Source organism: Mytilus edulis, chromosome 13 (genome assembly GCF_963676685.1).
Source record: "Mytilus edulis chromosome 13, xbMytEdul2.2, whole genome shotgun sequence".
Lineage (NCBI taxonomy): Eukaryota > Metazoa > Mollusca > Bivalvia > Mytilida > Mytilidae > Mytilus > Mytilus edulis.
Genome location: NC_092356.1, coordinates 67966217 through 68038305, shown reverse-complemented (window position 1 = coordinate 68038305; position 72089 = coordinate 67966217). Strand labels below are relative to the sequence as shown.

General features: G+C 31.6%; 3 protein-coding genes across 9 annotated transcripts; 2 read left to right on the top strand and 1 right to left on the bottom strand.

Moving 5' to 3' along the window:
• Nucleotides 1-12336: 12336 nt before the first annotated feature.
• LOC139500981 (procollagen-lysine,2-oxoglutarate 5-dioxygenase 1-like) lies at nt 12337-52130 on the top strand. 7 transcript variants are annotated; one of them, XM_071289922.1, is made up of 21 exons: nt 12337-12360; nt 20134-20222; nt 22074-22210; nt 23426-23540; nt 28144-28195; nt 28970-29082; nt 30230-30293; nt 33437-33534; nt 34000-34014; nt 35164-35265; nt 38050-38181; nt 38673-38794; nt 42374-42475; nt 44334-44459; nt 45195-45339; nt 46307-46420; nt 47486-47554; nt 48449-48553; nt 48986-49126; nt 49744-49872; nt 51771-52130. In XM_071289922.1, exons 3-21 carry the CDS (start codon nt 22113-22115, stop codon nt 51924-51926), a joined length of 1998 nt encoding a protein of 665 aa, XP_071146023.1. In that variant the 5' UTR covers nt 12337-12360; nt 20134-20222; nt 22074-22112; the 3' UTR covers nt 51927-52130. The 7 variants fall into 7 exon arrangements, with proteins under 7 accessions (XP_071146023.1, XP_071146021.1, XP_071146022.1 ...); XM_071289920.1 differs by lacking the exon at nt 12337-12360 and adding an exon at nt 13187-13220; XM_071289921.1 differs by lacking the exon at nt 12337-12360 and adding an exon at nt 17360-17457.
• Nucleotides 52131-53624: 1494 nt separating this feature from the next.
• Nucleotides 53625-69571, bottom strand: LOC139500999 (SPRY domain-containing SOCS box protein 1-like). The gene is made up of 3 exons (XM_071289941.1): nt 69394-69571; nt 59513-60347; nt 53625-58917 (listed from the first exon to the last, which is right to left on the bottom strand). The coding sequence occupies exons 2-3, from the start codon at nt 60219-60221 to the stop codon at nt 58787-58789; spliced, it is 840 nt and encodes a 279-aa protein (XP_071146042.1). The 5' UTR covers nt 60222-60347; nt 69394-69571; the 3' UTR covers nt 53625-58786.
• On the top strand, nt 67921-68637 carry LOC139500497 (uncharacterized). The gene has a single exon (XM_071289237.1). The coding sequence runs from the start codon at nt 67921-67923 to the stop codon at nt 68635-68637; it is 717 nt and encodes a 238-aa protein (XP_071145338.1).
• Nucleotides 69572-72089: the final 2518 nt, after the last annotated feature.

The window sequence follows — 72089 nt, the reverse complement described above, 5'->3', positions numbered from 1 at the left end:
TTAGTAAAAATGAAACACATACAAGAATACAAAAATGAACCATAACACCTTCCCGAGATGTATAAGTACAGAGTCGCGTCATATTTATCAAAGAAACACTAACAGGCATATAAACAATGCACTTAAGCAAAAAGTCAAGAATGCAAAATAAAACTAATATCACAATAACATAATGACGGGGTGTATATGTAAAGAGCCAAGTCAAATTGATATCACCAAACATAGAATAAACAGTAAGAGTAATATTCAAAAAGAAAGAAGACCATAACATGTTATTAAGATGATAAACAACGTCAGTACCCATAACCTATGCTTCAAGACCATCGTGTATTAAGTTGACACGGAATGTTTTTCTACAAGGTCTCGGTATCTTCTGATGATTGTGTTTAGAAAAAAACGAAGGACAAGATGTTCTTTGAAATACCCATCGTTTATCAATTTTCTGCACAGACACTGGTGCGTTCAACATAGTCACCATTTTCTTTTTATTATTTAGTGCTAACTTTTTATCTTTCTTCTTAAAAAATTCTTGTATGAAGTCAGCCTCATAATAATAAAAAAACAAGTCGGCAAGAATAGGGGCACAATTAGTTCCCATTGGAATGTCGACAGTCCGAATGTAACATATAAGTGTTCATTTCTTTTTTACATAAATAAGACCGTTAGTTTTCTCGTTTGAATTGTTTTACTTTGTCTTATCGGGGCCTTTTATAGCTGACTATGTGGTATGGGCTTTGCTCATTGTTGAAGGCCGTACGGTGACCTATAGTTGTTAATGTCTGTGTCATTTTGGTCTTTTGTGGATAGTTGTCTCATTTGGAATCATACCAAATCTTCTTTTTTATATCACTCAAGAAATCAAGCATCTTGATAATGTCAGTTTCAGTGAATTAATTGTATGAATCAGAATGATCCTTTACAAAGTAGGATTTGTCCCTCCCTAAGACAAGATACTTGTATCTACGCTGGCAATTATTTTATGAAACAAAGCAATACCAACTCTTTTAATTTATCTTTTAGTTGAAATAAGGAATACTTGTGTAAAGTGTAGAAAAGTCAAATGTTTAATTATTATTGCAAGATGAAAGAGAATTAGATTGTATACTCTAAAAGATCTTTGAATTTTTTAGTATCCACATCTGATTCACGCCACCTCTAGAATAACATAACCATCTTAAATTAACGGTCTTAAATTAATAAAATTGAGAATTGATTTAGGAAATGTGCCAAAGAAACAACAACCCAACCAAAGAGAGGGGAAAGAACAGAAGGCCACTTATGGGTCTTCAACACAGCGAGAACATCCAGCACCCGGAGGCCGGCTTCTGTTGACACCTTAACAAAAAAAGTGTACTAGTTAAGTGACAACGGACATCCTACTAAACCCCAAAACATATAAATGAACCTAAATTACAAACATAAATGAATAACGAAGACCAGATGTTTCTGACTTGGGACAGGCGCAAACATGCGGCGGGACTAAACATGTGTTGTGGGATCTTCTACTGCCTTAGGGGGCACAACCTAAGTCACAGTTACTTGATAATATTTAAGAGATTTTTTTCAGAAGAAAACAAATATGTCATTAAAAGGCCCATACCGATACCGAAGGCTTTCAGATTATCTTCATGCACATTATTAGCGATTCAAAAAAAAAATTTGAACTTCTTCACTATACATTTAAATTAATAAACATTTTACATATTATTTGTTTAAGACCACTCCGTCTCTAATAAAACGGATATTCAATTACACAAATAAAGAATGTCATGATCGAGTCTGAGTAATGTGTTTGGTGAAAGAAAGATAACTTAGGAATACAACTGATGTCTTAACAGATGTCCATGCAATTATTTTTTTATATTTAGAACTTTATAACACTATTTAAGATAAGGCTTAATGTTATGGCATGTAAAATAAAATATTTTGGGCATTGTAATGAATGCAAACTTCTCATAATCAATGCCTGTACCAAGTCAGGAATATGAAAGGTTTTTTTCACATGTTCAATTGATGGGTAATGATTGATTTTGTGAACTTTTATTGTCTTCCTTCTTTTCAACATGAATTATATTATTATAATTGAGATAATTTTTTTACTGAATTGATACCACTGCTACATGACTGTTGGTCCCTGTGGGCATCATCATTTCAAAATACAAGTACAATCACAAAATAACTGAACTCAAAATGGTAAGTCACTTATCAAATGAACAAAATAATAAAACTCTAATACATTAAACGAATGGATAACATCTGTCACATTTCCAACTTTGTACATTTTTCTTAAGAATAAAAAGTTGGACCAAAGCTGGTTGTATAACTAGCAAACGCTCTAGACAGTCGCATACAATACCATTATATTCACAACGATGTGTGAACAAAACAAATAGTTATCAAAGGTACCAGGCTGATAATTTAATACGCAAGACGCGCTTTTCGTCTATATAAGACTCATTAGTGACACTCGGATCAAAAGAGTTAGAAAGCCAAACAAGTACTAAGTTGAGCAATAAAGACCCGAAATTCCTAAAAGTTGTGCCAAATACGGCTAAAGTTATCTATGCCTGGGATAAGGAATTCCTTAGTATTTCGAATACTTCATACCTTTCCATGAAGATATATACTCACTATGTGATTATTATGTGTCATGTTTAGTATGTTAGAGATATTGTAATTGTTGTAGTAGTGGAACTGTGCATGTAATTACACATTTATTTTAATAACGTAGAATGGAAAGATCTTGTTTTTCCATACATAACACGCATCTATCCCATCATTTTAACTCATGCAGCACTTGTCTAAGCGAACCATATACTGTGCCTGTACTACGTTGCCAATGTGTAAAAATATTGTTTGTGTTCTGTAATTAAAGTTGGTATCGCCCCTGTCAATGACCTTAGTCCAAAGATCACAGTAATGCATGTTGTCCATTGTATGAACATGTATTGATTGAGCTAGGAAAAGGGAACATGATTGTGACTCTGTGGTATAGTTCAAACCTAGTGAAAAATAATCCAAAACTAGTGGTATCAATTGAAGATCATTCATTCAAATAAATTAAATAAACAAAAATAAGAAAAGTGTGACATATGTGAAGAACATATTCAATACAGACTCAAAATCCAACTTCAAGAGGTTATTTGCGTGTTACATGTGGAGCAGTATCTGCTACATGTAACTGTGCTAGAGTACTTGACACTTAAAATTCGAGTCCTTGTTTTGCATGCTTTGTTTCTTATTAATGTTATCAAGATAACGGTAAGAGTTGTTGAATTTATCAACTAATGCAATGTAGACGGGTCTTCACTTAGTTTGGTCATAAACTGTGATTCATAACTGTTAAAAAATCATGTTCAAAACCAAGTTTGTATACTGGCTTTGGTTCTCATTGCAAAAGCTGGTAAATAATCTTTATCAATTCTGTATGTATAAGTTGAATAAGTTTGAAACAATATAAAATGTTTTGTTCACATGGAACATAACATTGTATCAATATGAAAATATTTGAAGGTTAGAAAAATAATAGTTAAGATTTTTTAGTCAATAAAAGGTATAAAACAGGTAAGATTATTTTATTTCATGAAATACAGCAAGGTCCCGATTTCATTCGTCTTAATGGAATTCTGGAATAAAAAAAAAAGAGATTTGAATGTGGTTAATTGTTAAAGTTATGGTCATATATATCATTTGAATTCGTCGCAATAAGACTAAACATTTCGACCATTTCGTGATAAAAATGTTGCTGCCGCTCATCTTTTCTTTTCAAAAGTCAGTAATTATTTTAGAACAAAAAAACATTCTTGTTTCTTTATTTATATATTCATATATATACAGTTTGAATGTTGTTTTTTCTGTTTTAATTGTTTTGCACTAGTAATTTTGGGGCCTTTGCTAGTTTTTTGTTCGGTGAAAGACAAGGTTGTGTGTTGAAAGCTGTACACTGACCTATAATGATTTACTGTCATTGTGACTTGCATGGAGAATGGTTGACTCTTATACCACATCTTTTTATTTCTGCCTATAAAGCCGTTGTCTTTGTGGTTCTTATACCACATTTTCTTTTTTTCTACATAAAAGGATAATTCACTTACCATCACAATGCTGCATGCATCCTTCCATGGTAACTCCTACTTCAATAAATCATGTAAAAAGCAATAGGTAAACTAATCAATTGATTTTTATAACTTCTCTGTTGATTTTTTTTTTCGTGTTTATTCGATTTTTTTTTTAATTGGAAAATAATCATTTTTGGTGATCAGTATTCAAAATATATTGTTGCAATATAAATATGAAATTGGTTAAAATCTGTTAACTTTTCTTGTTCTAGTTCTTGGTCTTTAAAGCAGTACATAATCCATTAATCTATAAAAGTGTTTTGGTTTTTTTTCAATATTTAATAATGGGGATTGTATATTTTGTACGAGTTCCAAAAAATAAAATATTTTTTAGAACGGTTATTATAATAATCATATATTTTTGTTGTTCATAGAATAAATGAAATTTAAATTAAAATATAATAGTGGAATAAACAAAATTGAAAACGAAACATGAGCTGCGTAATAAAAAAAAGACATTTACCTTGTTGCTGAGAATGCTCCTGGCATTCCTCTGCACATTCTGGAATTAAAAACAGTCATCTCTTAAAACATTGCTTAGCCTTGTTGACTGGTGCAATAAAATGTGTTCCTTTTTTTCATGTTTAGAAGGTTTTTCATTTTTGTAAATTATATATTTTCCTTCAGATGCCTTAGCTTTTTTTGCATCGTAACGTTGCTTTTATATACCCAAATCCAAGATCTCTTATTGAATGTAAAATCAATGGCTTTGTACCATAATTTTATCAATTGTGATGCATATGTTTATATAGATGTCGGGATATATATTCTTTCAAAGTCTGTTATTGTTCAGCTGATTTTTAAAAGCTTCATTTCCTGAGGTGTTTTTATAATTAAAGATTTAATAGAAAAATTGTGAATCAATGGTTTTCAATATTTGATGAATTACATGAAAAGTAACGATTATAAAGAATTAGAGTTGACAATTGTACGTTCAAAAATGAAAGTATTTGCTTTTCAGGTTAAACTGACAATTGACGTCAAAAACAATTAATGAAATGTTTCCCTTCCGTATTTTTACAAACATGTAGTAAGGATAAGAAAACTTTCTTTGTCAACTTTGATTCAAATCATTTCATTTTTATATAAAAAAAAAATACATATTGCTTACATTACTGAACAAATACAAAGGTTTACGACATACATTGTGGAAGAAATCAGAATATGATTTAGACTACTTATGGCCTAAGTAAGACTCAAAAGTGAGACTCAAATCTAAACAAATGCAAAACCATGTAACAGGCTGAGTCAATAACGATATCTTAAACACTGCGAATATATAATGTGATTAAGAAAAAGATATATGATGCTGTTACTTACCTTGATAACTTTGATGGTGATCATGATGGTGGTCCTCGTGACTATCATGATCCTCGTCTTGACTATCATGAGGATGTGCATCAACTTTGAAAGTATAAAGCAATACGACTAAGACGGACAAGGTTACACATATTTTCATGACTGTTGCTGGATATCGCAAACGAATTCTTGAAATAAAATTCACAAATGTGTAGTTAACTTTCAACGGCGGATTCTTATGATTTTATACTTCAATTCTCATGCAACATGTGCAGTTATCTTATTAATGAATCCTTTGTAGTTTATAAGAACACACATTTTTTTTTGCAATTACACTAAATGCAACACGTTGCTATCTGTTGTATCTTATTAATTATTTATGTTGAAGAGAATAGAGTTCTTCTATGGTTGGCGGATTCTTATGATTTTATACTTTAATTCTCATGCAACATGTGCAGTTATCTTATTAATGAATCCTTTGTAGTTTATAAGAACACACATTTTTTTTGCAATTAGACTAAATGCAACACGTTGCTATCTGTTGTATCTTATTAATTACTTATGTTGAAGAGAATAGAGTTCTTCTATGGTTATACTACTGATTTATTTTGTTACACAACTACCTTTTTATAGGTACTATTTCTGTACTTAAAATATGTAGTACTGGACATTTAATATTCTAATATTTAGTAATTGTTTTTTACTTTAGATTTATTGTAATATTTACTTGATGTGTGCTTAAAATATTGGTACAAAAATAATACCAACAATGACCACAGTATTCCATGTTTGAACATAATAACTTTATTAGATTTGAAAAAGACAAACTTTCAACATGCTGAAAATGTAACCGTGCAACCAAAAATCTGCAGTACTTAAATTTCAAGTACAAATCAAGTACTGTAAAATACATGTACCTAAATATTACAATAAGTCTTAAGTAACAAAATAGTACTGAATATTAAAAGTAGATTTCCAGTACTACATATTTTTGGTACAGAAATAGTACCTATGCAAAAGCAGTTGTGTATTCCTCTTGTTCGAAGACACACCGAATGACTACATTTGACTTGTAATGATGATAATACAAGGCTTATTACTAGTATTGTGTACCATGTGTACGTCATACGCGCTTTTCGTCTATCAAAGAGTTGTATATATAATTCAGATTTGTCGGAACAAGATCAAACAACTTGTTATTCATTCGTTTGGTGTGTTTGGGCTTTTATGTTTGCTATTTGATCATGTTGATTAGGACCTTTCCGTTTTGAATTTTCCTCGGAGTTCAGTGTTTTTGTGATTTTATTTTTGAACATTTATTAAGCACAACTATGTCTTAAGTAATTCAATATTCTATGTTCTGTTATAAATTTTAGTACGAGAAACATTAACAGTTGGGTTTTCCTTTGTCGCATCACAGTACAATATATTTCCTCAGACAAGTTTTGTTTTTATTAAGAATTTTAAAACGTTAATTTTGAATAATAAGAAAATGCACATCAATATCTAAACTCTTTTGATTTATGAACTCGTCGTATCTTCTTTTTCTATGCTTATTTTAATAAATATATATTGACGACGGATCTAGAGTAGAAATATTAATAATTTTTTAAATGACTTTAATAAAACATATGTTAAACAATAAAATCCTAATTGTTAATTCAGATCTATCACAGTCTAACATATTATTATGTTTTTATCCTTCATTACTTTTGTAACAGGTGCAGAAATTTCATTTCATAATTCCCATGTAAGTTTTAAGAAAAAAATAAACTTTAAATTTACATTGATTTTCAACATGTTTCTATCTTTTGTATCTGATTGATTACCATTACCATATCATCCATCACTATTTTGTTTTGTTTTTTCTTATATTATCAAATACTGAATTAGGAACAACAAAATACAAGTTGGACAAATAGTGAAACTACAATAATTTTGGTAATGGGTAATTCAGGTTAAAAGTTTGTATTGTGAATGGTTAAATTTGTAATAATGGAATTTCAGATCTTTTTCACTAATAGATATAACGACACTAATTCATGACTCCCTCGCTCTCTATGTTGAATTTTCAAGTTCAAGCAATCGTAGGTATTTTGTTTACGTTTAAGAAAATTGGTAGTATTTTCATGTCAAATTATCCCTTATCCTGAATTGTACTAAAAAATCAACATACCCTTAATAACATATAAGTGCTAACTGGTTCCCAGAAGTTGAATAGTACAAAATCAGGTACTTCTGATCTGAGGAACAGGGCAAATATGGCATCCTATCTTTATTTCATTTTTTTTTGTTATCCAAAGGAAAGTTTTAACAAGGGTTCTACAGTCATATAAAAAGTGTAAATATTTACACTTGATTGAATGTAGATTTTTCAAATGTTTTTTTGTCACATCACAGTACGAGATCTTTCCTCAAACAAGATTTTTTTACTGAGGATTCTAAAACATTAATTGTGAAAAAAACAAGAAATTCTATCAATCTCTAAACTCTTTTGATTTATGAACTTGTCGTATCGTATTGACGACATATCTCGAGTAAATATATCATAGATTATTCAAATGACGTAAATAAAATATATAATAAATAATAAATCCTAATTAATAATTCAGCTCCATCCCAATGCTGCGGATAATTATGGTTTATCCTTTATTTCTAATGCTACAGGTGTAATCTTATTTTTGATTCCTTTGTAGTTTTTAAGATAAACAAACTTTTAACTAAAATGAATTCAGAATGTTTCTGTCTATTGTATCTGGTTGATTACTTTTACCACTTAGTATAGTCTATCACTACTTTATTTGTTACCTACATTTTCACATACTTAATTAGGGCTAACAAATTACAGGTTTGAAAAATAGTGAAACTACAACAATTTTTGTATCCTTTATTTCTAATGCAACATGTGCAGTAATCTTATGTTTAATTACCTTGAAGGTTGTAAGAGAAACAAATACACTTTACATTTAAAATGATTTTCAACACGTTGCTATCTATTGTATCTGATTGATTGTCATTACAATATCATTCAGCAAGTATCGTCAAATACTTGCAGCTGAGTATTCCGATTGATTTGAACCTTACTGATACACTGTGTCTAAACCACACCGGCAAAATTTGTTCGGACTCGATGGTATCTAACATCCGGCACAATGACGGAACATTACTAGACAGAAGAAAGCTAGGTTTCTCCTTATTTTCTTATTTTTTTTATGATATCGAAGAATATATATACATATACAACTATTTTCTATTGTGAGATGCAATATTTTCTACAACCGTTCTATATTAACGGAGAAATAAGTCAAAATGCATGTCAAAATGACGAATTGAGTGAACCTTGCCTCGAAATTGTTTAATTTCTCGTTAAATTGTTCACATTGTACGGAAAGAAAGGTACGGGAAGATAGATATTGACACGGAGATTGCAAATTTAGTTATTATGAGCATCTCCATAATTGTATCTCTGTGTATGGAACGAAAGTAATGGGTCATGTCAAAATGGAACTGGCCGGTTTCGTCAATGTATACAACCCGGTTTCGTCATAGATTTCAAAATGCATAACCCGGTTTGGTCAAATAAAAAAAATCATAATCGCATTACATTATAATTGATTATTTAACTTCAGCGTTCAAAAGGAGTTTTGTGGGTCGTTGGAAAACAAGTTCGTTCACCGGACAACGGCTTATTATTTATATGAGTCTCAGATTCAAATAAATAATAAGCAAAAACTTGAATTCCTACTCTTATAGAACACAAATATTTTAATTTACTTTGCATTCCGAAATTTTTTAACAGCATATTGAGATTAAAGCTCTCTAAATATTTGTTTTCTATATGAGTTATGGGAAAATATGTTGAACATGTTTAAACTTGAAATTAAAGTTTACGGTCTTAAAAATCGAAACACACAATTGATATGTGATTTTCTCGCACAAAAGGATGGACACCTTTATAAGTAATCTAACCATTCTATGTATGTAATCTTTTCTACAATCGTTAAAACTAAATCTTCTTAAGGATAAACGTTGATAATAAGACAACTGTATATGCATGCATAATCGACATAGAAAATGAATGTAGGATTACAACTACCATGCATTAAAATATTTTTTGTATCCCTTATTGTAACTATACTGCCATGTCCAAATTAGTATAATAGTCTCAGGTCATCGACATAATTCAATAATAATTATTTTGTTAACATTACTAAAAAAAAAAACGAGTCTGTACTGTCGCCGTTGTGTTATGATGATCGTACACTGACGTTGGTCAATATATTTTGACAATATATACGGACAGACGGATTCAGTTTATTTCAAAGTGGACGTAATTCGAACAACTTGTACATACCGCTGAGCGTAGCGAGTCGAACAATATTTTGATTATTTTTTGCTTTACAAAATCGTTAAATACAGGAATCAATATAGTTTTGGCAACCAAAGGTGGGGTCGGGGCGTGCAACCTATACGTCATCTAGATTCGCCACTTATCTTATAAAGTGTATACCGAATTAAAATATTGTAAGAAATGAGAAAACAGGGACACCCGGGAAATCGGATTATGTGAGTTGGATTATGTTTATTATAATAAATGCCGAATATCAAGTTCTTTTTATCGATTTCTATACATTTTTTTCAAATATATATAAAAGTTATATAGCAAAAATGATAAGGCAGACAAATATACAAATAAATCGACTTGGCCGATATCCTAATAAAACTTATTGACCTTTAATTACGAGTTTTTTTTCATTTATTTGCGTTTTTACACGCCCGTCCCAATTTTGACAGGACGTATTATTGTATACACCCGTCTGTCCGTCCGTCCTTCCATCCGTCCGTTCCTCCATCTATCAGTCATTCGGTCCGTCCGTCTGTCCGTCTATCTATCCGTCTGTCCAGCATAAACATGTTTCACCGTAACTTCAGGACAGCTTATCTTAATAAAAAAAAAACCAGATTATTTAAAAATGTCTATCAACATGAAAAGTTCATACAAATTCCAAGCGACAACAACCCAACCATAGAGCAGAAAACAGGCGAAGGCCACAATGGGTCTTCAATGAAGCGAGAAACTCCCGCATCCGGTGGCGTCCTTTAGCTGGCCCCTTAATAAATATTTATACTAGTTGAAGTGATAGTGGACTTCATAGTAAACTGCGAATACATGTATATTTATTATATTTAAGGGATAATTTTAACTATGATACAAGTTTTGGCACACATCGCGCATTTACTATACAGGCTCTGTCATTGGACGAGTTAAGGTTTTTTCATCATTTTTTATTATTTTTACTTTTGTTGTACTGTTTGTGTCAGCGACAACACATTGACTCAGTCCATTCCCGAATCACACGCTTGTAATTCCATGGTTGTCTTTGGTTGCTTTATACCATATGCGTTTTGAACATAAAATAGGCAGATAGTTTTCTTGTTTGAATTGTTTTACATTTATAATTTAGGGCCCTGTTATAGCTTGCTTTCTTGCAGTTTGTGTGTTTTTCTCATTGTTTAAGGCATACGCTGACCTAAACTTGATTAATTCAACATATGTGTTGTGTCTAAAAGAAAGTTGTCTCATTGTCAATGTTTATGGGATAAGTGGTTACCGTCACTTCTTCTTAATAAGACCTAGATAAAAATGACGGTCATGTTTTGCAAACCAACTTTTATTCACATTGAAAATACAAAACTGTCAGATATTGTTTTCGAAAGTTATCTTGAAGTTTCAGTTGAATTTGAACTGTATAAACAATGAATTTGAACTGTAAAAATAATGTGAAAAACATGCCTATGAAAATAAATGTGCCTACCAGAAACGGGGAGAAAGTTACAAATCTCACTGCTATGTTATGGATGCTTAAGTGTGAAAACTCTCTTTAGTGTGCAAGTAACACAGTATATAGTAGCAGAAAATCTGGCAGGACTGCATGCATGATTAATTTGTGCAGAACAGTATAGACTATAGTCGGTTTGGGACTGTTCGTCAATGATTGAATGCATAAATGTATTAAAAATTGATAGTAAATATTGTAAACTATTAAGTGTATATAATATAGTATAGTAAATTAAAATTATGGCACAATCAAAACACATCCTTTTATTTTTCATCTTTACATACTAATATTATAAACAAAGAAAATATAATAATGTTACAAAATAATTAGATACCAGTGTTTGCTATTCAGTATTTATATTCCATTTAAAATTAGTTTGAAGTTAAGTGAAATAAGGGATACGCCTTTCATTAGGAAAATGTGTATTATCATAATTAACTATGTCCAAAAGTGCCCGTTTAAAATAGATTTTAACACGCCAAGTTTACTTTACAATAAATATATATTTAAATTCTCGAAAGACAATGTTTAGATCCGTGCCAAAGTTTCTTTCCATAAATTGTTTGTTCAAAAAAAACCAAAAAAAAACGGGTGATATATATAGACGAAACCGGGTGATTGTGTAGTAACAACATTGACGAAACCGGTTTATTTTAATTTGACATGACCCTTTTCTTTCGTTCCATACACAGAAATACAATTATTGAGATGCTCATAATAACTAAATTTGCAATCTCCGTTTCAATATCTATCTTCCCGTACCTTTCTTTCCGTACAATGTGAACAATTTAACGAGAAATTTAACAATTTCGAGGCAAGGTTCACTCAATTCGTCATTTTGACGTGCATTTTGACTTATTTCTTCGTTAATATAGAACGGTTGTAGAAAATATTGCATCTCACAATAGAAAATAGTTGTATATGTATATATATTCTTCGATATCATAAAAAAATAAAAAAAAAAATAAGGAGAAACCTACCTTTCTTTTGTTTATTGGTGTTCCGTCATTGTGCCGGATGTTAGATACCATCGAGTCCGAGCAAATTTTGCCGGTGTGGTTTAGACACAGTGTGATAGTATATTCCTACAGTTGAATAACAGTGTAAGAAAAATTTCCAAATAATATTTCATCACAGCAATATGCGGAAAGACAAAATTTATTCCTGTGAACATTATTAGTTACATAGTGTGATAGTGACCTAATACGGTATATATGGGGTCAGTTAAATCCATATGGGGTGAGAGCAAGTTTTCAATACTGTTAGCACTAAGAAAATACTTCCATTGATCCTAAAAAAAAACAGATCTATGCCAACAATAACGACTTGTTAGGTTTAAAATTAATGTGTTTTATGAATTTGTTTCAATCTTAATCATCAATTTCTTCGTCTGTTGGAACTTTTAAGATTTTTTCTCAGTACCGTTTTGTTTTTTATAAAGGGACATAACACCATTACTAACCGTGTATGAAATAAGCCCCGCCCCTTCTTATCTAATAAGAAATATAAAGGGACGTAACTCCACTACTAACCGTGTATGATATAAGCCCCGCCTCCCTACTAACCTAATATCAAATATACACGGTTTGCACGCGGACGCTTTTAACCAATCATATTCCTGGAAATGTATAGACAGTAAGATAAATTCATATCCATGTCCGGAGTGTTGAGACTTACATAATAATTGTTGGGCATCATTGAACATAACTTGATTGCATCCTATTCATCACCCGGGCAAGGCAAACGCGCTCGACGTTGGAGTCTGACAGATCCGAATATTTCTCCCACGTCTCACCTCACGACCATGCACTGTCCAGCTGCTGAATAGATACGAAATTATTTTATTCAGTAGTCCCCCGAAGAGGTGTGATGTAAAAGAGGGACAGAAATACTTGTTAGACAAAAGGCAGAACGGATGGAAATATTTGTTAGACACAAAGATAAATGGAAGGAAAGCGCTATGGTATAATATGGCAGCTAGCTTTTATATTCTTAGGTCCACTTCAATGATTGCATGCAGAGGGTTTTTCCTTTACACCTCTTTTATAAATTATAAAAGCAGTTTTCGTTTGCAATGAAAGTGCAGATATATGCAAAATACCTATGCATTTGAATTATTCATACTTCCATAGACGATTCTGTGTAAGGCACTGAAAGAAAAACATATGGTGTCCTTTAATGTACAACCAAGGAAAGATGGAATGCTGGCGGACTCATGAAAAAAATAACAAAATTAGTCAAATTCAAAATGAAAGTCATCACTATAAAAAAACAAATTAATGAGTTCTATATAATATCTGTTTGTATGATACGTGTTGGTGGAAGACCTCCATCAAAAGCTTTCCAGATGAATCGATTGGTTACCCAAATATACAAAATCAAAATGTTTTGTAAGCAAAATATAAATGGAGTATACTAACAGAAAAACCAAAGCAATCTAGCCCCAATTTTGACTGAGGGGGACACAAGCTTATTCATAATAACATAGTATATTTAGTGAAAAATTTTCAGAAAAAAACATTGTCATGGATTGAAGCCCGATACCGAACAATTAGCTTTGGGCGTATTGATAAGCTTCCAGCACAGATCATTTCAGATTATATTCATTATAAGCGATATAAAAAATGTTGTTTAGACTACATCAAGATACATTTCTATTAATAAACTTTTTAATACTATTTGTTTGAACTCAAGACTACTTGAAGACTTCTAATAAAAATGGTTTTCAAATACACAAATGAAGAATGTTTTGATCGATTCAGAGTGATGTTTTTGATGAAAGAGATATAACTTAGAAACAACTATTCAACTTACCACATGTCAAAGCATTTTTATATTTAGAACTTTATTAAGATAATGCTTAATGTTATGCATGTAAAACAATAATTTGAGCATTTTTATGAATTCAAGCTTGGATGGAGAGTTGTCTCATTCCGACACGCATTCCACACCTTCTTATATATATATTATGATCATAATCTACATTTGGTATACATGTATAAATATAGTTCATTCAATTCTGATATCTACAGATCTCAAAAATATGTTTTCGTCCAATTCATGATGGTTACCGCGTTCATCTTATTTTAAAAAACAATATCATTTTTTTTTCGTTAAAATTCATCATTCTGTTTGGCAGCATGATAAAGTTCAGTAACTTTTTTTTACCGTTTTTATCTTTTAACCGTATTCTGTAGGTCAATTGATCTCGTTATGATCTAAGCAGTACTATTGGTCAAGTGGTCTATGTACAACATACTACAAGCTCTTCGTGCTCTAAATAAGACGACATGGCAACACCATTCTGTTGAAATGGCCAAAAGGAGTTTACAATGCATTGAATGTTCGTACCAAAATTTGTCTAGCTTGTTGTGATATCAACACATCTGTTGTTGAAATGTGAAGAGAATTTATCATTGATCTGTATGACATAAAACAAAATCTACACATGGTGATCTTAATACCAATTAAAAAAAAAGATTTGTTTGAAGATTAGTTTATACATATTTTATTTGAATGAAGACTTATGGAATCATCTCCATTTAACACATTTAACAATACAATAAATAAATAAGAGCATGCATACTTTACATATTATTGCAACATTTGAATAAATTGGACCACAAAATTAAGTGACACAAAAGAAGTAGAGAGAAAAAGATAAAAGATTAGTTGGAAACTACCTTAATCCAAGGCATAGTTCATATATTTAGTGTGTGGTTTTTTTTACTGATAACAAAAAGTCGACAGTTATACTAATAAAAACAAAGATCTAAATACAGTGTTGGATCAATAACTATTTAGAATAAGTTTATTTAAGGATCGACGAGCTTACCTCGGTCGTATATAAGTTTCTTGTCTCGGTAAACAACATCTCCGTAAAAATAAGGATGTGCTATTTCGTTTGAAAGTTTTCTACATGCAAAACTTCAAAAACCAAATCCGTGTATCTATGAAAGAATTTGGTAAACTTTTTACGCAGTTTGTTGTAAAAAATCCCTGAACTCTTGATAATTTACTAGTAGTACATGTACATATATCAATCCATTGAAACACAAAACGTCACATTACAATACGGGCATAGTGAACGAGTTGTGATTTATAAACACCATCAGATCAATGTACCATCATCGTCCAAAAAAAGAAAATTTAACAATATGAAACGAAATATCGTCCATTTCTCCGTAAATTTTTGTGTAGAGTTCTTGTGATCAACTTTTGAGTACGCTTGAAAAGGTCTTTAAAATGATAATTTCTAACACTGTCAGTCTTGATGCTCTGAAAACAGTTATGAATATAATTTGTCTATCAAACAAATTACATATCTAAATAAATTAAAATTGTCAGAACAGTAGGACATGCTGGTCCAATTTGAGTAAAATCTCAGGTCATTTGACTATTAGTATCTCGAGATTAGTATATGAATTTATTACATCTACAAATTCTCATTTTCTCCCCTTTAATCAGTCAAGGCAGTGACTATTTTGCCGGCACTGATTAAAATATCTTACTTCAATCCGGAAAAATAACAACATATTTCTATAAAAAAAAAGAGGCTATTTTAACGACACCAACAATATAATGAACTTAATATTTTGCCGGTGACCGTACTTTGTAAAGAGGGAAATTTAATATTAACTTTTGAAAAGTTCTATGAAAATGTATGGCACGCCGTTATTATATTTATTCAATTTCGAGATATCTTATTTAGTTAAATAAGAGATATCTTATTTAGTTAAATAAGAGATATCTTATTTAGTTAAATAAGATATCTTATAAACTAATTGAGATATCTTAATAACAAAATGAGATATCTTATATATTAATTGAGATATCTGATTTATTAAATAAGATATCTTATATATTAAATAAGATATCTTATTAAAATGTTTATAAAGATATCTAATTAAATATATAAGATATCTTATTTAAAATATAAGATATCTCTATTAATTTATAAGATATCTTATTAACTATATAAGATATCTTTTATATAGTTAATAATAGAGATATCTTATTTACTTAATAAGATATCTCCATAAGTTAATAAGATATCTCTATTAGTTTATAAGATATCTCTATTAATTAATAAGATATCTCTATTAGTTTATAAGATATCTCTATTTATTAATAAGATATCTTATAAAGTATGTATTTAAAAGATATCTTTATAAAGAAGTAAGATATCTTTTACACTTTATAAGATATCTTATTAATTAACAGAGATATCTCATTAACTTATAGAGATATCTTATAAACTAATAGATATATATCATAAACTTTTAGAGATGTCTTATTAACTTATAGAGATATCTTATTAACTTATAGAGATATCTTATAAACTAATAGAGATATCTTATACACTTTTAGAGATATCTTATTAACTTATAGAGATATCTTATTTAATTGGTAATAAAGATATCATATTTAATATAAGATATCTCCATAAGTTAATAAGATATTTCTCTTAATTAATAAGATATCTTATAAAGTATGTATTTAAAAGATATCTTTATAAAGAAGTAAGATATCTTATATACTTTATAAGATATCTTATTAATTAATAGAGATATCTTATTAACTTATAGAGATATCTTATAAACTAATATAGATATCTTATTAACTAATAGAGATATCTTATTTACTTTCAAATTAAATAAGATATCTTATAAAAATTAAAGATATATTAATACTCAATAAGATATCTTGTTTTAAAAAAAAAATAAGATATCTTCAAATTTGAATAAATATAAAAACGGCGTGCCATAAACATGTGCACTGTCAACATAAAATAATCAAATAATAATAATTAGTACAGATCGATAAACCAGTATTTAAAGAAGAAATCAGCTAGCAATATTTGAGAATGATACATAAATTATAAGATCTTATAATTATTTCAAAACATATAAATTAGTCAAAGTGAAAATAAGAATTTATAGCAAGAAAATTAAGTATTCCGTTATGAAATCAAATGAAAACATACATGTAGCTGAAATTATCTTCACAAGTTTGCTGCATTAAAATAAAAAGTGCTAATTATGTGGCGTAAAGCAACCAACAATCATTGATAAAACTAAAATAGAGCCTATGTTTCACTATGTTTCACTCCCCTAAACGTATTGGTCCCCAAGTAGAATAACAACAAACGTGTTGCACAGTGGTGTTATAATTTGTTGATACATCAAAAATCCTGTGTTGTGAGTGGATAGATAAAAAATATTTAAATATATAAATGATGTTTAAAAATCATTCATAATTCATGACCTGTGCATTTCAGGGTTGTAATTAAATTTAGTTTTTTGGATAGCCAGAAATTACTAGTAGTCTACTTTTTGCTAATTATATTCATAATGTCAGAGACATATAATACATTATTATGTATTATATGTCTCTGATAATGTGTATATGAGAATTGTACCATGCACGTGATCTTCTTCTTGTCTCCGTATGAGCATCCTTTATAAGGATCACCAACATGAGTTATTGCGTATAAAGGAGGACATTTGGAGCCTGTATCGGTACAGATTAATGTGAGCATAATTGCCTACCCAATTCCCCAGTCAGGCCGTGACGGGTCTTATAACCAGAAAGTTAACCTTCCCTAAACATAATACAATGTAACAAAATAAAACATACCAACTCACACACTCACCTGATTCGCTCAGTCCTCAAAGTATAAAAATTACAAAACTGTAACAAGTGTATTTGATAATAGTTTGAACTGGACTGGCTTGATATCATTAAAATCTTTAAAACACGGAATTATAAGTTACACGTCATAGAGTCCTTGTTTATAATCACTCTGAAATTTCTGTAAAGTTGTCAGGCGGTCAAAATCAAAACAATGAAGGCGAATTTAGTGAATTTTTCATGTTTTCGTAAGTTTATTCATCTTGAAATAGGGGCATATTAACCTTACTTGAGAACCTAAAGTTCAACGACTTTTTGATCACTTTTTTGGACTTGCTTATTCTCTGGACATTTAAGTTTCAAGTTTTATCCCAGCAACCTGTTTTTGTAATGACCTTGTTAGCCAATTTTCAATGTTCACAAAGTTGCAAATTTGACGTTTTAGCCTTTTTAGCTTGTATTTTATACTGCAATGTTAAAAGCCTCTCGCTTCGATTTTTAAAATAGCTCAGGAACCTCGATTTTTGAAACAACATGCAGTCATTATGTTAGGTTTAAACCTCACTGGACATTCCGTATCATTTTAACTCAGGCTTCACTCTAAATTGTGATGTTAAGTCTTGTTAACCTTTTTGTAACCCCATATGAAGTTCTGCATTTATGTACCTACAACCACGTCAGGTCATCAGAAGGATGTCCAAAATCCAGAACCTTGCTTGTATACAGAATGAATGTTACTCTCACTGCATGTTTAGTAATAACACTTGCAACATTACTCTTTCATGGGATATGAATGAAAAATTTGCCACTGAATTGAAAGTAAGCAACATCATGAACATGCAATACATGTAAATGTAAATTCAAATGATATGCAAGCCTGAGGTGTCTTCAGTCTTGAAGGGGTAAGGACTATAGGGACTTTGCATTCTTGATCCACTCAAGCAATGACGAATAGCTTGAGTGGATCCTGTCATTTTAAAAGGAGAGGGTCCAACCACATGCCCCCATTCAAAAACATTCAAAAACATTAATCTTTCAAAATAGGGGGTTTCCGACACACATATCCCCCCTGCCCACCTGGATCCACATTGAAATGGCAGGAGTAAAGCATGCAATTTACTTTAAAAGTTGTTGGGAGGAATAGAGAAATTACCAAATTGTATGAAAATAAAAAAAGATAACAATTGTGGTATAATTGCCAATGAAACAACTCTCCACAAGCGAACAAATGGTACAAAAATTATAAATCACATTACAGCCTTCAATAATGAGCAAAGCTAAAACTGCATGTCAGCTATAAAATGCCCCTAAATGGCAAATGTTAAACAACTCAATTGAGAAAAGTAACAGCCTTGTTTACATTTGTATGTACAAAATAATGAACAAAAAACTAAATTATTTGTGTCCACCAAAATTTTAAATGCTTCTAAGTTTTACACTTTCTCTAATACTGTGATTCCAGCTGTTAACCAACAGACTACAAGTAACAGGTTGTTCACATTGTCTCCATCTGTCACATCAATGTATAAGTCATAAGTTTCATTTAAGATATATTTGTTCATTCTAAAATCTTTATTTTAGTATTCAGCTGAATGCTGGGGATAATGAAGACTGAACAAATTCTATCTTTTTATCTGTTGTTCGTTTTTGGAACATTTACTTGTGTTATTTGCTCTAAATTTGGTAAGCATAATGATTGTCAATGATTGTATACTTAAATGGTTTTTAATAAGACTTTTGACATGATCTTACACAGAGAGAGGGTGTCAAATGCATCAAGTCTAATACAATCCCTAATTTTACTATCCCATGTGTTTTAACAGTATAACCAGCAGATTAGCATTTGGATGAAAATGGGCTGCATTTATTTACTACTTTAGTTTAGATTAGTCATATTTTAATGTGCAAGTTAAACTGATGTGAGAAATACCAGTTTTTTGTAGGAACTTTTAAGGGCTTTACCAGAATTAATTGTAGGGGGGGGGGGAGGAAGGAACATTATTAAAATTTTATGGTGGTGCTTATTTAAGAAAGATTGATGTAACATTTAAATGAAATATCCAATTTAAAATGTATGCATGGTGACTGGTAAAAAATAGTGACTTCCTCCCCCCCCCCCCCCCACATTTATTTTTTGAACAGCCCTAACTGTGAACGCTTAACTGGAGTAAATAAATTATTTTTCAAAAATTTTAAGCTCTATATGACTATATATATATATACCAATGGCATTTTCTTTTTAGAATTAACAGCCATAACCATAGCACCAGATGAAACAGACAGTCTTACTAGGTACCAATATACAGCAGACAAAAATGGAATTAAGACTAAGGTATGTTTATCAGTCATTCACCAGGTGAGTCATGTCTCAAGTTTACGATAATTTCCTGGCTTTTAATCAGTGAAATCAGTCTGCAACCATTTTACAAGATTCTGGTCTTATATGAATTATGGAAAAATAATACCAGTATACTATATTTTATATGCAATAGATTTTGTCCTTGAACAACAAAAATATGAACAATATTTTATAAATGCACTAGGTAAACATGCATGTGGCTTTAAAATCAATATATTGAGGGAAAACCCTCTTCCATGTATAAATGGAAATTTAAGAAAATCCATCTAACGTTATTATACTTCTAGATTGCATTAATTAATGCAAGGTTTGTTTAGTAGATAAGTAGGGACTTTAAAGGGGATGTTTTTTACATGTTCCAGAAGTTTTTATGACTCACTTCAAGAGACTATAGTTGTTTTCAGCCTTTGTCAGTCAAGGTCAAAATGAAAATTGGTATCAACCTTTTTGTAAACATAATATACTGTGTGATGCTTTTTCAGATTCATTACTTAACAACTTCCTGTTTTTACCAAATCCTTAAAAGTTCTTTAACAAAATTAAATGGCCATGTACCAGTATGAATTTTCATCATATTAATTTTATAGACATGTGGTTCTGCGTTGCATATTAACTGCAATTGCAAATTGTTGAAAAATCATTTTAGAGTATTTTCATGCACGCCACATTGTTCTTTGTTCTATTCTTTTTTAACATGATGCATTTGTGTAGTTGGGGAGCATGATCAGTGGCTATAACAAGCATCACAAAGATATCTTTCAAAATTAGAAACTTTAAGAATACAAAAGATTCCATGTACATATAATAATTTGTAAATATGAGTTGTATTCTGAGCTCAGAATGTTGTACTTAACTCCTTCCAATGATTGTTTGGTTACAGATATTCTATTAATTCCTCTGTTGTACTACATTGTAATGCCATGTAATGATATATTGATACAAATCATTTAAGTATTAGCTGGTTGAGTATAAACACAATGTATAAGTAATTGGTTAATGTAAAACAACAGATGTTAAAACCTATAAGAAATCTATCCTTATAAAGATATTGATTGTTTTTATCTTGTTAATTTTACCTGTGATTTGTCAGGTAGACATTAAGATGTTTTTATCATGTCTAATTTGTCTATGGTTGATACTGTAATTATATTTTCAATAAGATTTTATACAATAAGAGTATATATAAAAAAGAAGATGTGCCTTAGCTCAACCCGAACAGCAATCTCAGTTTTTTTTTGCATAAAAATTGCTTCCAGGTTTGAAGGAATACTGATAAGTCTGAATGTAAGGAAATCGATGGAAAACAGGTCATTTTTAGCCATTTAACTGAGAGAAAGAAAAAAAAATAGCAGGGGGCTCTTATGAGGGCCTCAATCCACAGCCCCAAATGTAACCCTGCCTCCCCTGAATTCAAATCCTAGTGACGGCCCTGACTATAATATTTTTTCCGTCTATTCGAAATAACATAAAAAATGAGGTGCACACTGAATAACCAACATAGCAGGTTATTTTAAAGTGTGCAAATTGTAAATGTTATTTCGAGTAGACAAGAAAAATATTACAGTCATTTCTTATCTTTTAATTCAAGTTCTATTTAAAACTGGAGTAAACCATGAAAAAACATTGATGACATCACAGTCACATAATTCAATTATGTCTATGAGCTGATAAACAAACAGCATCAGTCAATCAGAAGCCATGTCACATCTAAAATTAAATCATTCTTGAATAATCGCAATAATAAATGCATGCAATAATTTCTGAATTTACAGTACTTTAAAAAAGTTGAAAAGATTTTGATTTATTTAATTTTTTTTTTATAAGGTATATGGATTAGGACATGCCTGGAGGAAAGCAGAAGAAATGACATGTACGGCTGGTGGATATAAAGTTAATGTTCTGAGGGACAGTCTTGGAGAATTTACAAATAGACAGGATTTAGTTCTGATTTACACAGATAGGTATATAAAGTTAATGTTCTAAGGGACGCTCTTGGAGAATTTACAAATAGACAGGATTTAGTTCTGATTTACACAGATAGGTATATAAAGTTAATGTTCTAAGGGACAGTCTGGGAGAATTTACAAATAGACAGGATTTAGTTCTGATTTACACAGATAGGTATATAAAGTTAATGTTCTAAGGGACAGTCTGGGAGAATTTACAAATAGACAGGATTTAGTTCTGATTTACACAGATAGGTATATAAAGTTAATGTTCTAAGGGACAGTCTGGGAGAATTTACAAATAGACAGGATTTAGTTCTGATTTACACAGATAGGTATATAAAGTTAATGTTCTAAGGGACAGTCTGGGAGAATTTACAAATAGACAGGATTTAGTTCTGATTTACACAGATAGGTATATAAAGTTAATGTTCTAAGGGACAGTCTGGGAGAATTTACCAATAGACAGGATTTAGTTCTGATTTACACAGATAGGTATATAAAGTTAATGTTCTAAGGGACAGTCACGGAGAATATACCAATAGACAGGATTTAGTGCTGATTTACACAGATAGGTATACAAAGTTAATGTTCTAAGGGACAGTCACGGAGAATATACCAATAGACAGCATTTAGTGCTGATTTACACATACCATGCATACAGGTTAAGGAGAAATAGTACAAATATTGAAAAAAATGAATTTCTACATTCACCCTTTTTTGACAAGATTAATCAGTTCAAAAATACTCAACTCTTCACTGTTCATGCCTCCGCCTTACACACCCTTGTCTGTCTATCTCTCTGTGAGTCTCAAAGCTGGTTAACGTTCTCTAACTTTAGTTTGCCTCAACCAAATGTTATGAAACTTATACATTTATTATACACATTGCTTGCCATCATAAAATGCAGATCAAGTTTGAATTTTGGTAGCCTCAATTTAAATGTTCTAGAGTTATGCCCCTTTACAAAGTTTCCATTCTCTAACTTTAAGTTTGCCTCAGCCAAATTTTATGAAATTTTTACGCAATACTTATTACTACAAAACTCAGATCAAATACAAATTTGGGAAGTGTCACTTTTACTGTTCTTCAGTTAGGTCCCTTAATAACTTTATATAATATGCAAAAGTGGGGATTATCTGTATTCCCCATTCACCCCATCTTTTAAATCCGAAGACAGCCTTGTAAATTTTATTCTATTTTACAACTGAACTATTTTATCCATTACAGCAGTGATACAGTATTTATAGAAAGAAGGAAGGACATTTTATCAAAGTTTAAATCATTTGATGCCAAAGTGGTGTTTGCTGCTGACAATTTCATATGGCCAGATCCAAAATTAAAGGTAAGGTTGATAGGAAAAAATATATATTCTTCCACACAGATACACAATTATAATATATTATTTTGCACTTACAGAATAAGTAACTTATGGCTCATAATTTGGAGCAGCTGGTTTAAGCAAGCTACACATTCTAAAAATGAGTTAGTCATTCATCACACTTAGCCAAATCTATGCTGGGATCTATTTTTCCTGACAGAGCTAACTTCCTCCAGCCAATTAAACTTGATATCGGTGTACTGGTTTCAGATTCTATGGATTCATTATTATTCGTTGGTTCTCTTATGGTTGGGGCCTGTTATCTAACTCTCACGTGAATAGATATTTTTCGTATCACACCGTACGGAGTGTGATATGAAAAAGTGATATCAAAATTACGTTAATTTGATTGGCTTATCTCGTAAATTTCCAATATTTTCATTGGCCGTTGATCAGGTCATTATTCACTGGAAAAGGTCATGCTGGGACTACTTTTTTTCTTGACAACTGATTGTTTACTTCCGGTTTTCGCGATTTTCGTCTGCTTTATCGTCTGCATTATCTAATATAAATCTTATCATGGACGAAGAAATAAAGAAAGGAACCCGTGTACGGTTATGTAACGGAGCAAAGGCATTACAACTGGCACAACTTCCAATTTCAATTTCCCTCTGTATGCGACAGTAAAACTACCGATGTACGTCCGCAAAGCTTCAAATACAATACAGTTATCTCTATTCTAATGCAAAACAAGTTCATAATTAAATTTCAATCACAATTTCAGTGTAAAATCTTCATTAAAGAAAATTCCGCGAAAAGATGTTATCTTCTTTGGTCCCTACACTACGTGACGTCATAGGTATGCTTCTGGTGTCATACATAAACACCGGACATTTTCTGGCTTCTGTGCCGCTTCAGAATGTAATAAAATTTGATAAAAAGAAGATTTTAAGGCGCAACAAGTGAGTTATTTGTTAATTATTGTAGAAATAACGTGTCAATAGATAACAGGCCCCAACCATAAGAGAAAGATCAGTACGCGTTGCAAAGAAAAACGGCCGTAGCAACACAACTCGCAACAAATAGGCCACGCACATAGGCCTACAACTTTTTGCCATAAGAGAAATGGGTTTAACAACTTGTGAGAATTAGATATCGCTTGATATCAACTCTCGTTATTTAATTTCAATAATAATAAACTCGCCATAGGCTCGTTTATTATTATTGAAATTAAATAACTTGAGTTGATATCAATCGATATCTAATTCGCACTCGTTATGAAACCTATAAATACCAATTTTTGTGGATTTCTAGGGTACATGAGAACCACAAATTTCTATGTTTAACAAATTACAAGTTTTTTACAAGAATGTTTGCAGACTTTGCCAAAACCACAAAATTAAATAGCTGTGATATTTAATTTTTTCCGCAAACCACGAAAATTTGTACCTACAAAAATAAATGAATCCAGAGTACCGGTACAGTATAAGTAAATTTGTTTTAGTTCACCTGATCCAATGTGTGACCTGTAGCAATCACTTGACGTCCATCTTCTATTGTCTATATACCTTCACCTCAAAAACTACTAAACCATTAAGTTACCATTATTTTTTCAATTGAACCTTGAAAACTATAAAAAAAAATTTAGGGAAACTTATAAACGTTGAATTATCAAGACAAAAAAAAATTGATAAGATATATGGTTTAAATAAAACATTTTGTAATATTTATTTTGATAGAAAAACAAAAGATATGGGGTATCCATCAATGGCACAAAATCAATACACGCACAGCAAAAACACAAAGAGCAGAGGAACAGTGCATTTATTGATGTTCTTCACCTCATAGTCTATAGATTCATTATTAAAACATAATTTGTGTTGATCCTGCAACTTTTGTTGCAGAAAGCTCGACATAGGGATAATGATCCGGCGGCGGTGGCGTAAGCTTACTTCTTAAAAGCTTTATATTTTAGAAGGTGGAAGACCTGGATGCTTCATACTTTGCATATAGATGCCTCATGTTAGGAAGTTTCCATCAGTCACATGTCCAATGTCCTTGACCTCATTTTCATGGTTCAGTGACTACTTGAAAAAAAAGTGCAGATTTTTTGTAATGTTAAATTCTCTCTTATTATAAGTAATAGGATAACTATATTTGGTATGTGCGTACCTTGCAAAGTCCCTATGCCCGTCAGACAGTTTTCACTTGACCTCGACCTCATTTCATGGATCACTGAACAAGGTTAAGTTTTGGTGGTCAAGTCCATATCTCGGATACTATAAGCAATAGGTCTAGTATATTAAGTGTATAGAAGGACTGTGAGGTGTACATGTCCAGCTGGCAGGCGTTATCTGACCTTGACCTCATTTTCATGGTTCAGTGGTTATATATAGTTTGGTTTTTATGTTTTGGTCTGTTTTTCTCATACTTAATGCATTAGGTCTACTATATTTGTTGTATGGAATGATTGTAAGGTGTACATATCTAGCAGGCAAATGTCATTTGACCTTGACCTCATTTTCATGGTTTAGTGGTCAAAGTAAAGTTTTTGAGTTTTGGTCTTTTTATCTAATACTATATGATGATATGCCATAGGTCAACTATATTTGGTGTATGGAAATATTTTATGATCTATTTGTCAGTTGCACAGGTTTTATTTGACCTTGACCTCATTTTCACTGTTCATTGCTCAGTATTAAGTTTTTGTGTTTTGGTCTGTTTTTATACGACTGGAAAAATTGAAAATTTTTTGGTCGTATATCATGTATATTGGTATATGCTGTTGGCGTCGTTGTCGGTGTGGTCCGAAGAAATTTGGTTTTCGCACTATAACATAGTATTGGTTAATAGAAATCTATCAAATTTAAACACAAGGTTTATGACCATAAAAGGAAGGTTGGGATTGATTTTGGGAGTTTTGGTCCCAACAGTTTAGGAATTAGGGGCCAAAAGAGTCCAAAATTAAACTTTGTTTGATTTCATCAAAAAATGAATTATTGGGATTCTTTGATATGCCAAATCTAAACGTGGGCTTAGATTCTTAATTTTTGGTCCTGTTTTCAAATTGGTCTGCATTAAGGTCCAAAGAGTCCAAAATTAAACTTAGCTTGGGGTTCTTTGATATGCTGAATCTAAACATGCACTTAGATTTTTGATTATGGGCCCAGTTTTCAAGTTGGTCCAAATTTGGGGTTCAAAATTATTATATTGAGTATTGTGCAATAGCAATAAATTTTCAATTGCACAGTATTGCACTATAGCAAGAAATCTTCAATTGCACAGTATTGTGCAATAGCTAGAAATCTTCAATTGCACAGTATTGCGCAATAGCAAGAAATATCTAATTGCACAGTATTGCGCAATAGCAAGAAATTTTCAATCGCACAGTTTTGCACAATAGCAAGAAATATTCAATTGCACAGTATTGTCCTGTTTTCAAATTGGTCTACATTAAGGTCCAAAGGGTCAAAAATTAAACTTTGTTTGATTCCAACAAAAATTGAAAATATTGGGTTCTTCAATATGCTGAATATAACCATGTATTTAGGTTGCAGTCTTGTAATTGACTGCTCCATAGGCTTACATGCTAAACAGCTGATCTTTGAAAATAAGAAAATAAAAATGCTACATAGAAAAAAAGTTTCATGTTCATATCATGTATGTTCTAATGTTAAATTGTGATTTAATCGAAAAAAAAGTGGGTCAAGCCACGAAGAATAAAAAGTTACGTAACCCTGAAGTCAAAACATTTTTTTTCTACTTTCTGTTTGCTGTTTTCACTAGGCCGCACCACTTCCAGTAAACATGAAATCCTTCCACTTTCCTGGATTGATATCCCCAAAAAGATGCAAGATTTTTTTTAAATCTATATATGTTTCAATTCAGCATAAACCTATAATCAAACAGAAAAAATTGAGTCCAGAAAAAAATTCAGAAAAAAATGGACTATTTTGTTTCCCTCCATGTTTTGACATGCACCAGAAACTGGAGTTGTAATACAAGACTGGTACCTTTAGATTCTTAATATTTTAACCCGGTTATCAAATTTATCCACATTGAGGTCTAAAGGGTCTAAAATTGAACATTATTTGATTTCATCAAAAATTGAATTCTTGGGGTTCTATGATAGGCTGAATGTAACCATGTATTTGGATTTTGGATATTTGGACCATAATAGGTAAATGTCCAATTTAAAATTTTTAAGTTTTTAAGTTGAAGTTCTTAGACCACATTCATTCTGTGTCAGAAACCTATGTTGTGTCAACTATTTAATCACAATCCAAATTCAGAGCTGTATCAAGCTTAAATGTTGTGTCCATACTTGCCCCAACTGTTTAGGGTTCGACCTCTGTGGTCGTATAAAGCTGCACCCTGCAGAGCATCTGGTTCCTAAACTATAAACAATATGTCAACTACATTTGTGGTATGGAAGAATTGTTAACTGTACATGTCTGCCTGGCATTGTTCATCATTTTCATGTTCCATTGGTCAATGTTAAGTTATGTAACAGTTGTAATAAAGCTTTATATTAAGGACTTTCAACATAATACCAATGATAAGTAAAGAAGGCGAGACATTTCAGCGTGTTCACTCTTGTTTATATGAATATTTCATTTATCCCTAGAAGCAGTATCCTAAGGTTCCACAGATAGAGAGTAGATACTTAAATGGTGGGGGTAGGTATATTTAGATATAAAATGGTATAACTTTGATCCAGATTGGTTTTCCATCATGTCCATCTTGCATTTTTTTTTTCTTGAAAATAATTCAAAAATAATTACAGCTGTTAAACACTTTAGATTAAGGATGTTTGCTCTCCATTTTTTGATTTTTTGCCAGATTTTCGGAATCCTCTGGTTTTATCTATGTATTGTCATTAAAAAAATTTGCCCACTAACCCCTACTTTTCTTTTCATAATTTTATTACATAAAGTTTAGGAAGCCATTTTTCAAAATTTTATAAAATTCTTGTTATTTTTTCATAGTTTTTGAAACAAATAAGGTGCCAATGTTAAATATATGAAAAATCTAGAGAGAATTATTTCCCGCCAAATTTTCAATGGCTTATATCTCGAAAATGAGCACACGGACCCTCCATTTTTTTCTACTTTTTGAGTTTCTTTATTAATATACTATCAATTCATAATAGTCTTTTAAAAAGCTTGTTATTTTTTAACAGAGTAGCGAACATCCTTAAATCAGTGATTTTCAGTTAATTAATTTAAAATTTAAATCATCCCTGTTTGAACATTTGTTAATAAATGTTATAGAAAAGTGGATATGTAACACACAAAAATAAGAAATAAAAGTGATTCTACTATGAACAGAATTTTCTGATGGTGGTTTAATGTAGAATTTTTTTATTCAGCAGAAAATTCTAGCACACAACTTCTATAGCAGCCATAGCATATATATTGAATAACTGCTAGAGCTTATATTTTCTTATTCAGCATTTATTGGATATGCTAAGACCATTGTGGAGATGTTAAACTACAAGAAAATAAATGATATGGATGATGACCAGTTATACTTCACTAAAATATTCCTGGATAAACAACTAAGAGTAAGTACGACAGACATTATATAATGCAAATAAAAAAAGTGTGATTTTAGTCGCATACAGACCCTTATTTATGGGCTCCAACTTAATTTGGTGTGTTGAATGATTGTAAGATGTACATGTCTTTGACAATGTTCATCACATAGATTAGTGATATGTTAAACTCATGTGAATGTAGTGGAACCTTTATCAGGTGTCTAATATACACTCAATCATGATAAGTAAAGCATACAAAACATTTAAGTCTGTGCAGAATTTTTTGTTGCCTTTGAACAGATATGTTTTTTTCAGACCATTTGAGTCTAGTCTAGCCTATTAACTGCGTTAAAGGCTAGCTAACTCAGATAACCATTTTTTCTAGAAGATAATATTTAGCCATTTCAGACATTTGTTAATTATTGCTGCATTGATTATACATATAACTTTAAAAAATGTATTATTGCATTTAAAGTAGTTAAATATAAAAAAAATTCGTAAGGGTTCCACGGAACCCAGTGTCTCGCCTACTTTTGGTGTTAATCGCAGACTCAACAAAAATGAGGAAAAACATCAATAAAAATTTCCCTCTCGATACTGTCTTTTGATTGAAAGAAGCTTCCAAGTTTGGTAAAAAAATCCAGGATAGTTTATGAAAGTTATTAAAATTTTAAGAACTTTAACCACAGAGTGAATGTAATGTTTCCTCGCAGAAAAACTAAGTTCATTTATAAGTAAAATACGGAAAAAATGGAATTTTATTTTTACAAAATTTACTTCTGGATACTTTCTTATGATCATAAACAAGCTTCTGTCCAAGTTTGGTAGAAATTCAGTATAGTTTAAGAAAGTTATTAAAATTTCAAAAACTTTAACCACAGAGTGAATATTTGTGGACGCCGCCGCAGCGACGGAATGTAGGATCGCTTAGTCTCACTTTTTCGACAAAAGTCGAAGGCTCGACAATAAGAACATCAACAAAAGACCAAATGACATAGAAATAAGCCTTCAACAATGAGCAAGAACCCATATCACATAGCCAGCTATAAAAGGCCAAGAAATAACAAATGTAAAACTATTCAAATAAGAAAACTAGCTACTTGATTTATGTACTAAATGATGAAGGAAAGACAAATATAATAAAGCAGTGTTCAGTTGCTTTTTTCTTCTTCAGGAACAATGGAACATAAAAATAGATACAAAGTCAGAGATATTCCAAAGTGCTGTAGATAATTTAGGTAAATTAATAATAAGTGTGCTGGGGACTGATGTGTGTCTTTATTCGGTTTAGTTTATTACTGAGAAAATCTTCAGTGATTCCTCATTTTGTCTTTACCTAGCTCTATATAGCATCCTAGCTGTGTCTGTTGTGGTTTTTTTTCGAAATTATAAACTTTTCACATTTTAATCTTTTTTTTATCCACCTATAACAGAATGAAACCAAAATGTGGAAAGAAGTTTGTACAAGGTCTATTCAGAGTATTGATTTGTAAAAGAATGGTCAGTAAAAAGCTTTATACCAAATGTCCTTTAATCAACACTTTACACCAGAAAAGAATTACAAAAAGAATTCAGTTCTTAAATATATTTATAAAATATAGTTCATTATAAAAGAAATATTATAATGTCAGAGCAAATTTGCAGGATGTTCCAATTTAATTGCCATCTTCGGAAACACATAGGCAAAGGAACATGATCCTAATTACATCAACTACATTTCAGTTTGTTGTATTGTATTAACCATATCCTATGTTTTTTTAAATTGATATCTTATATAATTTATTATACATAGACTGACGTTACTTTCCCTGATATATAATTGATTATACATAGACTGACATTACTTTCCCTGATATATAATTCATTATACATAGACTGACGTTACTTTCCCTGACGTTACTTTCCCTGATATATAATGTACTATACATAGACTGACGTTACTTTCCCTGATATATAATTTATTATACATAGACTGACGTTACTTTCACTGACGTTACTTTCCCTGATATATAATTTATTATACATAGACTGACATTACTTTCACTGACGTTACTTTCCCTGACGTTACTTTCCCTGATATATAATTTATTATACATAGACTGACGTTACTTTCCCTGATATATAATTCATTATACATAGACTGACGTTACTTTCCCTGCTATATAATTCATTATACATAGACTGACGTTACTTTTCCTGATATATAATTTATTATACATAGACTGACGTTACTTTCCCTGATATATAATTTATATAAATAGACTTGACGTTACTTTCCCTGATATATAATTGATTATACATAGACTGACGTTACTTTCCCTGATATATAATTGATTATACATAGACTGACGTTACTTTCCCTGATATATAATTCATTATACATAGACTGACGTTACTTTCCCTGATATATAATTGATTATACATAGACTGACGTTACTTTCCCTGATATATAATTCATTATACATAGACTGACGTTACTTTCCCTGATATATAATTCATTATACATAGACTGACGTTACTTTCCCTGATATATAATTCATTATACATAGACTGACGTTACTTTCCCTGATGTATAATTGATTATACATAGACTGACGTTACTTTCCCTGATATATAATTGATTATACATAGACTGACGTTACTTTTCCTGATATATAATTCATTATACATAGACTGACGTTACTTTCCCTGATATATAATTCATTATACATAGACTGACGTTACTTTCCCTGATATATAATTCATTAAACATAGACTGACGTTACTTTCCCTGATATATAATTTATAATACATAGACTGACGTTACTTTGCCTGATATATAATTTATTATACATAGACTGACGTTACTTTCCCTGATATATAATTGATTATACATAGACTGACATTACTTTCCCTGATATATAATTCATTATACATAGACTGACGTTACTTTCCCTGACGTTACTTTCCCTGATATATAATGTACTATACATAGACTGACGTTACTTTCCCTGATATATAATTTATTATACATAGACTGACGTTACTTTCACTGACGTTACTTTCCCTGATATATAATTTATTATACATAGACTGACATTACTTTCACTGACGTTACTTTCCCTGACGTTACTTTCCCTGATATATAATTTATTATACATAGACTGACGTTACTTTCCCTGATATATAATTCATTATACATAGACTGACGTTACTTTCCCTGATATATAATTTATTATACATAGACTGACGTTACTTTCCCTGATATATAATTTATATAAATAGACTTGACGTTACTTTCCCTGATATATAATTGATTATACATAGACTGACGTTACTTTCCCTGATATATAATTGATTATACATAGACTGACGTTACTTTCCCTGATATATAATTCATTATACATAGACTGACGTTACTTTCCCTGATATATAATTGATTATACATAGACTGACGTTACTTTCCCTGATATATAATTCATTATACATAGACTGACGTTACTTTCCCTGATATATAATTCATTATACATAGACTGACGTTACTTTCCCTGATATATAATTCATTATACATAGACTGACGTTACTTTCCCTGATGTATAATTGATTATACATAGACTGACGTTACTTTCCCTGATATATAATTGATTATACATAGACTGACGTTACTTTTCCTGATATATAATTCATTATACATAGACTGACGTTACTTTCCCTGATATATAATTCATTATACATAGACTGACGTTACTTTCCCTGATATATAATTCATTAAACATAGACTGACGTTACTTTCCCTGATATATAATTTATAATACATAGACTGACGTTACTTTGCCTGATATATAATTTATTATACATAGACTGACGTTACTTTCCCTGATATATAATTCATTATACATAGACTGACGTTACTTTCCCTGATATATAATTTATAATACATAGACTGACGTTACTTTGCCTGATATATAATTTATTATACATAGACTGACGTTACTTTCCCTGATATATAATTCATTATACATAGACTGACGTTACTTTCCCTGATATATAATTTATAATACATAGACTGACGTTACTTTGCCTGATATATAATTTATTATACATAGACTGACGTTACTTTCCCTGACGTTACTTTCCCTGATATATAATTCATTATACATAGACTGACGTTACTTTCCCTGATATATAATTTATAATACATAGACTGATGTTACTTTGCCTGATATATAATTTATTATACATAGACTGACGTTACTTTCCCTGATATATAATTCATTATACATAGACTGACGTTACTTTCCCTGATATATAATTTATAATACATAGACTGACGTTACTTTCCCTGATATATAATTCATTATACATAGACTGACGATACTTTCCCTTCTACTTTCATTGACAGAGCACATTATAGTAAAATACAAGGGGAACCACAGTTATATTGTCAACAAGAAGACTGGCAGTAAGCCGTTAATTTTATATGGTAATGGACCAATAAAAGTATGTAGATGTTGCCAAACTTGCATTGTTCTCAATTCTGCCTGATTATTCTGCTTAAATAAAATTATATTTAAGCATATTGGTGACTTCACATTAAGGTTTTATGCTCCATTCATAATTTTTCAGTTACTTTTATAAATATTAGATAAATGTTTAAAAGGTATATACAACCGGATTCTAGTTGTCAAACTAAAGCAGTCATTTATCAAAAGCATTAAGAATTCAAATTGAACTGATCAGTGTGCAAGTCATTTTTTGGTTAACATGGTTTCTGCATCTATACATATCTCAAAAATAGACTGGTCTGTGCATTTTAATGAATGTCTGTAAAAATGTTCAATATTCTTCTAGTGTTAACTTTTATAGTATGATATCCTCATACCAGACAAGCAATATTTAATCTGTAATTTGTTAAGCCTGTCTCATCATTATTTCATAAGTATAATTTATTTATGAATTGTAAAGACATTACCATATCAGGTAAGTTTTAATTGGAATTTTTCATTATAAATGTATACTATAAATTCAGAAATAATTGTGTATTGATTATTTATTGCAATTTTGTGACAATCAACACAAATTCAACTTTTTTTTTAATAATTACGATTTCTGTAATTGCTGTATACAAATGGTGCTATATAAATTTAAATGCAGGATATTATTTCTGAAACACATATGTTGCAATTATAACTCAATGCAATAAATTCTGAATTTACTGTTAATGTATGGAAATTTAAAAAAAGAGTAATTCATAGGTAATCAGTTTTCGTTAGCTTTGAGATTGTGAAAACATAATAGAGAAAACTTTTAAAGGAAAGAAAAAAATAGAAGTTGCCTTTTTCATAGGTTTACAAAACCTTGAGTTACTCTTTTATGGGAAAAATAGATTGTATCGCTATATGTTCACATGGGTTTTTCCTCAAAGTAGCAAAATACATATATACAGAAGTAATCCCTCAGATCAAGAATAAAATTATTAAACTATATTTTATAAAATGGAATGTATTTTCCTACATATGAAAATAAGGAAATGTGCCAATGAGACAACTGTCTTCCAGAGATGAAACAATGAAGATACATGTATAAGCATTTAGTGGTCATTATATGGCCCATACTGTATGGTCAGCTATACAGGCCTAGTCATGAAGCAATTCAAAGGAGAAACTGATGTAGGGTGAAGTTGTTTTCTAACTTGAAATTTGTTTTTTTTTATGTTTTTTATTTTTTTTATAATGGTTTAATATTTGTTCAGTCAAGGGTTTTTCCTTTCTAATTTCATATTGAATTAATAGACACATTTACTTGAATTTTGTTTTTGAAGCAACATTCTATAAAATATTATATTATTCACTGTGATTAAATTTATAGCATTGGACAGTTAATTTCTCTTCCAATCTGATAATATCAAAACACAGTGTTACCTGTGTTATCTGACACACTGGATTATTATTATCATTATTATTATTATTATTATTATTATGTACTAATATCTTAATGATGAAAGAAATCAATGGAGATGACCAAAGATTTGACATTCAACTACATGCTATGTGCCAGAGAGAAAACATGAACCAAGAACTAATGACAATTAAAAATTTAGTAATATATATAAATATTTCTTATTAACAGGCAGCATTTAATCGTTTAGCCAGTGATTTAGCAGATGAATGGACAGAAACATTTGGATGTGCTGCATGTTCAAGGAGTGCTATCAGTTTAAAAGAATTGAAGGTAAATATTACTGACTTCTTAGGATAGAATTACTCCTAGTATACTGTAATCCCTTCTTATTTAGTGAGCACATTTAAAGAGACATTTAGTTATGTGCATAAAATTGTTATTTTAATACGACCGCAAAAATTTTAATTTTTCGTCGTATATTGCTATCACGTTGGCGGCGTCGTCCTGCGGCGTCTTGCGTCGTCGTCGTCGTCCGAATACTTTTAGTTTTCGCACTCTAACTTTAGTAAAAATGAATAGAAATCTATGAAATTTTAACACAAGGTTTATAACCACAAAAGGAAGGTTGGGATTGATTTTGGGAGTTTTGGTCCCAAAATTTTAGGAATTAGGGGCCAAAAAGGGCCCAAATAAGCATTTTCTTGGTTTTCGCACTATAATTTTAGTTTAAGTAAATAGACATCTATGAAATTTTGACACAAGGTTTATGACCACAAAAGGAAGGTTGGGATTGATTTTGGGAGTTTTAGTTCAAACAGTTTAGGAATTAGGGGCCAAAAAAGGGCCCAAAGAAGCATTATTCTTGGTTTTCAAACTATAACTTTAGTATAAGTAAATAGAAATCAATGACATTTAAACACAAGGTTTATGACCACAAAAGGAAGGTTGGGATTGATTTTGGGAGTTGAGGTCTGAACAGTTTAGGAATTAGGGGCCAAAAAGGGGCCCAAGTAAGCATTATTCTTGGTTTTCGCACCATAACTTTAGTATAAGTAAATAGAAATCTTTGAAATTGAAACACAAGGTTTATGACCATTAAAGGAAGGTTGGGTTTGATTTTGGGAGTTTTGCTCCCAACAGGTTTTTAGGAATAAGAGGCCCAAAGGGTCCAAAATTGAACTTTGTTTGATTTCATCAAAAATTGAATTATTGGGGTTCTTTGATATGCTGGATCTAACTGTGTATGTAGATTCTTTATTTTGGTCCCGTTTTCCAATTGGTCTACATTAAGGTCCAAAGGGTCCAAAATTAAACTTAGTTTGATTTTAACAAAAATTGAATCCTTGGGGTTCTTTGATATGCTGAATCTAAAAATGTACTTAGATTTTTGATTATTGGCCCAGTTTGCAAGTTGGTTCAAATCGGGGTCCAAAATTAAACTTTGATTGATTTCATCAAAAATTGAATAATTGGGGTTCTTTGATATGCCAAATCTAACTGTGTATGTAGATTCTTAATTTTTAGTCCCGTTTTCAAATAGGTCTACATTAAATACCAAAGGGTCCAAAATTAAACTAATTTTGATTTTAATAAAAATTGAATTCTTTGGCTTTTTTGATATGCTGAATTTAATCATGTACTTAGATTTTTTATTATGGGCCCAGTTTTCAAGTTGGTTAAAATAGGATCCAAAATTATTATATTAAGTATTGTGCAATAGCAAGAAATTTTCAATTGCACAGTATTCAGCAATAGCAAGAAATCTTCAATTGCACAGTATTGTGCAATAGCAAAAAATGTTCAATTGCACAGTATTGTGCAATAGCAAGAAATCTTCAATTGCACAGTATTGTGCAATAGCAAATTTTTTCAATTGCACAGTATTGTGCAATAGCAAGAAATATCTAATTGCACAATATTGTGCAATAGCAAGAAATTTTCAATTGATTGGAGTTATCTTTCTTTGTCCAGAATAGTAGTTGAATCAACTTAAATCATTGTTTTATACAATGCACAATGTATATTCACTTTTACTACCAACTGATAAATTAAAACAATCTTTACCATTCAGTGATAACAAGCACTTTTTGTTACATTTTAATATTTTATGATGTATTTAAATGAGTAGTTATTGTTGCAAACTCCATTAGAAATTTGAATTGAGATCAGTTTTGAAAAAAGGGAAAGGGGGATGTGAAAAAAAAAATGGTGGGGGTGGGGGTTTAATTTTTCTCATTTCAGATTTCAAAAATAAAAATAAAATTTCTTCAAACATTTTTTTGAGAGGATTAATATTCAACAGCATAGTGATTGCTCAAAGACAAAAAAATTATTTTAAGTTCATTAGACCACATTCATTCTGTGTCCAAAACCTATGCTGTGTCAACTATTTAATCACAATCCAAATTTAGAGCTGAATCCAGCTTGAATGTTGTGTCCATACTTGCCCCAACCGTTCAGGGTTCAACCTATTTGGTCGTATAAAGCTGCGCCCTGCGGAGCATCTGGTTATTGTTTTAATTTGATTTTAAGATGATTCTAAAGTTAAAAAGTCCAAGCACACCAACTCTATAGGCTGTGATCATGAAATATTGATAAATGAAACTTTGTGTGGCTCTTTCTTTCTATTGAGACATTATCATTGGTCTGTAGTCATGGCTGACCAGTAAAAACTATCTCGGACTAAGATGATTATCCTATCTCTCCCAGTATGACCCATCTTGATCTTTACAAGTGAGAACTTAAAACATTCTCATTTGAGTTCCTTGAAATGCAAAAATTGCATTCATATAAATCAAAGCAAAATGTAAGAAAATGTAACAGTTTCAGAATTAATATAATAGAATAAAAGTGGGGCTTCTTATTATTCCATGCTTATCTTCTCTCACAGTTTCATATTGGTAAAACATCACATTGGTTTATGAATGAACTGTAAATAACTGGGTAATTTTATCAAATGTTATTACCAAGTCATTATACCTAAAGCATATATTAGAAGAGCCTATCTTCCCAAATCTCTGATGCACTATTTTTGAATTTCAATACATATACCTGAATGGATTGTTAGTGTCATAAATGATTTATTTATTCTAGTATAAAGTTTTACATTTACAGAAAGATGATTACCCGATAGTTCAGTTATCTGTATTTATCGACCAGCCAATACCATTTCTGGTTGAAGGATTAAAAACAATAAAAGATCTAGATTATCCAAAGAAGAGAATAGACTTGCTGGTATACAATAATGTAAGATCCAGTTACTTTATTTACTATATTGATATTTTTATGACTATTCATTTCAGAAGTAAAAAAATTAAGTCACCAAATCACTCACTAGTAATGACTGTTATGACAAGGTTTAATTGACTTAAAATTAGGGACCCTGCAAGGGCTGTATAGTCGGTCAAGGTCGTTAAAATTTCCATCATTATTGACTCAATAAAAATGCATGGACAATTAAAAAAACCAACATTGCTCCATCAATTTAACATGTATATTATTTATCAAAGTCGTACACTGAAGCAAAAAAAAAACTGAAAGTTGATTAACAGCTAAAATGTTTGATCAACAATTGATTTATAAAATATGTTTTGTTGTTTATACTTTACAGACATTGTAATAAAAATATGAGAAAAAAAATACACTCAGATGACTTAATTGATCACATATGCTTGAATTGATTCAATAATTCCATTAAATTATTATCACCAGAAACATGTCTAAAATGACTTTTACAGGCTGATTATCATGAGGTTGATGTTGAACTGTTTCTGTCCGGTTGCAGTGATGAATACAGATCTGTAACAGTGATTTCTACGAACGATGAAATGACGGGTACAGCTGCTAGAAATTCAGCCATGTAAGTGAAAGTAATGGTGCAATCTTCTAGGTATACAGTACTAGTGTCATTATTTATTTAGTAGAATTAACAGTGTTATCGGGATAAATTTGGAATAGCCATGCAATGTGATGGAAATATATAATTTATAAATGGTAAGTCAACATGTACAGTTCAATATCCTTTTAACTTGCATTACAAATATAGAACGCTGCTTTGTGAAAAATTGTGCACATCCTGCTACAAGCATGAAATTTGGCATAAACCTTCCTCAACCATTACTCTTTTATTTCAGATAGGGAGGCATTTGAAAAAAATGTTGCACTTCCGGTGAAATCCAAAATGGCGGACTTCATACCTAAATCAGCCCAATATCGATGTGAAAAAGGTGTTATAATCATGCTACTATCATAATATTTGGTACAAACCTTTGTTTTTTACTACTTTTGGATATATTATATAGATGAAATGTCTTGAAAAACCCTACTTCCGGTAAAATCTAATATGGGGGACATTGTACTAAAATAAGCTTATTTTTTAGGGAGGGTAATTGAAATGTTTAAACGTATTATATTGTGCAGGAACCTTTCTTTGGTGCTTCTTATGGATACAATGTATAAGACATATTTCTTTAGAACCCTTACTTCCGGTAATATCCAAAATGGCAGACATAGAATTGTCAATTTTTATTTATATATTTAACTTTTTTCAAAATGTTAATGAAATGTTGTTTTTTTTGCTGTTCATTAAATTTTTGGCTTTAAGTTACCCTCAAAACCACTTATTCTATTCTGTTGTAAATGTTTAAATACAAAGTTAACACTTCCGGTAAAAAAAAACCAATCTGACGTAAATTTCAAAGATGACTTCTCAATCCATTTCTTCGATGTTTAGCTATCATACGCCTTCGAGAATTCATTTACTCGTGTTACAGTTTCAAGGTATTTTATTGAGGTAAGGACACAATACCCAATCAGCATACTCGATGGGCCGCAAATAATGTTTATTCACAATCGGAGAGCTAATTTTCCACATTTACAAAGACTGGTACTGTTTCTTATATCCATAATGTACAAGCTCCTGATAAGATGAAGAGGCTTCACTAAGAGTTGTCCAAAATGATTCCCATGGATCATATTTGTTCCTTCGCCATCCATAAGCGTCTGGACTAGTTAGCATAGCAACCAATTCCAAGCTTGTAACTCATTCATACCTGCCATGGTATATTGCACGCTTTACATGCTGAAAAACACTAGACTGAGTCGTGGGAATAGCCTCAATAAGTCTTTCCTCTTCCAAAAAGGCATGTTTTCTTGCTTTGTACTCATTCTAAATGCTAAAGTCACATCTGCAAACGCCATCCATGTCACCAACGCAGTTCCTTTTCCAGCAAAAGTTTTTCCCACTTCCAAATGCAAACCAAAGTTCGTCTGCCCCTATGTAACGGAATAGCGAAATAGCAATGACATCAGTATCGACTGTTTGAGTCATGACTCAGTTAAGTCTGTGTTTCACTGCATCAGACACATCCATCTTGATTCTAGTGTAAGTCTCTTCATGTAAACATGGTGCTAAACTTGATGCATCATCAAGTGGTGGATAACACTGAACATCCTGAGCATTTCTTGTTACAACTATCTTTTCCTCAAAATTTATTTGAACAAGCTGCTGCGAATGAAACTAAAAAGTTCTTTCTTATTGTCGTCATCTCTCAGAAAAATTTGCCAATTTTGAGGAATTTGTTTTGATCCTGGATTCGTCTATGTATTCCCTTTCCCCAAAATGTAAGTCTTGCTTCTTGTAGCAACCTTCAAACTACCAGTATTGTCTATGCACGCATCCGGGACTACATCCACTATTGTTACAGTTTCAATGTGTTTCCTAACGAGTATGCTGATTGGGTATTGTGTCCTTACCTTAATGAAATAACTTGAAACTATAACAAGAGTGGATGAAATCTTTAATTAGTATTGTAGTTGTAGCAACAAATGCTCAGGATTTTCAGTGTTATCCACCACGTGATGTAATTCAAGTTTAGCACCATTTTCACACTAAGAGGCTGACACTATAATCATGGTGCATGTATCTGATGCAGTGAAACACGAACTTAAACGAGTCATGGTTTGAACAGTCCTTACTGATGATGCTGTCATTACTGGTTCTCTATTCCGTGACATAGGGGTAGACGAACTATGGATTGTGTTAAGGAAGGCAAAAACTTTGGATTAATATCTATCAATGGCCTTTCAAATGTAATAGACAATGAGTGATAACACACACTTATTATGATCAATGCCTTTACCTGTTGTGATACGGTTATCTCTTTGCTTGAAAAAATAAGAGACTGCGTGGGAGACATTGATTGCATTTAAAGATGTGATTTTAACATAAAGAATGATGTTTGATCAACCGAAATCACCGGGTTTTTACTGTAAGATCGCACAAACTTATCAGATGGGGCTAACATGGTTAACCGGGCAAGAAAATAACTATTTGCACAAAAGGAAGGGTAGAGGCTTTTTCCTCAACTTGGTCTAGTCTTTTCCAGCATGTAAAACGTGCAATATACTCGGGCAGCTGATTAGGGTGACGATCATTGGATTGGCTCTTATGCTACCCAGTCCAGGCGCTGATGGATAGCGAAGGGACAAAGAGGATCCCTTATAAAAAACTCTTCTTTCTGAGGCCTCATCATTTTGTCAGAAGCTTGTACATTGTGGATGTAAGAAAGGATGTCGCAGTCGTTGTTAATGTGGAAAATCGGGTCTCTAGTGCACTGCTTTGTATGCAAGTGGTGGTGACTGTGAATAAACATGTATTTTTGGCCAAATAGTAGTAATTTTAAAAATGTTTTAGTATAATAGTGATTTTTCCCGGTAGTGACAACTTTGTATTTGAACATTTACAACAGAATAGAATGAGGGGTTTTGAGGATAACTTAAAGCAAAAAGTTTAATGACTATCACAAAAAACAAACTTTTCTTTACATTTTGAAAAAAAGTTGAATATTTAGATAATAAATTGTTATTTCTATGTCTGCCATTTTGAATATTACCGGATGTAGGGGTTTTAAAGACAGATTTCTCATACATTGTTTCCATAAGAAGCACAAAAGAAAGGTTCCTGCACAATGATATGATAGTGGCAATATGTTAAAACACATTTCAATTACCCTCTCTAAAAAATACCTTATTTTAGAACAATGTCCGCCATGTTGGAATTTACCGGAAGTAGGGTTTTTGAAGACATCTAATCTATATAATTTATCCAAAAGTAGTACAAAACAAAGATTTGTACCAAATGTTATTATTGTAGCATGATAATAACACCTTTTCAAATCCTAGCCTTCGATATTTTGGATTTTACCGGAAGTGACATTTTTTTCAAATGCCTCCCTATCTGAAACAAAAGAGTAATAGTTGAGGAAGGTCTATGCCAAATTTCATGCTTGTAGCAGGATGTGCACAATTCGTCTGAAATATGCTTGAAGCCGCCGGACTAATAGTCTTTATATTAATTTCTATTTCATTTGGTCTCTTGTCTCATACTGCATCTTATTTTTTATATTTATAAACAATATATTTCTTATCTTTTTTGTAGAGATCAATGTTTACTGTCTAAATGTGCCTATTTGTTCTTTGTGGATGGGAATGTTCATATTACAGATCCTAAAACTCTGAAAGATTTGATTGAACAAAACAGGTTATAAATATCTTATAGATATCTTATTTAATGCTACTAAGGGCTATCCATTAAATGTATATGGGAGAGTAGGAAGGGACTTTTAAAATATCTGATGTATAGTGAAAAAAGACCCACAACCCAAATTCAATAAGTAAACTTCCCTTCGTACCCTCCCACATACATTTAAATGGAACAGCTCTAAAACACTTATAAATGATTATCAACACGTATTTGATCTGCTGAACAATTTTGCAGGAAACTTTGTTATAAACGAGGCCATAATATCTGTTCCTTTTGGAAAAAATCTTCAATACCCATTATATATATATGATTAGTCTTCAAAGAACAAATGTTGTTATTTTTGTTCCAGTGGAAATATTTATTACAGACTGTTTTTTATGCCCATCTACGATAGTAAAGGGGCATTATGTTTTTTGGTCTGTGCGTCCGTCTGTTCGTTCGACTCCATTCGTCCATCTGTCCCACTTCAGGTTAAAGTTTTTGGTCAAGGTAGTTTTTGATGAAGCTGAAGTCCAATCAACTTCAAACTTAGTACACAAAACTACACATGTTCCTAATGATATGATCTTTCTTATTTTAAAGCCAAATTAGACTATTAACCCCAATTTCACGGTCCACTGAACATAGAAAATGAAAGTACGAGTTTCAGGTTAAAGTTTATGGTTAAGGTAGTTTTTGAGTTTAAGTCCAATCAACTTAAAACTTAGTACACATGTTCCCTTTGGTATGTTCGTTCTACTTTTAATGCCAAATAAGATTTTTTACCCAATTTTACGTTCCATTGAACATGGAAAATGAAAGTGCAAGTAGGGCATGCGTGTACTATGGACACATTCTTGTTTCTTATGAAACTGCCAGTATAATTGTATGAAAGAAATTCTATGTCATGACCATTTCAATTCTGTTCTTCAATCAAAAGTTTAGTTAATTTTGTGAAATTAAAAAAACTTCATGTATTGATACTGACATTAAACTATATGATGTACTTATATAAGGCCCAAAAAAGTGCTTTTTAGTAATCAGTCTTTTTATCTTTATGACATGATTTTACCTCTTCTTTTAACTAAGAATTTTTTTTTAAAGAATTTTCTTCGCAGCTTTGTGATTTAATTTATTGAACAGATGCCCTAAAGGGGCACTAGCTGTCAAATTCATGGTCACCAATCTGACTCAAATTCGTATATTTTATTTATAACAATGTAAAACATTTATCCAAACTATCAAAAGACTAAACTAAACAATTCACAGAGCAAAGGGTTGATAATTTGTAGGTTCGTTTCGTGTGTATTTTAGTCTAGACAAAATCTAATTAACTATCGAGTTGCCATCATATGAGCATATAAGCAATGTAAACATAAATATAGATATAAACAGATTGAGCCAACTCGTACAATTCAATTTTTATAGGTGTGTTTAATTTTATTTTATAGATTAAAAATATATGTTTCTCATTGTTTTTACCGGAATAAGAAAGATTTTTTGTGGATCGAATCACTCATTTAATGATTTACCTTTGTTTCACTTTCAATGTTGACATTCTTTTCCTTTAAATAACCAGTACACGTACAATGCATGCGTTGTCCATCTGTAGTTAAGGGGTTAAATTGAAGTTCACATGAATAGGGATTTAATGAGGTCAAATTATTAACACTTCCAAGTAAATAATTCATTATCAATGTTATTTATCTCAATTTGACAAAATTGAACCACCTTGGCTGCTAAAAGCGAATTATTATTTCACTATTTCACTTTCATTATTGATTGATCGCAAACAAATCATACTTTAGATTTTTATATATCTCGTAGCTAGTGTCCCTTTAAGATTAATTGCTTTATGAACACATTTTTTTTTCAGAACTATTCTTGCACCAATGCTTTCACAACATAAGAATTACTGGTCCAATTTCTGGACTGGTCTGAATGATCATGGATATTATGGACAAACAGAGGATTACACAGAGATGGTAGACCTGGAGAAAAAGTAGGTATCTAATGAGAAAGGAAACCAATTGTTACTATCCTATATATATATAAAATGGAGAATGGAAATGGGGAATGTGCCAAAGAGACAACAACCCGACCATAGTAAAGACAACAGCAGAAGGTCACCAACAGGTCTTCAATGTAGTGAGAAATTCCCGCACCTGGAGGCGTCCTTCAGCTGGCCCCTAAACAAATATATACTAGTTCAGTGATAATGAACGCCTTACTAAACTCGAAACTGTACACAAGAAACTAAAATTTAAAATAATACAAGACTAACAAAGGCCAAAGGCTCCTGACTTGGGACAGGCGCAAATGTCTGTCTTATGTTAATGCAGAATCTAACGCATGTTACATAGGAAAAAAGCAATACACCTTTTTGTGTCAATCTTTAGTACAAAATATTTATAATGACTCGAACTCACTGTGTTGACAGGCTTAGTGATACAGTAGACCACTCAATCACCAAGCCACTGACTCATTCTTAGATTTTTGTTGTTATATTTAGACAAATAATATTAACTTAGCAAAATTTTAAGATATTAAAAAAAATCATGGATTGCTGTCCTATGAGCACCACTGAAGAGACAACTTAACTGTTAAAATAATCGGTGCAGTTAATTAATTGTTGAAATATGCATATAATGCAGTTTAACTATTTCTTTGAGTATATATTAGTTTAAGCTTTCTATTATAAGTGGTATTTAACTATTGTTAACTTGTTAAATTTCAGAGGCTTGTGGAATGTGCCGTACATTAGATATGTTTACCTGATTCATGGTTCCATAATGCCTAAACTGATGAGAGCTTTTACACGGAAGGATATATCAGACGAAGAGGAAAGAGATATCAGCTTTACAAAGAATATTAGGGAGAAGGTAGTATAGGAACACACTTAAGAACTGAATGATTCTTTTTGTAAATTTATTTGGGTGTTCAAGCGTTGACCGAAGTACATTTTGTATCAAGCAAGGAAGCGCATTATTCTCAAAATGTGTGCACAGTCAACACTTTTACATCCCTGTAAACCTACTAAAAGAAGCATTCAATAGTTATTACATTTTTTTAAAGGATCATAAAAACCAGATTTCTATCAAGTTTTTCTTTTATTTATCTGTGCACTTTATTGTGAAAGCTCATGTCATCTTGAAAGTTACATTTCCTTTTCAAATGAAGATTGATTTCGGAATGACGCGACATTGATGTAAGCCATCATAATAACGTATAATAATGAAGCATACATTGTTATCTTACAAAGTTTATTTTATTTCCAGCATACATCTATTACAAGGGTCTTGGTGATCGTCATTGTGCAGGATAAACTAGAAATAATATTTATTCTGTAGGTACCTAATCACAATTCCCATATGATAGCGGTGCTGAATATCACATATAAGAATTTGATTTGCCGAATAATTCGTGTTATATAGAATTATCATTTTTTCCACCAATTGCTCAGCAAAGGAAAGGAAGTGACGACCCCCCTAAAAGCACAATTGATGTTCACTAAACCAAAGTTTTTGACGGATTAGCAATGAACTCGAAAGATGTCTATTGGTTCTTGGAAAAAGATATATTTTACATGGTATCTTGGAGATAACCAATAGCATAATGATGTAAAGATAAGTTCAAAGACATAGCAACATTAACCCTTCTTATTAAATTACCGACCTTAAAAATATCAAAACATATAAATATGTCATTTTAAGATCTTCAAACAGAAACCATAACAAAATGTTCAGAATCTACCAAGCTCAGACTAGAAAAAAACAAGAAATTTTCTGGAAAAATTGTTTTGTTTTTAATAAACTAAATTTATGCATTTATTCGATTATCATTTAACAGGGCCTATTTATGTATGTAAACAACATGAAGTACCGTGGACATTTGGTGAACACTGACGACTATAATACAACACACTTACATAGTGACATGTTCCAAATGTTCAAGAACCCGTTGGTAAGATTATAATTGTTATCCTGGCTTTCCATAGTAAGGGGGGATTATGTGTTCTTGCCTATGTATCCTTTGTTGTTTGTCTGTATGGAATCTGAAGGTTTTAGTGAAGGTCGGATCAAGGTGAAACTTAGTACACACATTCATTATGAACTGTTAAGTATAAGTCTGCCAAATTAAGGTCATTTTTGGGGCCCTTTATAGGTTGTTGTTCGGTGTGAGCCAAGGCTCCATGTTGAAGGACGTACCTTGACCTATAATGGTTTACCTTTATAAATTATTACTTGGATGGAGAGTTGTCTCATTAGCACTCATATCACATCTTGCTATTGATGCAGATTTCACAATTCATTGAAAATGTGATTATGAACCAAGCATGGTGTCTAGTGGATACATATCTCTAGTGTTAAATTACTAGGTTCCATTATGACTGTTTCATAAACACTAAACATACTGTATTATGTGACTACATGTATTATTAACTCAATTTATATTTCATATTTTTTTGTCAGTTGTATTTCTATTTGTCTATTGCAATTGTGTGATAAAAAATCAATGTACTGATTATGCCTATAATGGGTCCTATATTGGAAATTAAATTTATCTTATCTTATCTTATCTTAAACAAAACTTAAAGTACCAGGTAACAAGAATTAATACATTAAACTTTCATTTTTGCATTAACAATAATCTCCCTTGAAACTGAATTGACTCTTCTTGAATTCATATTTAACCATTTCTACCATATAAAAACACAATAGAGGTTCTTATAATATAGTCAGTTGTAGGGGTTCAGTTGTAGAATATACAAACACCAAATTGAGATACTTATATTACAATCTGTTAAATTTATTTTCAAAACATGTTTGGCTATAAAGTTGCACAAATGTTTATAAGATTACCCCATCATACCTGCCAACTTTTAAAAATGCCCATGGGGGTTTTAAGTGCAAGAACTTCTTCTTCTTCTTGATGGCTCATATAGTCCTACAAAACCTTCAAGGAGGCTTTCAAATATATTTTTATGTTGTTTTTTGGCTTCTTCATACTCTTATTTTATTTTTGTAGGATTGGGAAAAGAAATATATCCATGAAAATTACTCTGTTGCCTTAAAAGATGGAGCAGTTATAACCCAGGTAGGTGGTATATAAAAGATGGAGTAGTTATAACCCAGGTAAACTTAGGTGGTATATAAAAGATGGAGCAGTTATAACTACACAGGTAGGTGGTATATTATAAAAAGATGGAGTAGTTATAACCCAGGTAGGTGGTATATAAAAGATGGAGCAGTTATAACCCAGGTAGGTGGTATATAAAAGATGGAGCAGTTATAACCCAGGTAGGTGGTATATAAAAGATGGAGTAGTTATAACCCAGTTAGGTGGTATATAAAAGATGGAGCAGTTATAACCCAGGTAGGTGGTATATAAAAGATGGAGCAGTTATAACCCAGGTAGGTGGTATATAAAAGATGGAGTAGTTATAACCCAGGTAGGTGGTATATATCCATACAGCTTTTTTTAAATAAATATTTTGATTGGCTAATATTGGCAAATATAATAGCATCAGTTCCTCGTGTTCCTAGATTGATACCATTAGAGGAGCCTGTGCATGCTTTAAATAAGTGTCAACTATATGAAATATTTTTAATTTATTTCACATGTGACCATTAATTGTTTGTCTATTCTATATAGTTCATTTAAGGGGGTCTCATTTAGGGTTCTGATCCCCGATCCCGCTTACTGTTTTGTCAGATTCCTGTAATTCTCATTTTTTTGTAATTTCCAACTAGAGTTCTTTTCCCCGTTTTCTCAGCACAAAATTTTTACCTTCACGTGTCACGCTTACAAAAAATCTGCAATCCCGTGTCGTGCTTAGATCCCATTGAGACCCACATTTAAGGCAGGGGTCTTTATCTTATAAAAATAACATGCTCATTGTACTGCATCAAACACCTTACCTTTATATTTTTAGAACTGTGCTTGCTGTCATATTGAAAATGAAAAGCTATTTTACTTTCTTTTTTACAGCCATGCCCAGATGTATACTGGTTTCCTATAGTATCGGATACCTTCTGTGATCACATGATAGAAACAATGGAGGATTATGGGAAATGGAGTGATGGAGGACATGAGGTAATAAATTATTCATAGATTTTTTCGTTCTGATTGAACTCTGATTATGTTGTGCATGATTATTGGACAAATAGTGTTTATTTTCCTAAAAGAAAGATTTTTCTTCTGACACATGAGACTGATTTTCTGAGAGAAAATTTCAAATTTAAAAAGCAAAAGGCTTTTTAGAGCATCTAATTTCAATAGAGTTTGGCTTCCAGATAAAGTAGAAATTGTCTTTCTGGACAAGAAAACAAGTGAATCTGTGCCAAATCAAGATGTGGATGATCGTTTCAAGAAACCTGCCCTCAATAATTTCAAATTTTGAAATACTATTAGGGAGTACTTAACAAAGATTAAGATTGAGTTCCATGGAGACTATCTGTTATTTTAACCTGATCTAAATCAAATATTTTAAGATCTAGTGCTTATAAGTATTATTTTTTGTTTCAGGATATTCGAGTAGGAGGCTATGAAAATGTACCAACAGTAGATATACATATGAGACAGATTGATTTTGATGAACATTTTTTAGATTTTCTCCAAACTTATGTACGACCTTTAAAGGATAAAGTGTATCCAGGAATGTCAGAGGTATAGTTTATTTATGGAGACATTTTAGGGCCAGAAATCAGGTTCAAGATGCAATAAATGGACTCTCTTTTTTGGATATGGATTAGATATAGACTTTTTTAATAGCTAGACGGACTGGACACAAACTACTTTAGTATTCAAACAGTCAAAGGATTAGATTATTTTTTATGAATATTTATAGACATATTAATTTTGAATGTATGGCATGTGCATATAAATATTAGGAATTGTTAGGTGTATTGGACAAGTAAACAACAGCAACAAATGTTGATTGGGCATGTCCGTCTGGCATGGTTCGTCTTTGCATCTATTTATCATTTTCATGAATCATTGATAATAATAATGTTTATTTTATACCTGTTGTAAAACTTTGATGTTATAGTGACTTCAACATAAAATTCAACCATGATCAGAAAAATAGCAGAGACATCTAAGTATGTTCACTATTGTTATGGTGACCTATAATTGTTAATTTCTAAGTAGTTTGGCCTCTGGTGGAGAATTGTCATATCACCCTGGGGAACAAGACCATCTAGACCTCACCATGATGAATCATTTGATTATTATTTGTTGTAGTCATAGTAATGAATATAAATATGATGTGTTAAATGTTTCAGGAAGCCAGTGCTGTAATGAACTTTGTGGTGAGATATCGTCCAGGAGAACAAGACCACCTAGAACCACACCATGATGCATCAACATACACAATAAATATAGGACTTAACAGACAAGGAATAGACTATGCTGTAAGGATGAACAAATATAACATTTATCATTCTTCAAAATATAACTTTTCCACACATTCTTCTTGAAAGCCTGAATCAATTTATTAGATATTTTAATAGTGCAGTCATAATTAAGAATATATGTATGAGGCCTAAACTAAAATATTGTTTGTTTGTAAGTTATGTCCGGGCAGACATAAATTACCAGTAGAAAAAGTCCCTAGAGTGTTACAAATTTCGTGTGTGCCTTTTTTTCCAATAAAAATGCTATAAGACTTAAAACTCAATTGTCACGTATTTTGCATCACATTTATAAATGATCTGTATGGAAAACTTGGCGATTTTACTGCCAGATATTCTCCACTTTACAGGGTTTTGTCACTTTTGGTTCATGTCAGATATAAATAATTTAGCGGCATCGTTAACATAATCATTCTGATATGCGGATCACAAAAGGCCATCCCTACATAGAATACAACGTCCGTTTACAAATTAGTTTGTACACACGTAAATACTTTTGTATCAAACGAACTTTTTTGTAAATGAATCCAGCTCTTTAAGTTTAAAGGTACAGAGTAACGTACTTCATATCATGATTTCAGAAAGCGTTCAACATCGATTTCAAACAAATGCTTTGAAACTTCAAATGCAAGTGTTCATGTCAAACGCTCAGGTGATACCAAACGGACTTGACCTTATACGTAAAGATAAAACCCGAGGATTTCGGTAAAAAAGTTTTGAGCGGGAAATACAAATATAAGATTTTTGGTAGGAACGAAAAAATAAAATAAAATAAAATCTTGCTGGTAAATATAAATAAAAGATTTTCAGGCGGAACGAATTGATAGGGTCGGTCGGTAAAGGGCAAACAAACAATATTTTAATTTAAGCCTGACATATCCCAATCCTATTTTGCCAAAATAGTGATGCGTTTAGATTTGCTGCAGTTGTTGAATGTTTCAGGCAGTCATCATCTATTTCTAAAATTAAAATTTGAGAATTTCTTAACTGAGACATTTCAGCGTGTGCAGTCTTGTCTACAGTATATTATACTATCCAATACATGTAATTGTAAGATATTTTGATATCTTAGATCCAAATCTGGAGATTTTGAAATTTTTAGCCCTGAAATGGTTGAAATCAATGAGTCATATGATGAAGCTAGGTCAGTGTTACTTATTTTTTAAGGGAGGCCTTTACTCATTCCTAGACTCATCTATTCACCAATAATTATTGTGACATACAAAAAATTACCCCCCAAAAATATGCACTGTATGTAACAGACCACACCAGCTACTTGTAATATATCTTACTTAGGTTTGGGACATTAAAAACAATTATAATATATCAATCAAAAGAAGAGTTTACAAATTACATCCTTTTATGTTGGATTCAAACAAAAAGAGGGGTTGATGCATGTAACAATCATGGATAAGGCAATACAGTTCCAGAATTACGGATTCTATACAACATACTTCAATAAAAATGTTTTTAAGACGTGCAGCTAAGGGTAAATGATTGCTTTTATTTTGGTGTGGGAACTAAACAATTTAAACAATGATATGAAAATAAGCATTGGAACATAGTACTGTTTTATTGAGATAAGTGTAGGTAATTCAACGATTTTGGACCAAGGTAGACAACTCTAAATTTAAATATTGGTCATGGAAAGTTTTAGAGTTTATACTAGATTCATGAACATTACACAAATTTTGTACTTTTCTTGATAAGTATGATTATACATGCACATACACTATTTCATAACTGAAATATCTGAGCAAAAGATTTTTTTTTTCAGATAGAGTTTGTAAAATTGATAACTATCAAGCCTGCCACAATCTTTACCCCCAAAACGTTGTTTATATATTAATGGTCAATCTATGATTGATAATATGTTTGTACTCATTTCTCTTTTACAGGGAGGTGGAAGTAGATTTATACGATACAACTGTAGTGTTGTCAACACAAGAAAAGGTTGGATGATAATGCACCCTGGGAAATTGACACATTACCACGAAGGACTTTATACTACATCTGGGACACGATACATACTAGTGTCATTTTTAGATCCATAATTATCTAGAATATACTGTTTTAAAACTGGAAAATATATGACTGATGTTTTATTTGAAATTTTCATAGGAATATTGATCAGAAAAACTTACAAGGGTTGAATGTGAGTTTTTAGTGTATTGCTCATATTAAATGGAAATACATGTAATTTCCATTGCAACTAGACATCCAAACAACATTTTGCATAATAAAAATGTCAAAATGATTATAGTATAGTTATATATTGTTTATTCAAATAGAAATATTTCACAATAAAAATTTCTGAAGGCAGATTGTCTCCCTTGACACACTGCAATAACACCAATATAAATATGACTTGAACACAGCCCAACATTGAATAGAACAGAATTGAATTAGAATGTCCATTTTAACCCAGGACTTTTAAGTATTTAATTGTCATTTGCTTATAGCACACTATTCTCTATACTTGCTATAGGTGTATCTGAGCAAGAGTTTATGTGTTCGTCCATCCCATTATAGGTACCGGTATATAGTTATTCAACATAACTTCTCCCTATAGTTTGAATCCTAGAAAGTTTTCAATTTGCTGTCTGTTCGTACATATATTGAAGGTGTGCATCTGCTCAGGGTTTTGATTTTTATTAATATTTGCTCCTTTTGGAGATATAGTTGAACTTTGTAATTTTTTGGAGTATTTACACTTTGTAGGTGCATTTTTTGTCTTTTTTTCTAGTACTATATGCAATAGGTCAACTATATTTGCTGTATGGAAATATTTTATGATCTATGTGTCAGTCACGCAGGTTGTATTTGACCTTGACCTCATTTTCACGGTTCATAGCTCTTAACTTTTTGTGTTTTTGTCTGTTTTTCTTTAAACTATTAGCAGTGGGTCAACTATATTTGTTGTATGGAAGAATTGTTAGCTGTACATGTCTCTGGCATTGTTCATCTGACCTTGACATCATTTTCATGGTTCCATGTTTAATTTTCTTGGTTAATGTTATGTTTATGGGACAGTTGTAATAAAGCTTTATATTTAGGATTATCAACATAATATCAATGGTTAGTAAAGAAGGCGGGACATTTCAGCCTGTGCACTCTTGTAGAGATGTTTTTTAACAGTGTTTTCAGGCCTATCTGCCACCTTCAATGCAGTTTCATACTTAGGCTTGTGAGCACTGGACAACTTCTGATTTACTGGCTGCAAACTTGTGGAAAGGCAATATTGCAAATGAGGTGGGGTTTGACATGTTCATATTCATTACAGCCAAATTGAGTGTGTAGGCAAAAGTAATATCTGGGTCGCTTGCTCGCTATCTGATTATAGTTATCAAAGGTACCAGGATTATAATTTAGTATGCCAGACACACGTTTCGTCTTCATAACATTCATCAGTGACGCTCATATCAAAATATTTATAAAGCCAAACAAGTACAAAGATGAAGAGCATTATGATCCAAAACTCCAAAAAAAGTTGTGCCAAATACGGTTAAGGTTATCTATGCCTGGGATAAGAAAATCCTTAGTTTTTCCAAAAAATTCAAAGTTTTGTAAACAGGAAATTTATAAAAATTACCACATTATTGATATTCATGTCAACACCAAAGTGTTGACTACTGGGCTGGTGATACCCTCGGGGACGAAACGTCCACAAGCAGTGGCATCGACCCAGTGATGTAAATTGTTATCAAAGGTACCAGAATTATAATTTAGTACAATACAGAGATAACAAGCGCTAATGTTTCAAATTTTTAATAATACACAAATGTGACATGAATTCATGATTTTTTAGCTTTCATAACACATTTACTCCATGTATACAATAAATAATATTTAAAATACTACATCTTAAAATTTGATTGCTTAAAATAAATCATTAAAATATAGAATTTACCATTGAACCAAAATAGACACCACATCAATGTCACATGCAAAATTAAAAGTGGATTCTAAATATAGCTCAAAATCATATAAAAGGTGATGAATATATTCAGTGTTCAATAAATGCTTTTACAAAACATGGTAAACTGAATAAAATCCTTGTAAAGTTCTATTTATTTTCGGCATAAAATATCTTCAAATCACAAATAATTAGCAAGTTGTTCAGTCATTTTTTCTTGACTGTATATACTTTTAAGCAACTGGCAGTCAGCCTGCATAACCTTGAAGCTGACCAAGATAGGTAAATTAAATATAAATTAATACTAACACAATTATCTTTCATTAGCTTCATCTTTAAAAATGTCTTTCTATGATTGATTAAAAAATTTAAAAAAATACAGGCATATTTCAATTACAGCTTTATTATTCTTTTCCTCAACATCACAAATCAATCTAAAAAAAGAATAAAGTATGAAATAAGTATTTAATATCAAGTTTCAGAGATCTTTTCTGTTGATAAATGATATTGCTTGTAACAAGTATAGTCCTTTGTTCATGAAAATGCTTTAAACATTCTGCATAATTCTTACACAAAACGTGTGCAATTTCATTCATTTTTATTCAAACAATTTGAACAATGCAAAGGACATCCAGATGAATCTGTATCTAGATGAAAAAATAAATTTACATCATTTTTTGTCTTATTCAAAGAAAGAGGCAAATAAAAGATCAAATTTTACAAAAGTTGAAGTTTTTCTTTTGCTAAGACATTATAAAAAACTTTGTTTTCAATTTCAATTACTGCATTTAAGATCCTTTCAATGAAGAGTTATTGCAATAAAGTTCTCTAATTTCATAGAATACAAAAAAATTAAACCCAATTATCACAAAAATATTTTACTGATATTTTATGGGGTTAAGTTCAAAGGCTATTCACCTAAATAACATAATATCATATGGTAATCTGCATCATTACAAATGTGTACAGTGACCATTACTGCACCAGCCCAGGGAAATTGACTTTTGACTTTTGGGTCAATAGATAGTCAGAGGTTTTAAAACTGTTAAAGCTAAATATTCATGATGTTGTAAATTATGTTAAATAATCGCAGAAATCATGAGTCGACATATAACTTCTGGATTACTTGTTAGAGAAAAACTGATGAGACAAAAATAAATAATTTTGCAAATACAGGCAGTAAAAATACTCCATTGATTCCTGTATGTATAGCATCCAGGCAACAATTTGAACAGTGTTAACACAAAAGAAATCTACAATTTTACTTATAAAAATACTGACTCCATTAAACAACCTGATATCTAGGATAAATATAATATTAGATTCAACATCTTGGTCGTTACACAGACCTCAGTGGGTTTACTTTCTTCTTTTTTCTATTGGGAAAAATCAATCAACAAAATTTTTAACATACATAAAATATGTGGATTTTATTTGCAACATTCTGTCATTATATTGGTCAAAACTAATGCCTTCTCAATCTCTCCCTAATTATCTTTATCCCAAAGTTAAATAAGTGTCCCCTGCACAACTAATCACTAACAACTGTGATGAATGCCCAAAAATTGACAAGTTTATATTTCATGCAAGAATCATAAATTACATGTAGATGATAGAACTGGCTTCAATTGGATAAAGTAAGTTTACAGGTGCCCCTTTTCAGATTTCTAGGCACCAATCAGATCATACACAGTATTTTTTTTTAAATCAAAAACATTCAAAACATAGCAATTTCAGGAGTCTATGTTTGCATTCCTAACTCAGTGTGACCTTAAATTATGTCTATAAATATGATAAATGTACTGTACATTAAAAAAAAAATATGTGGTGTATGTATTGTTAGGAGATACAAATTCTAATTGATTAAGTCTGAACCTTTTCTTAGTATTCATGGGAATTATTTTAAAATTTCATCTGAAATTGTACATGATGTATACAGAAAATCCCTAATTAAGTAACAAATAAACAGGAATGGTTTATCTTATCCCCCTTTTGAACCTAATTCCTCTCTATTTTGCATGCGACATTTTAAGTTGTATAATTATGGCCTAAAAAACCATTCCATTTTTCAGAAACAAAAATAAAATCATTTATACATACATGTAACTGTATGTCTGTATTGCAGCAAACCAGTATAAAAGTCCCTTTGCATGTCATGATTAAATGATATCAAAAAATAATTTCAGAACCAAAGTCATTCTTGGCATGATATGAAAGAGTTAATCAAAAGTGTTTCTGTTTTTAAAGATGACAAAAAATAGAGGTACTTTCAAGTTCATAGTTTCTTTGAACTTTGACTGAAAGGTTTGTGAACTGATAAATTAGTGTTTCAAATTGAATTTTAATGGAAAAATCATGTAACGTTTTTACATTAATGGAAGATATGCTTATTAACAGTAATGAGATATGTGAAAGCTTAATTCAAATAGTAACTCTTATCTCAGTATTGTATCCCATGAAAAAAATAATATCACCACATATATGTATAGTAATGCTTCACATGTATTCATGTATTAAATGTTTCACATGTATACATAATATGCTTCACATGTTTTACCCCTATAACACTGTATGCATATTCATGTAATGCTTCACATTTTACATATATGATTCTTAACTTACTTCACATGTACAACATACAGCACTATCTTGTGAAAAATATCAAGCTGCTGTGTCTTTTTAAGAGAAATGGCAAAATTCTCAACTCCAGTTTGACATTGTAATAAGTCTTTGAATAGCATGTCACACTTATTTAAAGTTTAAGAACATGACTTTTATCTTCAAACTAAGGAAAATTTCAGAGAATCATGTAAGAGACATCATGACCCTTAAATAAAGGACCTCTTCTGAGATATTCCCAATACTGATAAGCCAGTATTTTGTCAACGTACATGTATAAAAGTTTATAGTCAAAAGGCATTTTTTATCATACAAGTTCCCTGACTAGGATATTAATCAATAAATTACAAAGCAATCTGGCTTTTAACCATTATATACAAATTAAGTTTATAATATAAGGAATACTTTAAAAATGTATCACACATAAACCAAACATCCAAAGGGACGCAACTCAATTTACGAAGCTATCACAAAAATCTTTGTACATGTACACTAAAGTAACATTAATTTAGCAAGCAGGGTAAAAAATTAGAGCTATATAATTTATCTAAAAAATGTACCAATTAGAAAATAAGAAACCTATATATTCACATTTGAAATAAAAGAAAAAAAGAGCATTTAAAATACAACAATGTTTCTCATCAAACTAACATTTAACTATTCATATGAACTATACAAATTGTACAAAATGCAAGAAAACTGCTTCTTAAAATAATGTTTACGAAAAAAAATCACTTACAACTTTAAGGGAGCAGCAATTAAGGGAAGTAAAAATCATCTGTGAATGGGTTTTTATGGTAATGAGAGAAGTCAGGGGAAGATAAGTATCTGTTATATTTTTTTACATAATCATAAATGGATTAATATTTGGTTTTAAACTGTGTAATTGTTAAAATTAAGGGTAGACATTCTTGAGCACATAGAAATCAAAATAGATTGGGAATCTTAACAGTCATATAATTATTCCTCACTTAAAAAAAAGCATCTTAAAGGAAAGTGTCTTTTTTTCATTATGCCCTGTCTTACAACACTTAACAATTTTGTCAAGTCAAACAAACATTTAAATGCATACATATATACATGCAAAAGCATAATCGAAAATTTTAGGCAACAGTCAATTCCAGAAATGACTAAGGGGATGATGATTATTTGGCCTGCAATTGATTTGTCTCCAATAAATCTTAAAGAATTGAATAAATCCAGATTTATTTATATTGTTGCTGGTGGTTTTAGCCATACAAAATGTTTTGACACCTCATTTTTTCAAACTAAAATTTAAAACAAGTCTACCTACAAAAAGAACAATCCCAATGCATTTCCATTAGGGAATATCTTTTCAAAAGTGTTGTTATTCTTTGCCTCAATTCCATTTATTCATCTGGTCTTTGATTCAATTTCTATCATGTATTGATTATTTAATTGTTGTCCTTTATCGTTAAGCACTAATTGGTTTTATTAATGTAAAAGTGCATTAACACATGGTTTAAAATCATTCCTTGGCTCCTAGGACCCTGATTTATTGGTTTTGTAACTTATCATGCTTATCAATTCTACATTTGATATCTTCAAAAATGTTCTTACACATTACTTTCTTGTTGATAACTTGTATTGTTTTTCTCCCTTTCTCATTTTTAGCAAAAAAAGACAACTTTTAAAATGTACTAAAACAAAAATGTACACACACTATTGTTAGAAGCCGACCAAGAGTGACTGACGTTTTCTAATTTCTTTTAAAATTTACAATATTTTACAAAACATTATAAAAAAATATTTGCAAAGACAAATGAAATTGTAAATGTACAAATAAATGTAGCACTTCAAAGACAAAGCCATTACATTTGTCTCATAAGAATATAAGTGTAAAATACAAAATCAATTTTTACTTCCATAACATTTCAAAATTGTAAGAGGAGTTAATTAATCTAAAAAAATTGCTCAAAGAAATCTATAAAATTTGAACAGCTCATGTAAAACAGTTTATAAAGTGAACTCTAAAAGCAATAGTGAAAATAATAAAGTTTCCTTAAAATTGAATGTACTAAAATAGTATTTAATTTACTGACATAAAAATCAATTTTTATTAGAACAACTCTACAATGTATCAATATCTGAATGATCACTCAGACACAGAAACAACATGTTCTTCTGTGAATATTCTGATTTACAAATGGTATGATTAATCTACAAAAAATATCATCACCAAAGAAGCACCATTGCACACAATCATTCTTACAAGTAATCTCCCTTTGACTCTGGCAGAATTACCTCCCTTCTACACATCAGCAATGAGGTATGATGCACAACAGTTATGAATGTGACACACAGAGAAATGAGAAAATTTGTTGACCAATGATAATGGCCGACACAAGTGACCAATCGCTATGACTGATACAACAAATAATTTTTGATGGTATTTGGTAATGGAAGTTTGTGTATCTCATGCAGTCTATTTTTGCCTAGTTGCTGTCTAATCTGTCTACGACAAATGTCCATTAAAGGAAGAGGTTCAGCTGAAAAAGAAAAGAAAGTGGTTAATTAAATAAATAAATAATTGTGCCATTCACGCTATGCGAACTGTTAGATCGGTCCATTCAACTGAGCAATTCTATCATTCGCATAAATTTCTTAACTTATTTATTATTCACTGTCGATATACACATATAATAGATCTAAACTTCAAATTTACAGCATTTAATTTGTGTTATACATTATTTGTCAGGAGGGTTGTTAATTTTTATCTTCAGTGTCAGTATTCAACCAATAGCAGTGGCTATATAATATATTTCAGTTGGTTTCTTGATGCAGCAAGCATATTTTAACCCATCTTAAAGCATCATGTACTGGCATTAAATTCCTTGTTCAAGTTGGTGATTATCCTGTTGGCAGATGCATTATATTGTGCGTTATCTATCATGTCTATTATGTATTGCAATTGTGTGTTTCCAAATTAAACATATACAAGTACATATGTGAATGCAAATTCTAAAAAAGTCCCCCCCCCCCCCAAATTGTTTGGTTCAGTAAAACTGGTGGTGCTGTACTAATATTAATTAACAATATTATTTTAAGTATAAATTTAACTTTTACATATAATATAATACTTACGGTCCAGTCCACCTATATAGTTCATTGTTATTTCACAATGTCCCCAAACGGCACTGACAACGGGATAAAGTTTTTTGCCTTTCAAATTACGATATGCAACACCTAAATATTGTCCATCTACCACAAAGCTTAAAGTGCCTTCGTCCATGTCTAAAACCGTAAGAAAACTATCTGGAACAACAAAATTTTCATCTGAATTCAATAGACTAGGATAGGTCAGTCCTATAGGATTATTTTTTCCATCATGATACAGTTTGTTCCTACCTAAATCCCAACCCCATGATTCTGAGTTACTCCCTACCAAAGACTGATATCCTACACAATGTAAGGGGGACTCGGCTGTGGCTACACCCACAACGGCATGAGTTCCTCTCTGTCTCGTGCTCCATACGATCTCCCAAACATGGAGTCCACGAGTGTAGCCAACTTTACCCCTGATACAGTCAGTACTCTGTGCCACCGGATGACGGTGAAATGTTAACTTATCATCCTCCTTCACAAATATATTAAGAGATCGATCGTCTGGATTCCAGGAATGAGCCACCTGGACTTCCTTTGGCGGTGGTGGCATGTCCAGTAACATGTCTAGCCGGCTAGGCTTTTGATAGTCGGGATTATACACCATGTTTTCTTTACACAATGCTTTATAGTTAGATTCTCGATTGGTTCCTGTTTTGATGCCTCCAGAAACCTTCTGCCCCATGCTCATTGCTTATCTGCAAATCACGGACAATATCCAACATTACATCAACATCAAATTGTGTGATGTAACAAGCTACAGAAATGTACGATGCTCCAAATAGTTATGACAACTTCTTTTTTTTAATTTATAAACCTGAAAAAAACAAACAAAAAGTTAATGTGTGAATCGAAACATGTACAATGTAGTTGCTAAATTACACAATAATCATGGTTATTCAGCTACATATAGAGTTTAACATTTACATGCACATAACAAAATGTACATTTTGTATTTGCATGTACATTTATAATAAGGGTTTAAAATTAGGACTTCTCAGAAAGTGAATGTTGTGACCTTTATTTTGTAAAGGATGCAGATTTTGAAAGTTTTGTAAGTAATTACATGTTTACAACATGTAATTACTTACAAACTTTGAAACTTGACTGAAATCTATATCAAAATGTTTACAACATGTAATAGGTTATTTGGTACATGCACTTGTTCACTGTACTGTTCAATTAATAATGAGGAAAGCCAGGCTGAACTACATGTATGTATATATATTGTAACAAAGGTATAACTTTCCATTTACATTTTAAAACCATCAGTGCATTAACCATTCAACAGAGTTTAAGACAATGTTGCTGAGAAAAATGAGGGCTTCCAATTTAATCAAAAGAAGAAATACCTATTCTTTTTACCCCTAAATTAACTAACATGCATCTTAAACTCTATTTTGATCTGAAATCTAGATAGTCTATGACATTTGTCAAATACACATGTACAAAAGGCATAAATATCTCATAAATGAGGCAAATACCTGACAAACCTAGCCACTCATGATCAGTATAGAGACAGAAATTGTACCTTAACTGAAATCCAAATGAAATTTTTTTTTTGAAAGGACAGAAAATGTATTGATGTGTATGTTTTAAAATGTTCAATCAATAAACATCAATAGTTACTAACAGGTGCTTATAATATATATGCATGGAATACTATCATAAAAATCATTGAAAACATTATTATCATTATATGCGCCTGTCCCAAGTCAGGAGCCTCTGGCCTTTGTTAGTCTTGTATGATTTTAAATTTTAGTTTCTTGTGTATAATTCGGAGTTTAGTATGACGTCCATTATCACTGTACTATTATGCATATTTTAGGGGCCAGCTGAAGGACACCTACGGGTGCGGGAATTCTCGCTACATTGAAGACCCATTGGTTGCCTTCGGCTGTTGTTTGCTCTATGGTCGGGTGGTTGTCGCTTTGACATATTCACCATTTCCTTTCTCAATTTTATTTTAATCTATTGATGGTAAAACATTTAAACACTTGTCTGCTCTTTAACCGGTTTTTCGTCTCTCTGACATTTCCCCTGGTATTTCCATTCAGATTCTGAATTGTATACTATAATTTTTAAATTGCACAAATTTTACAAACTACAACTGAACTAGTCTACAATGTCGACACTAAAATCATGTTTTATTTTTTGTACCAACCAAACACCTGTCAATCTATAGACCACCAAACTTCTAAACAAATCATTAGAGACAAACAACAGTTTTATGTAAACATGAAAAACACTAAAGAATTATCTGTAATCTATATAATCTGTATATCATATGACTGTGTAGTCATTTATTGTTTATTTGTAATGGAAATACTGGTATGTATATACAGATATTGCCCAAGGCTTTTTGTTAGTTTCATGTATATTGTACAGGGGAGATAATCCCTCATTACATAACATGTCCATTGGAAATTATGTAATACACAATTAAAGTATTAGGTCAAAAGTTCAACACGTTTGTTACCTTTATATGTAATTGTGTGCATTTCTTTTGTAAACCTTACTTAATTATACATAGCATTAGCTCATGAAATAAGTAAAGTTCATAAACAAACATTTAAAAAAAAATTAAAACAGATATAAAAAATTTACATTTAAAAAGAGAGGTTATAATTACAAATCATTGAGGACAATCAAACATTTATTTACAGTTGCATAAATGATACAATAAAATCGTGAAAACTAAATTGTATTTATTTTTTCTTCTAATTGTGATGTGTATTATGTAGGTTTTGTAAAATGCATAATTAACCCTAACATTTGAATGCTTTTAAGACCAAAATAATTCTACAAATTTGCATAGAATTAATTCTGATATTGCTATTAATACAAAATAACTCCTTTCAGCAAATCACAATATAAATTACAAAATTATATATGACCCCTTCATTATACATGTACATGTATATCAAACTTGTGTTATGACGTTAGTTTTGGTCCAATTTTATTTAAAGAGTACTTAAATATGTTTACAAATAATTTTATACAACTTTTTTAACCGCTTTTCCTGAGATGTTTTTTGGTTGACAAGGATTTCAATGTTAAATACATTAACAACTTTTGATTTTAGAACATTTTTGGTTGTTAGCTGCAGCCAAAATGTTTCTATTGGTCTTAGATGAAAATAAATGGAGAATGTATGCATAGCCACTACCTAACTTGTGTTTTGTGGTTATAAGCATTTTGTATAAGTTTTATAATATAAGATCAAAGCAAACTAAAGTTGGGAATTGAAAACCATGTTTGAGGACATTCTCAACAAATGGACAAGTGCCCCTTCAACTAGTGACGGGGGCATAAAAATGCTCAAATTATTTGTATTTCAACAATATCTCAGAAAATGTGCAAACTTTGGAGACTATACTGTAATATTTTGAAGATGTATAGGCTTTTTAAATAGAAAAACATTTCAAGATTCAAATTCTGACTTAATTTTAGAACATGTGAGATCTCTTGTTGCATTTTGTCAATTCACAATTTCAATAATCAATTAAGCGTAACAGGTTATTTTCAAGCGTGCACCACACTTTTTATGTTATTTTGAATAGATAGACAAAATATAAAATTAGTCATTTCTTATAATTTAATTCTAAATTCCATTGTTAACCATGAAAAAAACATTGATGATGTTACAGTCATATGACTAAATTATGTCTATGAGCTGATAAACAAAACAACGTCAGCCAATCAGAAGACGAATCACATCCCAAATTAAATTATTTATAGATAAACACAGCCTGTAATTAATGTCATGCTGAAGTTTCAAAACATGAAGATTGAAGACTGAAATTAATGTGAAAACAAGACTGCTATTCTGAATACCTTAATCAAAATGAAATTATATAAAAGTAATACACAAAGCCAAATACACCATTTGCAAATATACAAAGTTATGATGTTGAACACTATTCTATGTATTTTATAAATTTTTATCACCTTATAATTTTTTCTTGCAAAATTGAACATGTAGAATTTTATATAAAGAATTGTCACTATTGTGATATATTTCGCCTTCTATTATTTTGTAAGTAAAGTACAAACAAATGCTGAAATAAAGTAAAATATGTAAAATATTCAAGGTAAATGAAGGGGCAGGGTAAAAAAATATGTTTGAAAATAAAATGTGTTAACGGTAATATAACTGCATACCAAATATTGTGGAATGTGGACTTATCAATTGTGGTTTTCTTTAAACTGACCTACATGTAACCACATATTTTAAACGAGAGTTTAAGTGGTTCCCCTTTAAACTGACCTAATTATTCACAAATTTAAACTAACAAGTAAACTAGGCAAAAGTTTCAGTCAATGAACCGTGATTGAGAAGTGGCCTATTAATTTCCATGGAGACGAGATTTGTCAATGCTTATAAAACATTTTAAAACTACAAACAAAATATCATTGATTTAACATTATTGGTTCCCTTAAAAATCAAACTTGACCAGTAACTTGTTATGATAAAACAATACATTTTTCTTACACAGAGATGCAACTAATCGTCGGACCTGTCAGACCTGAGGGGCAGAATTTATGCAGGTCCGGCAAAACTCGTTGCTGTGCAGGACCTGATGGCCGTCAATATTTTAGTCTGCTTGGGTCAGCCAAAACTTAATTCCCCGTCGGTCCTGGCAGAGTATTTTGTTTATAAAATTGTGAATTTACAACCACGTTGCATGATTAGATAGAACAACATTCAAGGCTTCGATTACATAATAGAAATCGGGAGTTCAAACTGTTTTAATGATAACTATTATAGCCGGACACCTTCCAAATATCCTTCCTTAAAAAATAAAAATAAAACCTTTTGCAGTATAAATTTCAGTTTTGAAATCGTATGTTTGACATCGTTAATTTATTGAAATAACTATATCAAACGCAGTTATTTAACAGAGAATACATACACACCATTGGTTTGAAAAATGACGTAACTTTAACCTCCGTAGCAGAGTTCAAAAAATCTATGGGTCACTGAATATTCACAATATATTTTATTTTTCAAACTTTTCTTTCAAATTAGTTTTAATCCAGAAAAAAGTAAAAACATTGCCTGACTGTACCTTAAGTTGAATATCTATATCCAAATTCAATTAATTAAAGCTGTAATCCATGATCAAAAATTGAATGCTTTGTTTACAATTGTTGAAAGCCATGTGCTTTTTAGCGGGAAAATTCGGGAAACCCCTTAACAGGAAACAGTTACATTTCATTGTTATTTATAGACATATTACAAAGTTTTTACATAGATTATTTTGAGTGAAAATATAGGTCTGGCAGAAATGTGATGGGTCTGGCAAAACTTCGTACCCTGTAGGCCCCAATGTCTGACAGGAAAAAAAAACTGTTTGCATCTCTGCTTACATGTAATTGTTAAATACTTTATACTAGCTATATTTAGTTGAAAAAAAAATCTCAGAGTTGTTAGAATAATTCTTTCTCAAATGTATACATTTGTACATGCATGTATTATAAGACTCAAACAAGTAAACTTATTTATAATTCAAAATAGGTTTATACATATCTTAAATGTAGTGTATTTGTGTTTGATTACTGAATCCTCTTTAAAATTCAGTCCAGTATCTTATATTACCCAGCATTGCCCAGTATTACCCAGTAAAACCCGGGTTTTCCCAGTATTTCACACTGGGCTGGGCAATACTCATAAAACCTGTGTTTTTGCCAACCCTGGTCCTATTGTAGCATAGCCAATATCAAATAGATCAAGTGTACACTATACTGGGTGGAATACGTAGAGAAGCATGGTTTCACTGTTTGAATTGTTTTACACTTCTCATTTGGGACCTTTTATACATTTTGTAGCTTGTCGTTTGGTGAAAGTTAAGGCACCATATTGATTGCAGTTGGTGTTAGTAGTATTGCTTAATCACGTAAATACACAACATTTGCAAATGAATAAAATTATGATGTTCATCACTATTTTACATTGTTTTTTAAAAATTAAAAATATTTTTGCAATGTTAAGCGTGATACAAAAACTTTAACATATCAAAATGATGCTGGTTAATTTCTATATTCCTAATATGTGCAACATTTTTTGGTTAAAGAACAATTTGTTAGAAGTTTCATATACATGTACATGTAGTATCTGGGTAGGGAGTTGATGCTACCCAAAAGTATGTCCATTTGCTCCCAAAACACTTAAATCTTTCATATTTTACATGTTTAAACATGTAAGAAGGGCCTGGAGCAGGGTGAGGGTTGGTACAGGTCTATAGAAACGTTTGAACCCTCTGTGTTTATTTGCACATGTCTTAAGTCAGGAATAGGATGTTCAGTGGTAGCGTTTGTTGATGTGGTTTGTAAGTGTTTCTCGTATTTTATGTAGATTAGACCGTTGGTTTTCCTGTATGAATGGTTTAACACTTTCAAGTCATTTTTGGGGCCCTTTAAAACTTTAAAAGCTGTTCAGTGTGAGCCAAAGCTCAGTGTTGCAGACTGTACTTTGACTTATAATGGTTTACTTTTACAAATTGTGATTTGGAAGGAGAGTACTAGCGGTCTCAATGATTGAGACGTCTCAATGATTGAGACCGCTAGTACTCTCCATCCAAGTCACAATTTGTAAAAGTTGACAATGGCACTGATACCACATCTTCTTTATATCTATTAATAGCACCACACGTTTGCTCCACGGGTTTGTTTGCACCCTATTTTCATTCAGATACCGGTTGAATTAGACAATGTTTTTAGATGTCAGTATATTTATCGAAATATTTATAATTTCATGAATATAATGATAATGAAATATTTTATGGAATAAAAGATAATTAATAATAAGTTGTGATCTTGACAAATCAAGTTTGGTATTAATGTTATATATATGTTTGGTGTAGAGTAAAAATAAGTAGTATTCTACAAGTTCTAACATGACGTTTTTCAAAAGCATTGAGTCACACCCACACCAGTGGTAAAATATGAATATATTGTTTGAGCTGTTCCTATCATACTCCTACGTCATACATTGTATGCTTTTTTAAGAATTAGCTACTTTTTACCCGACGCCATAGAACGATGATCAATGTAAGAATATGAGGATTTTACAGGAAAATACATGCTTGTGAAACCGAAAATTAACACAAGGAAACGTAAACAAACAATGCTAAAATGTGTTATAAGCCAATATTATAAATCAACATATTCTTTTCTTGACATATAAGTAAAATTATCGTTTAAATTCATCAAAACCTATCTTAATATGTTATAAGCATATCACTAATTCAGTTTGCACCATTCTTTTACATCAATTTAAACAGGAGTTTATTTCTGGGAACAGCAAATATTTGCCTTCACCTAGAACATTTCAATCCAAAAGAACTGCCATATTTGTCCTTTTAGAATAGAAATAATTCATGTGAGCATGAATTTATACTAAATTTACAAAAGGTTTGCCCATAATGCCAATTTTTTACACCTCACTGTTGCTCGTGGTGAAATATTTAGCATAAAGATGTTTCAAAACATCATTAGAAACTGGGGAAGTACCAAATGATTGGAGAAATGCGAATGTAACACCAGTATTCAAGAAAGGAGAAAGATACAAGGCAGAAAACTATAGACCAATCTCTCTAACTTGTATCTGCTGCAAACTAATAGAGCATATAGTTACAAGCCACATCATGAAACATGCTGATCAACATCAAATCCTCTATCCATTACAACATGGTTCGTACTAAACGCTCGTGTGAAACCCAACTAATCGAATTCGTGGATGAAATCACTAAAAATATGAGTGTAGGTAAACAGACAGATGTTCTTATAATGGCTTTCTCAAAGTCATTCGATAAAGTCGGTCACAGTCTCCTAGTACACAAACTAGAACATTACGGTATCAGTGGTAAAACCAATAGATGGATAGCCAGCTTCCTATCCCATCGAACGCAAGCAGTGGTAGTGGATGAGGCCATAATAAATAATAGGTTTGTTTGCCCAAACGCTACCTACCCAGAAAAAAGCTGCCTACTCAAATTCTTTTATTGTCCTGATTTGAAGAAGTTTTTTTTTTAATCAAATAGGCATGAAGACTAATAAACATCTGATACTTCAATTTCTTTTTTTGAAAAAAAAAAAAAGAAAATGCCTACCTACCTACCCACTGTCTCAACCTATTGGTAGGGTTTGGGCAAACCAAAATATTTTTAAGTGTGGCCTGAAGAGTGCTCATCACATATTGATGTAGAATCTGGAGTTCCCCAAGGCTCTGTCCTTGGTCCTGCATTATTCCTGTTCTACATCAACGACATGCCAGAAGGGATCAAATCCACTGTCCGCCTATTTGCTGATGATACAATAGCATATCTTACCATCTCATCTGACAAAGATTCAAATGACCTTCAAAGCGACCTCGACAAACTGGGAACATGGGAAGTCAAATGGAAAATGTCCTTCCATCCGGACAAATGCAATGTTCTCACCATCAGCTGCAAAACAACACCATTCCAACATCTTACACATTGCATGGCCACAAACTGAAACCTGTCAAAAGTGCTAAATACCTTGGTTGCACCTTCACATCCGAACTGAAGTGGAATGATCATATCAATAATATATGTAACAAAGCCAATAGGACAATAGGCTTCCTTAAGAGAAATTTAAACATAGGAGCCACTTCAGTAAAAGAAAATGCATATAAAAGCCTCGCAAGACCAATAATAGAGTATGCAAGTCCAGTATGGGACCCATACTTTAAAACGGAAATAGATCGTTTAGAAATGGTCCAGAGAAGAGCAGCAAGATACGTTTCCAACAAACACCATAATCACTCAAGTGTCAGCAAAATGATTGAGCACCTGGAATGGCCATCTCTGGAAAAAAGGCGAAAAGACGCTAGGCTAACTATGCTCTATAAAATAGAACACAACAAAGTGGCTGTAACTAAGGAAGGTCGTCTTATGCAACCAACACGAATGTCGAGGAACATGCACGACAAAAGTTTCCAAATTCCTGCAAGCAGAAGTGATTACAGGAAATACTCATTTTTCCCAAGAACAATCAGGGATTGGAACTCTCTCCCTCCTGGGGTAGCATCAGCACCGTCAGTCGAGGCCTTTAAAGCCTCACTGACAAAGCTGAACTAAATTATCGAATTGGGGGGGGGGTCTGTATGCGCACCTAAGTCATGGCATAATAATCAGCTCGTTGATTGTGGCCATTATCAGGCAGAAGCAGAACCCATGGTAAAATGAGTATAGATTCAAGCTCCCATATGCAGTCTTCAGGCTGAACTGCCAAATCTACAGGCCCGCAGCTCAATTTTTAAAAAGTTTTAGTTAGATTCTGTTGGCCTGTAGGTCTGATTTTTACAGGCCCGAGAGCAATTTTACCAGCCTGGGCTGCCACTCGGCGTGAAGACTGCATATGCATGAATTATTTTGTCATATGTAAAAGTGTAACTGGCAATAGCAAACTGCCTGATTTTTATTTCATCAATTATGCTTCCAATTCAAGATTATCATTACAAGTAAAAACTAAGTTCTAGACTTAAGTTTATACATTGTTTCTCTAATATTTCATGTATTCACTAGCTTATTTAACTGTCACCAGCTGGTCACTGCCATTTGAACAGCTGATTCGGATGTAGTTTCTTTGTGTTGGCCAAAACAAAGCGAAACAGGATGAACAAAAGACACATTTCCTCATCTACATTTTGAACAAATTCGGCTCTTATACGTGAAAATCAGATTTATTACAGATTCATCTTATTCATGGCTAGTCGTTAGATCACAAAATTACATGTATAATGACAAGAAACGTGACGAACTTACAAAAAAATCCCCATAAAACAATGTGTTTGTAGTCGAGAACGAAAATCACATAGTTACAACAATTCTTACCGTTTAAATCTATATCTAAATATAAAATCAGCATATATATGTGTGAGACTGATAAAACTGGAGATTAAAATCTAAAATATTTGTTAATTATGTCTCAATTTTCTCTTTTTCGTCTGTGACACAACACAGCTCATTTTTCCAACATGGCTGCCACAGCTATCGAGGTCACGTGATCACCACATTGACATCACCCATGGGGAGCGGAGACGAACGGGGTATTGGAGTGCATAAAATATACAATTTATCATCTAATTAACGAATATACATTCCTAATTAGCGTAGAGTTATGTTTATTTGTAGTCTTGGATTGAATTCATTATACAAATATACATAAAAGGGGGATGATAAGAAAAAAAGGGGGGTGGTTATAATTAACAGAGCATTTATTCATGTATGTTACCTTAAGTATAATTGATCGCAGCACAAATGGTATTCTATAGCTTCTCCTTCTATTTGATATTCTGTGTCTTTCTTCTCTATTACACATTATTATATCCAGATGTCTCTACATCAACTAGAAGGTTAAATTTTGAAAACTTTGCAAAATTTTCTGGAAAAGACAATTAATATTTTCAATTAGGTATTATCCGGCATTAATTTCAAAATATACTGGATCTTTTCCCAGATTCTCCTTGCTACATTTATGGTTTATCCAGAATTTTAACAGATACCACCCAAAACATGCAAAATTTTGCGTATTCATAATCCGGGATTCGCATATATATATATATATACATGATTCCTGTTTTTCTTTTTCATTCTCCAAGTTCCTTTTGTAAAAAGTGATATTCTATAAAAGTTAAGCTGTATTATTATATATTTTTTTTACAAGTTACGCTGACAACCCAGGATAATAAAGGGGGGGGGGTCCAACCACACGTCCCCATTCAAATGCATTGATCGTCCTAAAAAAAGGGGGTCCAACCCCGGACCCCCTGGATCATTTGGATCCGCCACAGGAATGCTTACATAAAAAAATCTCAAATATCGACACTGAGAAAACGGACACGATTATGAGAGGGTTCAGTTGCACTTTATAGACGGATATGGCCAGATGAACGAAAAGCAAATAAGACCCCCTTTTTAGTCTGCTTTATTATTATTTTTGCCATCATGACTGTATACTTGAGCCATACTTGCTTGTATATTTTTGGTATATCTTACAAAATTACTCTATATTATGCGCCAACCGGAAGCGTCGAGTATTGGTCAAGTTTGACAGTTCAACGCACAATGTAGATGTAGATATGTCTGTAACACATACAGGGACGACTCATGACAAAAACTGTCAAAACACCAGAGTTAAGAACACATCCAGACCCGCAAAATTGTTGTCTTCTACCATTAATATCATGAGCAGCAGTATCTTATTTTTTACTCTACAGACGTATACCATATTGCTAACAAAAATATAGAAAGCGGAGGATTTCAACTTGATAACAAGATTCACAACTTTCCAATTTAAACACCCCCTTACTGCATGGTTTAGGTACGGTACTTCCTCTTACTCTTAGCAGATTCATACTTTCCCTGACACCCCGGGCTTTAATTATATTTTTTACATTAAAAGGGCAGGATATTAGACGGGACAATAAAAGAACCACAAGTCAAATAAAAATCTACAATACATGCGAATACTATGGAGAGAAAACAGCAAATTACACAAAAGACAAACAGTCTACAACTCTCTCACATGTTCACCTCAGTAGCGGATTGAAAAAGGGGGGATTCCAGGGGTCGCCTCGGCACCCTTTTTTAGACGATCAATGCATTTGAATTTGGACATAATTTTGGTTGCCCCCCTTTTAATTTGGGTTGGGAACTCATTTTTTAAACCGGGTGGACTGACTCCCCTGCACTTTATATAAAAAACTAAATACTGAGCAAAATGAAACTTCAGAAAAACTGCATGACGATGATCTGCTTGGTATATACAGGAAGGGCAATCACTCCACATTTGGCACCCGTTGTATTGTTCATGGAAAATTCTCAGTCGGTGATCACGATGTTACGACACAACAAAGAACTGAAGAGGACAAAATTTGATTTAGACACTTATATGATTACGCATTCGTGGTAAACTGTGAAACATACCATAACGGTCAACAAAATCATGATGGCGTGCGTAAAACCTTTAAACGTATGATTTCAACTTTACCAATACAAATGGTACAAAGGCTTACTTACCAAAAATGTATAAGCAGCATGTCTAGGTATATCAACATCCCGATAGGAAACGGTAGCTCTGGAATAAAATATCAACTTATATAAAAAAAAAAAATATATATATTATATTTGAATTGTATCTACAGAATGCAAAATCTTATTAATTAACGGGATATCACAATCTAATTTTTACTGTTATGTTGTTCATAAAGCCCGCGAATTTCAGCACGGTAGCTAGAGGTATAAGGGGATGGTTGAAATCTCTCAAAACATGCGTGTTGAACCACGCCGCTTTTGTTTTTGCGCCTGTTCCAAGTTCTGGCCTTTGTTAATCTTGTCTGTTTTTTTTATGCTCCACCTACGATACAAGAGGGGCATTATGTTTTCTTGTCTGTGTGTCCGTTCGTTCGACGGTCTGTGCGTCCGTTCGTCCCGTTTCAGGTTAAAGTTTTTGGTCAAGGTAGTTTTTGATGAAGATGAAGTCCAATCAACTTCAAACTTAGTAAATATGTTCCCTATATGATATGATC

Excerpts from the sequence above, each read along its gene's own strand:
- LOC139500981 (XM_071289917.1), top strand. The coding sequence starts at position 19,483 with ATGCTGGGGATAATGAAGACTGAACAAATTCTATCTTTTTATCTGTTG. Across the intron at positions 38,795-42,373 it reads GCTGCTAGAAATTCAGCCAT|AGATCAATGTTTACTGTCTA; the intron begins GTAAGTGAAAGT and ends TCTTTTTTGTAG. Across the intron at positions 47,555-48,448 it reads ATGGAGCAGTTATAACCCAG|CCATGCCCAGATGTATACTG; the intron begins GTAGGTGGTATA and ends TCTTTTTTACAG.
- LOC139500999 (XM_071289941.1), bottom strand. The coding sequence starts at position 60,221 with ATGAGCATGGGGCAGAAGGTTTCTGGAGGCATCAAAACAGGAACCAAT. Across the intron at positions 58,918-59,512 it reads CTATATAGGTGGACTGGACC|CTGAACCTCTTCCTTTAATG; the intron begins GTAAGTATTATA and ends TTTCTTTTTCAG.
- LOC139500497 (XM_071289237.1), top strand. The coding sequence starts at position 67,921 with ATGGGAAGTCAAATGGAAAATGTCCTTCCATCCGGACAAATGCAATGT.